This window comes from Pinus tabuliformis, chromosome 7, assembly GCF_031772625.1.
Source record: "Pinus tabuliformis cultivar Carrire ecotype Pingquan chromosome 7, CPIR1, whole genome shotgun sequence".
Taxonomy (NCBI): Eukaryota; Viridiplantae; Streptophyta; class Pinopsida; order Pinales; family Pinaceae; genus Pinus; species Pinus tabuliformis.
In genome coordinates, this window is record NC_142293.1 from 1364848831 (window position 1) to 1364920919 (window position 72089).

At 34.2% G+C, this 72089-nt stretch overlaps 1 protein-coding gene across 1 annotated transcript; it reads left to right on the plus strand.

The window, feature by feature from the left end:
• The first annotated feature begins 6419 nt into the window (after positions 1–6419).
• Positions 6420–48379, plus strand: LOC149252669 (uncharacterized). Its single transcript, XM_089454230.1, is given in 7 exon segments — positions 6420–6935; positions 15274–16013; positions 32418–33516; positions 45831–46139; positions 46254–47138; positions 47140–47601; positions 47740–48379. Coding segments are annotated over 7 exon segments (4524 nt in total). The 3' UTR covers positions 48253–48379.
• Positions 48380–72089: the final 23710 nt, after the last annotated feature.

A 72089-nucleotide genomic window follows, 5' to 3' on the forward strand; every position in this document is an offset into this window, starting at 1 on the left:
GATGTGAAGATAAGAGAAAAGGAATTGCAAGTGGTTGATTAGTTGTGGTTTACCTAAGGAAAGAAAGATTTCCTGTAAGGACATAATAAATTAAAAATAAAAAAGATAGGACCATGCATACATTTAGGGAAGTTTTCCTCAAATGCTTATGAGATTGAGCTGCCGGAAGGAATTAGAATATCTCTTATCTTTAATGTTGCAGATTTGTATCCAAACAAGGAAACAAAGGCAAAATCACAAGATGAACCTGCAGGTGAGGAAGTTCAGACTCTAAATTGGGAGGAACATATGCCAAGGAAAACAAAGAGAGAAGTGGAAGCAGTCTTAGAGAATCGAGTAATAAAGAAAACTAGAGGACAAACATATTATCGGTATCTAATCAAACAGAAGGGACGACCAATTGAAGATGCTAGTTGGATGGCAGTAGCAGAGTTAAAGATATATCAAGTGAATCCTGAAGACTTGATGGAACCTTCTTTTCTTCCCTAGGAGTCTGATGCAGGAGCATCAAATGAGATAAATTACCTTTGACCTGACGGGTCAAAATTATTACTAAAGAGGGTTGAACCTCTTAAATGTTCTTATTTATTATTTGTTTGTAAAATTTATTGGAGTGCCCAGAATAGGAGTAAAGTGATTGCTTTTGTTAGCTTAGGTGTGTGTTAGGCCAATAAAATAGGGAATAGGTTGTTTTATAAATTCGAATTTAGAGAGGAACATTAAAAAAGAGAAAAACTCATTTTATTTTTTTTAACTGAATGCTGATCAGGTCAGTAAGGGCCAATGCAATTTTCTGTGTAGTGATTTTTCGTTTCATAATTGATTTAGTGGAATTTCCTGGTGTATTTTTCGTCATCTTATGTCAAGAAATTGTTTGCTTCAATTGATGAAAAATCATTCTGCTGTAGTTTAATGGTGGAATCCTATAGATTGATATCCAGTAAATTGTGTATCTTTGGGAATTTTGCATCCAAATGAGATTGATCTATAGATCTGCTTAGTGCTATGAGTATTTTATCCTAATTGCATGTTTTCTCAATGATAGATCTAAAGAATTCTCGAATTTCTATGCTTTTTCTTGCTTGAATTGCTCTGAGGAAAAAAAAACCCTTATTCACAGAAGGGTCACGCCATGGATCGCGCTTGAAACAGAAAGGTCGCGCTTAAGATAGAAAGGTTGCACAGGAGAAAAAGGGTTGTACATCGGATAGAAAGGACGCGCCGTGGGTCGCTCCTGCTATAGAAGGGTCGCACCTGAAACAGAAAGGTTGTGCTAGCCTACATAAGGGTCGCGTCAGTTCAGGATTGTGTTTTTAATCAACTTTTAGGAGCCCATTTCAAACTTTGATTACTGGATCAAGTAGCCCCGTGTGTCTACTTTCTGTTGAGTCATCAAACTCGACAAAATACCCAGGGAAAGGCCTCCAAAAATTGAATTTTCCAACCTCACTCAGAAGCACTGTGTCTGGTAAAAAAAATTGAGATAGAAGTTTTTGGGAATAAAGTATTATCGGGTCAGCCTGTCATCAATACCATAATGACAGGTAGGTTTAAGGTAATGAACAATACTCCATGTAATTTTCTATTTATTTTCTTGTGGATCCTCATAAACCAAGACACAAAAATAACAACAAATGAAATATCAATTCAATTTTGATTCAAACATCTAAGGTTACCAACCTACTATCGATAAAGGGCAGCGTTTACTTTTAGAGAGGGACACTCTTTAATCAACTTAACACTGATTGGAAAGGAGTAGCACATGGTTTACATTCATCCATGTTGAATATTTTCAAAAACTCCAATACATATGTAGATTGAGAGATAAATAGGTCATCATATAAAGGAAATACTTGAAACCCAAGAAATAAATGAAAAAATAGTGTGAGTGATTCTTTAATATAAGAATTGCATATGTATTAGTGCAAGTGATAAGTAAACAATCCACATAGATAGAAAAAATTAAATAATAACCATTGAGATGTAATACATAAATATTGTGGTTAGATTCATAATGTTTGAACCCAAGATTGAGAAAAAATAAATCAACCTTAGCATACGAAGCTCGAGGAGCTTGGTTCAACCTATATATAAATTTCTGAATTCAAAAAAGAGGATTATAATTTGTTAAAAACTATATAGTTTCCCCATGTAGGTTTATTTAGATAAGAGTCCACAAAGTAATGCACTTTTAACATCCATTTGATGAATTTCCATCCAAAACAAGCAACAAGTAAAAGAATAAGTCAAACATAGTTCATCTTTGCAACATGGGAAAATGTTTTATTGTAGTTGATTCCTTCTTGCTATGAGAATCATTTTGCAACCAAATGAGCCTTGTGACACTCAACGACACCTTTTGAAGTGGATTTGGTCTTATATACCCCTCAACACTTGAGAACATTCTCTTTCTTATGGTCGAGGATCTAAACCCCATGTGTGGTTTTTCATAAGATAATCAATCTTAGTATGCATAGTATGTTTCCATTCAAGTTTTCCTTCCACATTTGCAAAGGATTCTAGATCAAAGTTCCATGCACACAAGCCATCAATGCAAGACTAGCATGTTGCTTGTTATTACGGGTCATCTGATAGGTAGAAACATCATCAAAATCTAATCTAATGAATCAAATAGTTTTAATAGCCCACAGAGGTAAACAAGGTGTTGGGGAATGAGCATTCAAGATTTAGAAAGTTGATCAGTAGAGAGCATTGATTCAATTAGAGATGAGCAACTAGAAGTCGACTTAGGAACAATAGTCAATGGAGCAGTTGAGATATGAAGGAAAGGTATAATCGAAGCAGTGTTCAACAATGTAAAAAGAATCATTGTTTAACGTCTCAGAATAATATTTCAATAAGTTAATACGAAAATCCCTCTCATGAAATAAGGAATTTCTTCTTATAATAATTTTCTACTTGATAGGGTCAAACAATTGGTATGGTTTTGACTCATTAGAATAACCCATCATGATGAAAGCATGACTCTTTGCATCCAATTTCTTTCTGTAATCATCAAGAATATGTTCCCAAGTGATGCATCCAAAAATTCTTAGGTGATGATTTATAAACTACTATGGATATTCCACTAGATAGTTCATCACAACAGATCTAATAAATTTTTGCTAACAATCTGAAATTTTTACTACGAGGGTTATTTTTGCTTAGACTTCTCGATTTATTAAGTTACTATTTTCATGCATGTAATATATGAAATATAGGAAATAGAGAATAAACAAGGTACAATCACTCACAACCATAATAATATAATATATAACCTATGAAACCCTTTTGGGAGAAAACCGAGTAGGTGAGGCTCCTCTGCTCTCTCATTGTATAAATGGAAATTGATGCAAGTACAAAGAAACGAGACATGTGGCCCATGGACTACTACAATGCACAAACCCTCTCTGTTTTCTCTCTCCTTACACTTCTCATCTACTCTACTCATCTATGGAACAAAATGCACTTGAATAGAATAGAACCCATTTTCCTCCTAATGACCCAGTTATAATATAGCTCCATAACCTACTAGAGGTTAAGTTTGACTCCAACTCAATTACAATATTGAATATTCTAGAGTCTTATTCATCATGATCATGTGGCTACCCCCTTTTCCATGAATAATGGGGGTTGGCATGGCATCCTCTCAAATCATGGTGGTCAAAATAGGAAGGTCAACATTTGGATGGGACAACTTTTGCATACAGACTCTAATTAAGGCAATTATTGTGTCAATAGAAAAGTATTTATCTGTATAATAGTGCTAGGGGGTGTGGTGCTTATGAGAAAAAAATTTAACCCCCAAAAAATGCCATTTTATGTCCAAAATTGTTTTTGGAAACTTGAAAGTTTCAAACCCCAATTTTCCAAACTATGAACCTTTAATAAAAATGGTCTTGCGAGCTAAGTCCTCCATTATCCTCTCAAAGCATTAATATGGATGAAAAATAGTTTAATGATCCAATATGGATTAGGTGACTAACATATGGATCCCTACCATACAAATGTTTGAATGGAGTCATAGAGTGGATAACTCTAGTCAGAATAATATTTAAAAGAGAATTAGCACAATAAACTGCATTAGCCCAAAACTTTGTCAATAATTCCTTTGCTTACAAAAGATAGAGATCCATTCAAATAGGGTCATAATATTTTAATTTTCTTGCCATTTTTCTGGGGAGTATGAGGCACTGATCTCTACTAAGAGATACCCGATTGAGTAAGGTAATGTTCAAATAATTGATTTGTATATTCTCCAATTTTATTTAATCTTAGACCTTTATAATATCAGATTGCTTTTCAATTAAAGCCTGAAATTCCTTACATGGCTCTTATTCTTCAAAAAATAAACCCAAAAGAATCTTGAAAGGTCACCAATAAATGTTAGAATATACCTTGCACCAACAGATGAAGGCTTATTTATGCAACAAAGATGAATACGAACAAGCTCAAATTGTTTTTGCACATACCATGCTTTGCTAGAATCAAAGGGTGCCAAATGATGCTTTCCTAGCACACATCCCTCACATGCTTCATTAGGTGGAAGAATCTTTGGTGGGTCCACAACCATATTCTACGTTGCCATAGTTTCGATGCTTCAAAAGATCAAATGTCTGAGTCTTTCATGCCACAAGAGTAGTCGGTTTAAAGTAAGTCAAGATAGGTCACGAAAATTGTATAATCCATTTGTGGAGTTGAGAATACCTTTGGTGACAACCAAATAATATTTCCTTAAATTTCAGTAGATTCATTAGGACTATCCATTTACCTTTCCTTAGTTCTTCAGATAGTTGCTCAATTTCAATTGTAGCTCTTTGACACAAGCTAGATAATAATACTCAATTCTTTCAAAGAAATGCGGATTATGAGAGATTAGTTCTTTTTATACTGCCGGACTTAACTTTCGTGCACTTTGTCAAACAACAACCTTAGCTTCTTTAGACTTCGCGAGGGAAGTCACGAAGAAAAAGTTAAAATAAGCAATGTAATTTGGAAGGGAGAAAGAAAAAGAAGTCGTGTTTCTTTTTGCAACATGATAAACCAGCGATTCAAAAGAAGAATGCTCGTAAGTTCAAAAGTGGTGAAGGAATCAGGTGCGTGTTTGATTTTTAACGAAGAAAAGTGTAATTAAAAAACTTCATCTATATGTAATCATTACTGTAAACATACAAATCATAGCAGTTCAGCATATTAGACTTTGAAACAAAGGATTTGTGTGTGATGCACCAGTCTTTTTCCGTGTGAAAATACACTCTACTTATGCTGAAATAGTCACATTGGAGCAATTCGCCGCCTAGTTTGACTTTCCAATGTATATTGACCTAGACATGGAAACATTGTTCTTAATATAGGAGTATAAACCTTTAAAAAATAAAAATTAATCATTCTACACAGCGTATCAAACAACTTATTATTAAATTTTAAAAATTCCAGTACGACCATGACATGGAAAAATGGTTCTTAAGAGTAAAAAATTAATCATTCTACACTACGTATTAAACAACTTATTATTAAATTTAAAAAATTCGAATTCGTTTGCGTATTAAACACTCCATTGTTATTAAATTCAAAGATTCCAATTCTTTTATGATCTGTTCCTCGTTGATCAAAATGCAAAAGTCAACCAGACAGTATTTAATGGCTCGATATTTTAGATATTGAAGTTGAGTGGTAGCTCGGAAATGGTAATCCATTTGTTTTTAATGAGATTTTTTGGAAGTATTTTTTTGGTGATTTTTTGGATTAATTTTTCTAAAATAACATAAATTTATTCAAATTACAAATTAATGAGTAATTTCTTCACAATCAAAGTGTTCTAAAAATTAAAATACCTTAAAAATATGTCAAAATACTAAATCCATAATACAATAAAAAAAAAACTAATTTATATAACACAAATCAAAATTTCACCTCAAATTTTTCAACAAAATTTCACTATAAAAAAATCAAAAAAAAAAAAAACAACTCCCCTATCATAACTTCAAACATCGCAACGTTTCGATTTACGAAAAATTGAAGTTGAACGTTAGGTTGTAGGGTAGCATAAAGTAAATAGTTCAAAATCCTTCACGCGTCATTGCCGACCATTAAATACATTTTTGTATAAGGATTTCCATGCTTTTCGGCCATTAAATACATTTTTGTACCAGGATTTCCATGCTTTTCTGGTACATATGCTGATGTTTGCGAAGAAAAAATGTCACTGGGCACAGGGGATGCATAACGCCAAGAGTGGATTTTTGCAATGGAAATCATCATCATGAGAATAAGAATGGAAGGAAAGTAAGGAGTAACTCTAACACCTACGTCTCTTATTTTGGTCGGCCTCTCGTTTTCGTTGTTTGTACATTCAAGACTGCAGTTCGTTGCAGAAAAGGGTTATGTTCCAAACAATGGACAACTCTACCTTCGCAGAAATGAGTTCTGGACTGCTTTCATGGGGCTCAGATCTCCATCTCTGCATTTTTTTATGGGTTGCCTTCTGCTTCATCTTGAAGCATCTGTTTCTGTGGATCTTATCTCGCCTTTTGCGAGAATCCTTACTGAAAGATGCCATAGAGTACTATGGCCCATGTTTAGCTTCTCCACTGGACAATAGTGAAAAGCGATCCAGCTCAGGCATAGCTTCTTCATTGGATATTCATGAAAAACCATTGGCTGAAGATGGGGATATTGAATACGATGTGTTCATAAATTATCATAAGAATGAAGATTCAGCAAATAGATTTGTGGACAATCTGTACGAGGTTCTCAAGTCTTGTGGAGTGCGGGCGTTTGTAAATAGTGGAGAAGGGAAAGGAGCGCTTTTGGATGATATGACAAAGCATGTCATCTCAAATGCTACACTCTGCTTGGCAATCTTCTCGAAGGAGTACGCTCACTCCCCCAAGTGTTTGTCCGAGGTGTATGAGATGGTGCAAAATGGCAAAAAGGTAATTCCTCTTTTTTTTTGACATTGAGCCTTCGGTAAATCTATGATATCTTGTTGGCTATCCAAGTCGATTTGAAAACCCATTTGATTACTTCAACCATTCAGTTGGTGGTCCCACTAGTCAACCACTATATTATAGTCAGTTCCTCGACTAACTCGATCACTTAGTTGACTATCTCGCTAGGCAACCACTTGACTGACTATCTAGTGTTATTTGACCCTCCCATTAACTATCTCCAAAATTTACAAAGGTGTGATTAACCAACACAACTTTAGGTTTCAACACTCCTTGATTAACACAATGTTCCAGAGGTTCATGAAGTGAAATTTTGTATATAGGACATCGCCCTATAATTCAAGCTTCTTAAAGCTCAGAAAAACCACATAGTTCTACAAACTTGGATTCAATTAATGGATTTGTATTTTGTAAGGATATCAATAAGATGATCATCTATGTTGTAATAAACAAGAGTGACAACCTTATCTTGAACAAATTATTGTAGATAGTGGGAACAAAGTTCTACATGCTTCATCTTACTGCATGAAAAAGGATTATGGTGACTTGAATTGAACTTTGATTGTTAAGTAGATATTAGTGGAGGTAAGAATAGGAAATCCATACCCACCCAAGAGATGACACATCCAGAAAACCTATATCCTTGCAATAAAAACTCCATAATATTATGGTTTCAGAGTCGACAAAGAGACTACACATTGTTTCTTGCATGGCGAGATTGAGGGTCTAGTATTGAAGTGGAACACATATCCAGAAGTAGATTTTTTTTTATCACTATCTCCTACCTAGTCAGAGTCAGTGAATTCGACCAATGAATATAAAATTCAATAATATTTGATACCTGATGTTGGAGCATCAAATGAGATAAATTACCTTTGACCTCACCGGTCAAAATTATTTACTAAAGAGGGTTGGACCTCTAAAATGTTCTTATTTATTATTTGTTTGTAAAAGTTATTGGAGTGCCCAGATTAGGAGTGAAGTGATTGAGTTTGTAAGCTTTGGTGTGCATTAGGCCAATTAAATAGGGATTAGGTTGTTTGAGAAATTCGAATTTAGAGAGGAGCATTAAAAAAGAGAAAAGCTCATTTAAAAAAAAAAAAAAAAACTGAATGTAGATCATGTCAGTAAGGGCCAGTACAATTTTCTTTGTAGTGATTTTTCTTTTCATAATTGATTCAGTGGACTCTCCTAGTGTATTTGTCATCATCTTATGTCAAGAAATTGTTTGCTTTAAGTGATGAAAAATCATTCTGTTGTAGTCTAATAGTAGAATCTTGTAGATTGATATCCAGTAAATTGTTTATATTTGGGAATTTTGCATCCAAACGGGATTGATCTATAGATTTTCTCAGTGCTATGAGTATTTTATCCTAATTGCATGTTTTCTCAATGATAGATCTAAAGAATTATCGAATTTATATGTTTTTTCTTGCTTGAAATCGCTCCAAGAAAAAAAAACCCTCAGTCATAGAAGGGTCGCACCATGGGTCACGCTTGAAACAAAAAGGTCATGCCTAAGACAGAAAGGTTGCGTAGGAGCAAAAGGGTTGCACAACAGACAAAAGGTTGCACTGTGGGTTGCGCTTGTAGCAAAAGGGTCCCACCTCAAACGAATGGGAAAACTGAAGTGGTGAATAGGAGCTTAGGAAACATATTAAGAAGCTTGGTTTACAAACATCTAAAACACTGTGATTTAGTGCTTGCTCAAGCTGAATTTGCTTATAATGATACTCCTAACAGGAGTACAGGAATGAGCCCATTTCAGATTGTTTTTGGAATGCATCCTAGAGAAGTATATGAGCTTAGAGATTTGGGAAAACAAGAGATAAGGAGTGCAAATGATGAAGAATTTGTAGAACAAATGCATAAATTGCAAGAAGATGTCAAGCAAAGTTTACAGGAAAGTAGCAGGAAGTATAAACAAAGGGCTGATGTGAAAATAAGAGAAAAATAATTGCAAGTGGTTGATTTAGTTGTGGTTTACCTAAGGAAAGAAAGATTTCCTGTAAGGACTTATAATAAATTAAAAATAAAAAAGATAGGACCATGCATAATTTTAGGGAATTTTTCGTCAAATGCTTATGAGATTGAGCTGCCGGAAGGAATTAGAATATCTCTTATCTTTAATGTTGCAGATTTGTATCCATACAAGGAAACAGAGGAAAAATCACAAGATGAACCTGTAGATGAGGAAGTTCAGACTCTAAATTGGGAGGAACATATGCCAAGGAAAACAAAGAGAGAAGTGGAAGCAGTCTTAGAGAATCGAGTAATAAAGAAAACTAGAGGACAAACATATTATCAGTATCTAATCAAACGCAGGGGACGACCAATTGAAGATGCTAGTTGGATGACAGTAGTAGAGTTAAAGATATATCAAGTGAATCCTGAAGACTTGATGGAACCTTCTTTTCTTCCCTAGGAGTCTGATGCAGGAGCATTAAATGAGATAAATTACCTTTGACCTGACCGGTCAAAATTATTACTAAAGAGGGTTGAACCTCTTAAGTCTTCTTATTTATTATTTGTTTGTAAAATTTATTGGAGTGCCCAGAATAGGAGTAAAGTGATTTCTATTGTTAGCTTAGGTGTGTGTTAGGCCAATTAAATAGAGAATAGGTTGTTTTATAAATTCGAATTTAGAGAGGAGCATTAAAAAAGAGAAAAACTCAATTTTTTTTTAACTGAATGCTGATCAGGTCAGTAAGGGCCAATACAATTTTCTGTGTAGTGATTTTTCGTTTCATAATTGATTTAGTGGAATTTCCTGGTGTATTTTTCGTCATCTTATGTCAAGAAATTGTTTGCTTCAAGTGATGAAAAATCATTCTGCTGCAGTTTAATGGTGGAATCCTATAGATTGATATCTAGTAAATTGTGTATCTTTGGGAATTTTGCATCCAAACGAGATTGATCTATAGATCTGCTTAGTGCTATGAGTATTTTATCTTAATTGCATGTTTCTCAATGATAGATCTAAATAATTCTCGAATTTCTATGCTTTTTCTTGCTTGAATTGCTCTGAGGAAAAAAAAACCCTTATTCACCGAAGGGTCACGCCATGGATCGCGCTTGAAACAGAAAGGTCGCGCTTAAGATAGAAAGGTTGCACAAGAGAAAAAGGGTTGCACATCAGACAGAAAGGTCGTGTCATGGGTCGCTCCTGCTACAGAAGGGTCGCACCTGAAACAGAAAGGTTGCGCTAGCCTACATAAGGGTCGCGTCAGTTCAGGATTGTGTTTTTAATCAACTTTTAGGAGCCCATTTCAAACTTTGATTGCTGGATCAAGTAGCCCCGTGTGTATACTTTCTGTTGAGTCATCAAACTCGACAAAATAACGAGGGAAAGGCCTCCAAAAATTGAATTTTCCAACCTCACTCAGAAGCACTGTGTCCGGTAAAAAAAATTGAGATAGAAGTTTTTGGGAATAAAGTATTAGCGGGTCAGCCTGTCAACAATACCATAATGACAGGTAGGTTTAAGGTAATGAACAATACTCCATGTAATTTTCTATTTTTTTTCTTGTGGATCCTCATAAACCAAGACAGAAAAATAACAACAAATGAAATATCAATTCAATTTTGATTCAAACATCTAAGGTTACCAACCTACTATCGATAAAGGGCAGCATTTACTTTTAGAGAGGGACACTCTTTAATCAACTTAACACTGCTTGGAAAGGAGTAGCACATGGTTTACATTCATCCATGTTGAATATTTTCAAAAATTCCAATACATATGTAGATTGAGAGATAAAGAGGTCATCATATAAAGGAAATACTTGAAACCCAAGAAATAAATGAAAAATTAGTGCGAGTGATTCTTTAATATAAGAATTGCATATGTATTAGTGCAAGTGATAAGTAAACAATCCACATAGATAGAAAAAATCAAATAATAACCATTGAGATGTAATACATAAATATTGTGGTTAGATTCATAATGTTTGAACCCAAGATTGAGAAAAAATAAATCAACCTTAGCATATGAAGCTCGAGGAGCTTGGTTCAAACTATATAGAAATTTCTGAATTCAAAAAAGAGGATTATAATTTGTTAAAAACTATATAGTTTCCCCATGTAGGTTTATTTAGATAAGAGTCCACAAAGTAATGCACTTTTAACATCCATTTGATGCATTTCCATCCAAAACAAGCAACAAGTAAAAGAATAAGTCAAACATAATTCATCTTTGCAACATGGGAAAATGTTTTATTGTAGTTGATTCCTTCTTGCTATGAGAATCATTTTGCAACCAAATGAGCCTTGTGACACTCAACAACACCTTTTGAAGTGAATTTGGTCTTATATACCCCTCAGCACTTGAGAACATTCTCTTTCTTATGGTCGAGGATCTAAACCCCATGTGTGGTTTTTCATAAGATAATCAATCTTAGTATGCATAGTATGTTTCCATTCAAGTTGTCCTTCCACATTTGCAAAGGATTCTAGATCAAAGTTCCATGCACACAAGCCATCAATGCAAGACTAGCATGTTGCTTGTTATTACGGGTCATCTGATAGGTAGAAACATCATCAAAATCTAATCTAATGAATCAAATAGTTTTAGTAGCCCACGGAGGTAAACAAGGTGTTGGGGAATGAGCATTCAAGACTCAGAAAGTTGATCAGTAGAGAGTGTTGATTCAATTAGAGATGAGCAACTAGAAGTCGACTTAGGAACAATAGTCAATGGAGCAGTTGAGATATGAAGGAAAGGTATAATCAAAGCAGTGTTCAACAATGTAAAAAGAATCATTGTTTAACGCCTCAAAATAATATTTCAATAAGTTAATACGAAAATCCCTCTCATGAAATAAGGAATTTCTTCTTATAATAATTTTCTTCTTGATAGGGTCAAACAATTGGTATGGTTTTGACTCATTAGAATAACCCATCATGATGAAAGCATGACTCTTTGCATCCAATTTCTTTCTGTAATCATCAAGAATATGTTCCCAAGTGATGCATCCAAAAATTCTTAGGTGATGATTTATAAACTACTATGGATATTCCACTAGATAGTTCATCACAACAGATCTAATAAATTTTTGCTAACAATCTGAAATTTTTACTACGAGGGTTATTTTTGCTTAGACTTCTCGATTTATTAAATTACTATTTTCATGCATGTAATATATGAAATAAAGGAAATAGAGAATAAACAAGGTACAATCACTCACACCATAATAATATAATATATAACCTATGAAACCTTTTTGGGAGAAAACCGAGTAGGTGAGGCTCCTCTGCTCTCTCATTGTATAAATGGATATTGATGCAAGTACAAAGAAACGAGACATGTGGCCCATGGACTACTACAATGCACAAACCCTCTCTATTTTCTCTCTCCTTACACTTCTCATCTACTCTACTCATCTATGGAACAAAATGCACTTGAATAGAATAGAACCCATTTTCCTCCTAATGACCCAGTTATAATATAGCTCCATAACCTACTAGAGGTTAAGTTTGACTCCAACTCAATTACACTATTGAATATTCTAGAGTCTTATTCATCATGATCATGTGGCTACCCCCTTTTCCATGAATAATGGGGGTTGGCATGGCATCCTCTCAAATCATGGTGGTCAAAATAGGAAGGTCAACATTTGGATGGGACAACTTTTGCATACAGACTCTAATTGAGGCAATTATTGCGTCAATAGAAAAGTATTTATCTGTATAATAGTGCTAGGGGGTGTGGTGCTTATGAGAAAAAATTTTAACCCCCAAAAAACACCATTTTATGTCGAAAATTGTTTTTGGAAACTTGAAAGTTTCAAACCCCAATTTTCCAAACTATGAACCTTTAATAAAAATGGTCTTGCGAGCTAAGTCCTCCACTATCCTCTCAAAGCATAAATATGGATGAAAAATAGTATAATGATCCAATACAGATTAGGTGACTAACATATGGATCCCTACCATACAAATGTTTGAATGGAGTCATAGAGTGGATAACTCTAGTCAGAATAATATTTAAAAGAGAATTAGCACAATAAACTGCATTAGCCCAAAACTTTGTCAATAATTCCTTTGCTTACAAAAGATAGAGATCCATTCAAATAGGGTCATAATATTTTAATTTTCTTGCCATTTTTCTGGGGAGTATGAGGGACTGATCTCTACTAAGAGATACCCGATTGAGTAAGGTAATGTTCAAATAATTGATTTGTATATTCTCCAATTTTATTTAATCTTAGACCTTTATTATAATGATTAGATTGCTTTTCAATTAAAGCCTGAAATTCCTTACATGGCTCTTATTCTTCAAAAAATAAACCCAAAAAAATCTTGAAAGGTCACCAATAAATGTTAGAATATACATTGCACCAACCGATGAAGGCTTATTTATGCAACAAAGATCAATACGAACAAGCTCAAATTGTTTTTGCACATACCATGCTTTGCTAGAATCAAAGGGTGCCAAATGATGCTTTCCTAGCACACATCCCTCACATGCTTCATTAGGTGGAAGAATCTTTGGTGGGTCCACAACCATATTCTACGTTGCCATAGTTTCGATGCTTCAAAAGATCAAATGTCTGAGTCTTTCATGCCACAAGAGTAGTCGGTTTAAAGTAAGTCAAGATAGGTCACGAAAATTATATAATCCATTTGTCGAGTTGAGAATACCTTTGGTGACAACCAAATAATATTTCCTTAAATTTCAGTAGATTCATTAGGACTATCCATTTTCCTTTCCTTAGTTCTTCGGATAGTTGCTCAATTTCAATTGTGGCTCTTTGACACAAGCTAGATAATAATACTCAATTCTTTCAAAGAAATGCGGATTATGAGAGATTAGTTCTTTTTATACTGCCGGACTTAACTTTCGTGCACTTTGTCAAACAACAACCTTAGCTTCTTTAGACTTCGTGAGGGAAGTCACGAAGAAAAGGTTAAAATAAGCAATGTAATTTGGAAGGGAGAAAGAAAAAGAAGCCGTGTTTCTTTTTGCAACATGATAAACCAGCGATTCAAAAGAAGAATGCTCGTCAGTTTAAAAGTGGTGAAGGAATCAGGTGCATGTTTGATTTTTAACGAAGAAAAGTGTAATTAAAAAACTTCATCTATATGTAATCATTACTGTAAACATACAAATCATAGCAGTTCAGCATATTAGACTTTGAAACAAAGGATTTGTGTGTGATGCACCAGTCTTTTTCCGTGTGAAAATACACTCTACTTATGCTGAAATAGTCACATTGGAGCAATTCGCCGCCTAGTTTGACTTTCCAATGTATATTGACCTAGACATGGAAACATTGTTCTTAATATAGGAGTATAAACCTTTAAAAAATAAAAATTAATCATTCTACACAGCGTATCAAACAACTTATTATTAAATTTTAAAAATTCCAGTACGACCATGACATGGAAAAATGGTTCTTAAGAGTAAAAAATTAATCATTCTACACTACGTATTAAACAACTTATTATTAAATTTAAAAAATTCGAATTCGTTTGCGTATTAAACACTCTATTGTTATTAAATTCTAAGATTCCAATTCTTTTATGATCTGTTCCTCGTTGATCAAAGAAATAGGATGCAAAAGTCAACCAGACAGTATTTAATGGCTCGATATTTTAGATATTGAAGTTGAGTGTTAGCTCAGAAATGGTAATCCATTTGTTTTTAATGAGATTTTTTGGAAGTATTTTGGTGTTTTTTTGGGTTAATTTCTCTAAAATCTAACATAAATTTATTCAAATTACAAATTAATGAGTAATTTCTTCACAATAAAAGTGTTCTAAAAGTTGAAATGCCTTAAGAATATGTCAACATGCTAAATCCAAAAAAAAAAAAACAAACAAACTAATTTATATAACACAAATCAAAATTTCACCTCAAATTTTTCAACACAATTTCACCATAAAAAAATCCAATAAATAACACAAAAAAACAACTCCCATATCATAACTTCAAACATCGCAATGTTTCGATTTACGAAAAAGTGAAGTTGAACGTTAGGTTGTAGGGTAGCATAAAGTAAATAGTTCAAAATCCTTCACGCGTCATTGCCGACCATTAAATACATTTTTGTATAAGGATTTCCATGCTTTTCGGCCATTAAATACATTTTTGTACAAGGATTTCCATGCTTTTCTGGTACATATGCTGATGTTTGCGAAGAAAAAATGTCACTGGGCACAGCGGATGCATAACGCCAAGAGTGGATTTTTGCAATGGAAATCATCATCATGAGAATAAGAATGGAAGGAAAGTAAGGAGTAACTCTAGCACCTACGTCTCTTATTTTGGTCGGCCTCTCGTTTTCGTTGTTTGTAGATTCAATACTGCGGTTCGTTGCAGAAAAGGGTTATGTTCCAAACAATGGACAACTCTACCTTCGCAGGAATGAGTTCTGGACTGCTGTCATGGGGCTCAGATCTCCATCTCTGCATTTTTTTATGGGTTGCCTTCTGCTTCATCTTGAAGCATCTGTTTCTGTGGATCTTATCTCGCCTTTTGCGAGAATCCTTACTGAAAGATGCCATAGAGTACTATGGCCCATGTTTAGCTTCTCCACTGGACATTAGTGAAAAGCGATCCAGCTCAGGCATAGCTTCTTCATTGGATATTCATGAAAAACCATTGGCTCAAGATGGGGATATTGAATACGATGTGTTCATAAATTATCATAAGAATGAAGATTCAGCAAATAGATTTGTGGACAATCTGTACGAGGTTCTCAAGTCTTGTGGAGTGCGGGCGTTTGTAAATAGTGGAGAAGAGAAAGGAGCGCTTTTGGATGATATGACAAAGCATGTCATCTCAAATGCTACACTCTGCTTGGCAATCTTCTCGAAGGAGTACGCTCACTCCCCCAAGTGTTTGTCCGAGGTGTATGAGATGGTGCAAAATGGCAAAAAGGTAATTCCTCTTTTTTTTGACATTGAGCCTTCGGATGCCCGGTGGATCAAGCGAAGTTATGCAGAGGCTTTCCAACAACATGGCGAGCAGAAGAAATTTGAGAGTGAAATGGTTAAGTGGAAGGATGCATTGCATGCTGCATCGCTTATCATCGGCTGGGAATTGGCCCAGTTCAAAAGGTACCCACACTCTCATCCATATACCATCGACATCATTTTATTATTTCCTTGATATACCATGGCTTCATCTTTATTATTTCTTTGATACCTATTTTGATAGGATTCCTTGAATTTTAATTTCAAGGTTAATAAATAGATGGTAGCCATTTAAGTTTATGGAATATTTACAAAATATTTGTGGTAGGGTTGGAAGTAATGTTTCAATGTCATGTATAGTTGTTATTATAAGTTTCTAAGTGTCAATCTAGAAGCAGTTGATTACTATGTAATGAGTTGGAATCATGATCTAGATGTGTTAAAAGTCAGTGTTTTATGTCCTATATGTAAGTGTTTTGATGAATAATAATATAGTGTGTGATTTGTTGTGTGCACAATCTTTCTCTCCTCATATTTCAATTTCTATCATGTGATACTTTATGGAAAATTTACAAAATATTTGTCGTAGTAGTTAGAGATATAAGGTTGATCTTATTTCATATTTTACTTTTCAATTTGATTAAGATAATGTTACAAATTAAGTAATTGTTAAATTAAATTTTGATTATGAAATGCTTTAAGGTTTTTTGAACATATAGTACTAGCCCATGATATTGCAATAAATTATATTTATAGATTACATAGCTAATTTGGAACAGTGTTTTGACAATTTTGATTTAATTATCAATTAATATTAGATGGATGGTAGAGATTTAACCTCTACACACTATTCTATAATATTCTTAATAGTCGTCATCAATAAAAAATTGAGATTAATCATAAAATAGTTATAAAAATTAATATAATTAAATAATTAATAAATATTAATATGTAAAATACGCCCACGGGATTTTGGAGGGTGCACTGCACTCCTTACGATAGATCACTGGTTCAAATCCTCCATAGATACTTACCTACCAAAAAAATAAAATATAATAATACATCCCAAAAATATTATATATTATTAATATTAAAAAAATCAACGATAACAAAATTTTCACTCAAAACTTACAAAAGTTTAATTTTGCCCATTGAAAATTAAAATATATATATAAATGTGGATGGTGAAAGCCAAATAATTACAATCGTTCTTCAATAATATCTCAAACCCATCGTATTCATATAGCTCTGGCAAATTCTTGACCAGTAATATCTCAAAGCCAATCGTGTTCATATAGCTCTGGCAAATTCCTCTGCCAAAGTTACTCCTCGCTCCCTTTATTGTCAATTTACTCCATATCGCTCCACTTATTCCGTTGCCTTCACTCCTTTCCCTATTATTCCATCTCCCCCTTCACCCTCCTCCTGTGTATCCCTTTTCTTCCCGCCTCACAGTCATGACTCCTTAATAAAATTAGGTGGGCCTGTCAGAGATGTTTCCATGGATGGAATCTCCGTCCACCACATTTAATGATTCATAGGCCATGTGACAGTGTGAAGAAAGAATCCTGTCAAAATTTAAGGTGTCTATTTAATAAATGAGAAATCCAACGTGAGTTGTCTGATTGAAGAGAAGGCAGATGAACCGTAAGAAGGGATTCCAAGCCAAAAATGAGGTGACATCACCTCAACCCAACTGTGACAATTTATCATTATTAAATTCCAAAGATTCCAATTTGTTTATTATACTTTCTTCCTTGATCACAGAAATATATGCAAAAGTCAACCTCGTAATGTTTAATGGCTAGATGTTTTAGAAATTGAAGTTGTGGGTTAGGTGGGAGATTCTTATAACGTTAACCATCACGATGTCTAGGGATAAATCGAAGTTGAACGTCAGGTGTTTGGTTAGTATAAAGTAAATAAACAATCACGCGTCTTTTCTCCGGTAAACGCCGGCCATTAAATACATTTTTATACAAGGGTCTCCAAGCTTTTCTGGTACATATGTTGACGTTTGCCAAGAAAATTTGCCCTTGGGCAGAGGGGATGCATGACGCTGGGAGTGGACATTTGCATTGAAAATCAACATGATGAGAATGAGAATAAGAGTTCATTAAATACATTTTTATATAAGGGTTTCCATGCTTTTCTGGTACATATGTTGACGTTTGCCAAGAAAATTTGCCTTTGGGCAGAGAGGATGCATGACGCTGGGAGTGGACTTTTGCATTAAAATATCAGAGGACAGACCAAAATTTTCCAGATTCATAATGGTTCGGCTCTAGCCATCGATTCTCCAATACCCTAGATGGAAAGTGAAGATTGGAGAGCTGTGAATCTCGATATGAAGCGGCATGTTATACATTGACTCCCGCAATTTTAAAATTTAATTAACTCGCCGCATTCAAAGGCATGCATCGAATCCATTGCATCCACCGCCTCACTGCCATAACCTGTTCAGCTTCAAAGGGGAGTCACCACCATAACTCTTTTGAATTCAAGGGACAATTAACCGACATAGGTTTTTTGTTTGGTATAAAGGTAGATGATCAAGCATAGAAGCATACAGAGTCCGAGTTGTAACACAGCTGTAGATGCATAAACGTTTCATTGTTATGACGTAGATTTTTGTTAGCAGTTGTAACTGCAGGTTGTTCTGTAGTCTCTCAATTGGTATCAGAGCGTTGTGTTGTGTTTCTTTTCAATGGTATCACAACGTTGTGTTTTGTTTCTTTGAAATGATATGAGACCTCGGTTAGATTTGTTGCTGGAGACTGGAGACTGGCGATTTGGGTAAGTGCTGTGGAGACTCACAGAGGAGCGACGCTGTGTACTGTTGTTGTATATGTTGAAAATTGAGGATATGTGCGTTTGGAGACAGTCTCAAGGGAAATATCGCCGTGAAAGTTGTAGCTGCATGTTCTTTTATCCTTTCAATCTAGGATAGGTTGTTCTGCGAGGTCATTCTCATTTGTATTACAATATATTATGGAAATGGAAATTTTTAGTGATTGAACTTTTTTTAACAAAATGATAGTGTCTCTATATTTTTTTGACCTTGCGTGATATACAGGATTGTTCCCCAGTTTGATGGTGCTTTGATTATCACATGTGGCACTACATAATGCTTTATACTTTGCTTCAATTGATGACAAGGAAACTCTTGGTTGTTTCTTACTGCTTCATGATATAGCTCCCGATCCTATATTGAAGACATATCGATTGGTGGATTTCCTGTCATTGGATTTCCAACCGAGTCAGAATCAGAACGACCTGTCAATTCAACATTACAAGCATTAGTATATTCAATACCAACATTGATGGTTCCTTTTAAATATCGAAGGACCCTTTTTGCAGCTATCCAATGGCTTTCATGAGGCTTAGCCATGAATTGACTAAGTATGCTTACTGCATAAGCAATGTCTCGTCTAGTGGTAGTGAGATAATTCAGACTTCCCACTAATTGTTGATACAATGTTCCATTCACCTCTTTTGTTCCATAATCACTTCTCAACTTGATATTTTGTTCCAATGGAGTACTCACTGTTTTACATCCATTCATATGAAATCTCTTTAGTACTTCATTCGTATATTTGCTTTGTGTGATTAAGGTCCTTCCATCATCTCTCAATACTTCAAGACCTAGACAATAGTGCATCTGACCAAGATCCTTCATCTCAATTTCTGGTGATAACTTCATTTTTATATCTTTAATCAATTTATCAGCACTCTCTATTATTACTAGATCATCAACATATATAAAGAGTAATACTATATCCCAATTTCTATCTGACTTGACATACAAATTAGGATCATTTTTGCTTTTGTTAAATCCTTGTTGAAAGAAAAATTTGTCGATTTTCTCATACCAAGATCCAGGTGCTTGTTTTAGTCCATAGAAGGCCATTTTTAACTTGCATACAAGATGTTCTTGTCCCTTCTTTACAAATCTTTCTGGTTGAACAAGATAAATCTCTTATTTTCAATCACCATTTAGAAAAACTGACTTCACATCTAATTGATGTAGCTTCCAATCATATTTAGTTTCCAATGCTATCATTATTCTGATTGTATTCATTTTTGCAACCGGGGCAAAGGTATCTTCATAATCTATACCTTCTTTTTGTGAATAACCTTTTGCAACCAATCTTGCCTTATACTTGTCTATGCTACCATCTGCATTAAATTTTGTCTTGTACAACCATTTTGATCCTATAGGAACTTTATTTTCAGGTAATTTTGTTAATTCCCAAGTTTCATTTTTCATTATAGAGTCATATTCTTCTTTCATAGCTTCCATCCATTCTTTATGATTTTTAGCTTGTTCATAATTTAAAGGCTCAAAAAAGTCATTACTTGAGACATTAAAGCATAATCTTTATACTTGATAGGGGTTTGAATCTGTCGTGTTGATCTTCTTAGAGGTTCATTACACTATGGAGTACCTTCTCATCTTCTTCTTCTCTGTGGAGTGCCTTCATCACTTCTTTGTGGACTTTGACTTCCTGGCATGTATTCTGGAATGGCCATGCTTTCTTGAGTTTGAGATAATTCCACAACTTCTTGTTCTTCCTTAAAGTTGTCATAAGGAGGCTGCCATACATTACGTTCATCTTCTTTTCTTTGTTTATCTACATACTCATGAAATATAACATCTCTACTTGCAAAGACCTTGTGAGTATTTGGATCATACATTTTATATGTTTTTTTATCAGTACAATATCCAATAAAAAAGCATTTTATGGGTTTGGCATCCAACTTTCTCCTATCCTCTTTAGGAATATGAGAAAAGGCTTTGCATCCAAATATCCTTAAATGACTAACTTTAGGTTTAAAACCATAAAATGCTTCAAATGGTGTTTTGTGCTCAAGATACTTAGTAGGGCTTCTATTTTTAAGATATACAGCTGTATTAATGGCTTCACCCCAAAAACTATTAGAAAGTCCTTTACCTTTTAACATATTACAAGCACATTCAACTAATGTTCTATTCTTTCTCTCAGCTACTCCATTTTGTTGAGGTGGTTGTGGTACTATAAATTGTTGCATAATTCCATTTTGTTTGCAATGTTTGATAAAAGCTCCTGAAGTGTACTCACCACCTTTATCCGATCGAAGAATTTTAATGCTCTTTCATGTTTTCTTTTCAACCATACTCTTGAATTCTTTAAAGTATTCAAACACATCACTTTTGTTTCTTATAAAGTACACCCAGGTGTATCTAGTGCTATCATCAATAAATATAAGAAAGTAATATGCTCCACCAAGTGACTTAGTTTGCATTGGACCACATACATCAGTATGCACTAGTTCAAGTATTTCACGTTTTCTTCTATTTTCATGCATGGGAAATTCTTCCCTTTGTTTTTTTCCTAGTGCACAATCTTCACATTCAAAGTGTTCACCTTAATATTTGGAAGGTCTTCTACCATCAATTTCTTTTGTAGTAACATTAGGTCATTATGATTTAACTGTCCATACCTTTGATGCCAAAGCTCTATATTTGGCATGCCTTTTGATGCCAAAGCTTGATGCCCATTCTTCATTACATCCAACTTGTATAATACTCCAACTCTCATTCCTTTTGCAACAACCTTGTAGTTTTCCTGCACATCCTTTACCAAGCAACATGATTTGAGAAATTCAACTTTTAAATGTTGATCTGTAATAGTAGAGACATAAATTAAGTTCTTATTTAATCCAGGAACATAAACCACATTTTGAATTTGTTTTTCTTGTCCATTAGGCATCATAACACTTATATCACCATATCATTTAATTTCATGTGATCTATTATCTCCTAAATAGATGTGTGCATCATTATTAACTTCATGATACGTATCAAACCAATCTCTTTTGCATGACATGTGGATTGATGCACCATAATCTATAAGCCAAGCATTATCATCATCAGATTCTGCCGATAAAGTAGCATTGGACACAAACAATTTAAGATTGCTAAATTCATGACTAATTGTTTCATCTCTATCAACATAATTTCTTGAATTCCTTTTTCGTTTAAATTGATCAAACCTTCTTTTCATGCAAGTCTTAGCAAAATGACCAGTTTTTCCACAGTAATAACACACATCATCTCTACCTGATTTGGAATTTTTCCTTGGTAAGGGTGTACCTTGAAATGATTTTACCTATGGCTTTTTGCCTTTATTTTTCTCTCACTATTTTCCCTTGAAGGACTGCTTCCCTTTAATCATCAATGCTAAATCTGAATTGGGAGATTTCTGTTTAAGGCTTCTTCCCCGCTCTTCTTCTTTGATAAGTATTCCTGCCAACTCATCAAAAGTAGGAGCCTTCTCTCTAGCTGAAAGACAAGTGATAAACATTTTATATTCATCAAGCATTCCATTTAATGTCACAGTAACCAAGTCTGTACTAGATATTGTTTCACCAATGTCATCTAATTTATCCTTTAGATCCTTAATTTTAGAAATAAAATTACTAACACTTTGATTTTCATCCATCTTAATTGAAAGAAGCTTACTCTTTAAATACAATATTCAATTTGTAGTCTTTGTCTCATACAAAGTTTTGAGAGCCCATGTCTCCTTGGAGGTTTTGCACTCTCTAATGTGTAGAATAATGTTGTGCTTAATGGACATCCACAAAAGCACCTTCACTTTGTTTTCCCGTCACTCCCAATCTTGAATTGTAGCATCTGTGGCTTGAGGGGACACTGGCTTGACTTTAACTCCAGACACAATCGTCCATATGTTGTAGCCTTCCATCAAAGTCTACAACTTAAACTTCCAATTTGCATAGTTTTCACCATCCAGTTTGTTAAAATCTGATAGATAAGACTCTGCTAATACATTTTTCATGTTAATTATTTTCCCCAAGAACAAATCACCAAAAAATTTACTTATTTTCACAAATATAAACCCTCAAGCACAATTCATAAAATTTAATCCAATATCATTGGATAATATGGCTGCCCTCCTTTTCTAATTAAAAAACCCCTCTTTTGTTTTTTGTTTTTTTGTTTTTTTTCTTTTAATTCTCTTTTTTTTTTAATTTGTTTATTTTTAAGAACAAAAAATCAAACTCAAAATTCACCACTCCACAATCTTGATTACTACACTACTCATCTATCCCTTCAAAACTTCATAAAAAACAGAATGTGGATTAAAATAAACCCACTCACTCACACACAACCACCACAAATTACCTTAATTCAGACTTGGAGCTCTTAATTCAACACGTGTCACTTAACTTGGAGCCACCACAAATTACTTTAAATCAAGGTTGGAACTTTTAACTATTTTTTTCACTTTCACTTACTCAAAGTGCGTTTATATTCATTAAAAAAAAAAAAAAACACTATATTCATCAGCAAAGACACATCCAACCACAAAGTCAAGAAAAAATATTTTGTTCACCACTCTGGAAATACTACCCCAGCCACAAAGTTAGAATTTTTTTGTTTTGTTCACCACTCAGGTAATAAAAAAATATATCTTATACCAAACTCTCACCCACTAGCTTGTCCTGGGGCTACGACAACTCCTTGGAAATCTTCCGCTCCGTTTCTCTCGTAGCAGACCACTCCCTCCAATGAGCCTCACAACCAACACCCTTACACGCAGAGGGACTGCAAGTTCACAACAACGAAAGTTCACACACCGGGACACAATTACCTCAGTCCTTCACCTATTGCAAATAGATTGTTTTTTCTACAACACAGAAAGAACAGGGAAAAAAACTATGCAACAAATTTCTCACGTTTTCACTCTCACTGCACATAGTAAATAACTCACGCTCACACTCAACTTCTGGCCAATACGCCCTCCACTAGTGCTTAATGTATTGCACACACACTCTCTCCAACACTTCTCAACCATCTCACAACTCACGCAGCACAGTGACTTCTTTGCAACACTTCTCAACACTCAACCTTGCAAAACTCGATCTTGCTCTGATACCATATCAGAGAATGAAGACACAGAATTGAACACAAACACACATAGATTACTCATTTGATTACCAAAGAGGGGTTTCTATACACATTGGAGAAGTTTCTCGAGTCGGTGACGGTGGATTCTTCAGGAAGCTATCTAACTCTCGAAACTTCCTCTTGAATTCTCCAGAAGGAACTAGACTATGCATTTAATGCAGACGGTGGTTGGAATTATTAATGTTTTCCAACAGAACAAAGCTGCTATGTAGATTGAGGGTTGGAGTCATTGGGGAACTGCTGTATGGAGTGTTGAGCTGTTTTGGACTGTGGGAAGCCTATATTAAATTGTGGATTCAATCATGCTAACATTGTGAAAATGTGAGCAAACTATGTGATCTCTTTAAGTAGATATATAACGCCGACAGTTTTAGTGAAGACAAGGCTTTTTTCTTTAACAACTTATATGTAGGTTGAGTTATTGTCACTCTATGCAAATTTGTCATCGAGATCTAAAACTAGAAAATACTCTTCTAGATGGGAGCCTTGCCCTTCTCCTCAAGATCTGTGACTTTGGTTATTCCTAGTCTACTTTGCTTCATACTTAGCTGAAATCCACCGTGGCAAGATTGCGGTCGTGCGGTGTAACACTATGTTATGTTAGTGGGAGCATATCCCTTTGACGACCCGAATGATCCCATAAATGTAAAGAGAAAAACAAAGGAAACTAAAATCTATTCAGCTATTTTTGTCATGCAGTACACAATTCCATATTATGTCCATGTCTCAGCTGAATGCCATCACCTCCTATAAAGGATTTTTGATGCAAATCCTGCCAACCAAATTACGATTCTTGAAATTCAGAATTGTGAATGTTTTTTGAAGAACCGTACGAGCTGGTCGCTGTAAAGAGTTGGAGCCGTAGAGATTAGATCTCAATAGAACTGGTGATCGTATGTAGCAAGTATAAGAAAAATAACTATGTTTGTGCTGGGAAACCCTCCTGGTCAATGCCAAATTAAAACACCTTCTCTTGGTTTGAATTTTGGAAGCCACATACTGCTATTTTATTTTATTGATGATTCTATAATCTGGATGGTTTGAGTGATCATCGACTTGGAATAGAGTTGTCATTATTCATTGGGACCAGAACTTCCACACACCACTCAGACCTAGTGGAGGTAATTCCCTTCATTGATAAAGAATGCTAGGAGCCCGTATCGCCCCAACTTATTTTTTTTGTTGAAGTTGAGAAGCGGTCAGAGTAGAGCATGGGGAAACCAATGTCAATTCACTTGCATGTGGGAGAATTTTTGTGGCATGGAATGTTGAAGATGCTAGAAGAAGTTGGAGAACGTGTTGTTTGAGTTTGAAACTTTGTGGAGTGTGAGTTTCTATCTAGTAAAATTTTGGGATTGTTTTTATCAACCAGTCCAGAGTACCGAAGAGATTTGGAACAATTGTAGTTCATTGTCAGGTGAACATTATAAAGTATAACCTAGTTAAATAAATGGAAAAAGCCAAGAGGTTGAGAAAGTCAAAGCATCAATAAGCATTGTTTGAGTTTGATTAAAAGAGTTTGAAGTCAAAAGGCAAAAGAATGCCTTGCATTAAAATGCATAAAGGGATGCATAGATGACAACATTCTTCCCTTCATTGTACGTGCAAAGACAAAAAAGGGGGCTTGGGATATCATTGAAAGGATTTTTGGTGTAAGGAGGAGTAATCAAGTTGAATTTGTTGTTGTAATTAAGGGGGATAATATTGTTGTACCACCTATTGTAGCAACACTTGAAAATGAAAAGGAAAGTGGATCTTTAACAACAAATCTACATAAAGATGAAGAGTTTGGTGAATCCCACTTGAAAGTGGATCACAATGTCGATGTTGTGTTACTAAAAAGAGTTGATTTTGGCATAGATAATTCTATCAATGCAAGAGTAACTAGTTGATTGGATCCAACAATTGAAATTGTTGATGTTAACTTTAATGAAGAACAATTAACTAGTGATGAGTGGTTGCATATGATGCAACATAAATGTCTTATTGATATGTTGTTATTTGGTGAGACAAGCCCACTTGTGTCTAGAAGCCAAGTGGATGACAACCCCTTTGTAGAAGCATATGTTTGTAAATAAGTGGAGAATCGATATATGAGGCATCAACAGAGTCAAAGAAGAAAGAATAAGAGAAGAAAACTCCCATTCCAAAGCAGAATGAACAAAACCAATATGGTTATGATGATGTTTTTTCATATAAACTTAACATTGTGCAGATGTTAGCAACAACCATGAAGAAACAACAAAATTTGAAGAATTAAAGTTCCTTAAAGCATGGCTTGAAACACCATGTGTTGATGATGTCTGCATAGAAGTTGTAGCAATGAATGTTGAAAACAACATGGATGATGTAGAAAATGAAAATGTCAATGAAATTTTCATGTATTGGAGTCCTGAAGAGATAAAATTCTATTATGAACTTATGTTGTAGCAAATTGATAATCAGAAGATTGACGATGAAGAGAAAAATATAGAGGATGATAAGTGGCATCAATTTATATACAAACATAATTTTGAAGAAGTAAAGGACATCCATGGACAACCTGAAATGATTTTCTATGTTTTTATGATAAACAAAGATTTAACGATGGAAGAGATGCAACAACAAAGGAAGGAGCTTAACTTTGGAGCTTACGATAAAAAGACAAAGACAAAGCAGTTCAGAGGATACAAGATTTGAAAGAAAAGGAAAAAGAAATCCAACACAAGAGCTAATGTCAAAGTTTTGAGTCATTGTAAGCCTAGTTGAGACTTAGACCAACGTGCATGTTTAAGTTATGTTGAGTCAAGGCTAAGATTGTTGGTCGTAATTATGGGGGAGTTTTGGAAATAATTACTCCCGCAATTTTACAATTTAATTAACTCACCACTTTCAAAGGCATGCATAGGATCCATTGCATCCACCTTCACACCATCATAACCTGTTTAGCTTCAAAGGGGCATCACCCCAATACCTCTTTCTAATCGAAGGGACAATTAACCAACATAGTTTTTTGTATAAAGGTAAATAATTAGGCATAGAAGCATACACAGTCCGAGATGTAATGCAACTATAGTTGCTTAAACATTTCATTGTTATGACATATTTTTTTGTTAGCAGTTGTAGTTGATAGTTGTTTTCTAGTCTCTCAATTGGTATCAGAGCGTTGTTCTCTGTTTCTTACAACTCGATGCATGTCATTTTCGATGCTTTGATAATATTGGCATCCTTATTTCAGGAATATCTCGGAATTTGAGAATTAATATAGAATCCTGACAATTAGATTCTCCTTATTTGAGGAATATCTCAAAATTTAAGAATCAATATTGAATCATGACAGTTAGATTCAAAGATATTCCTAGAATGTGCAACCATTTTTGAGTTGTTCACCTACCGCAATAGGTAGCCACCCCTGCAAGTGCACACAAAACCTCCACCAATATTACTTTCAACCACCGAATATTTTTTTGGAGATAATTGCACCGGTCTCTCAATTCACTGAAGCACCACCTCACCATTTCACACTGCCCTCACCACACACCACCTCACCACACACTGCCTCAACTTGGTGAGCTTCAAAGATGCATTATCACTATCACTCTTTCTACTTGAAAGGGCAATTAACTGACATATTTTTTTGTATAAATGTAAGTGAGGCATAACAGAGATGCATAGTTATTGTTTTAATGTAGTTGTAGTCGCATAGTGATAATTTTCATTTTGATTTGACATTTCAATGTTATGTAAATTCATGATTGGCTTTTTGTGTAATTAAACAATTTTAGTTGTGTTTTCATTGTGTTCTCTGTTTCTTTCATCTCCACCGTATTGATAGAAGCATGAAAACGACAATCACAATACTTGAATTACTCCCTGTTAATATGTTAAGACATTGGATAAATCATGTACTTGTGGGATTATGCACCCACCTTTTACAATGTATATCAAAACTACAACAAAGGTTAAATATAAATCATCTTTCTCATATGATCAAATAGACTCATCTTTTAATACAATCAATACCAATTGAAAGATAGAACAAAGTGAAAAATCAGGTACGATGATAAAAAAATGTACAGGATTTTATAAAAGATTGAAATGCCTAGGCCCAACAAGAGTTACACTCCTAAAGTATTCGAAAGAAAACATGCAACTAAAGTGGTGTTACAACAGTAAATGTGCATCTCTACTATTCCTCATGTACATTTATATAAAAAATATGTCGATTAATTTCCCTTTCAAGTTTAAAGAGTCATGGCGGTGATGCCTTTTTGAAGCTCAACAGGTTGAAGTGATGTGCGGTGAGGTGGTTTGCGGTGAGGGAAGTGTGCAATTGTGAGGCGGCGTGTCGGTGAATTGACAGATGAGCGCAATTATCTCCAACACTCCCCCTTAATTACGACTGACAACTTAACCATGAATTAACATAACTTAAACATGCCTTTTGGTCTATGTCTCAATTAGGCTTACAATGACTCAAAACTTGACATCAACTCTTGTGCTAGATTTATTTTTCCTTTTCTTCCAAATCCTATATCCTTTGAATTGCTTCATCTTTGTATTTTTGTTGTAAGCTCCAAATTTCAGTTTCTTCCATCGTTAAATATTTGTTTATCATAAAAACATAGAAAATCATTTCAGGTTGTGCATGGATGTCCTCTACTTCTTAAAAAAATTGTTTGTATGTGGGTTGTTGCCACATGTGATCTTCTATACTTTGTTCTTTATCATCAATATTTTTATTATCAATTTGTTTCAACATAAGTATATAATAGAATTTTATCTCTTCAGGACTCCAATACATGAAAATTTCATTGACATTTTCGTTTTCTACATCGTCTATGTTGTCTTCAACATTCATTGTTGCAAATTTTGTACAAATTTCATCAACACTTAGTGTTTCAAGCCATGATTCAATGAACTTTAATTCTTCTTCAAATTTTGTTGCTTCTTTTTTGTTGTTAACATTTGCACACTCAAACTCAATGTTAAGTTTATATGAACAAACATCTTCGGAACCATATTGGTTCTGTTCATTATGCTATGTAATGAAGGCTTTCTCCTCTTGCGCTTTATTCTCTTCCTATGTTGCTTCTTTCTCTGCTTTTGTTGTTTCATCATAGTCTTCATTTTCCACTTCTTTACTAACCTCTACTACTGAAAATAGGTTGTCTTCAATCATGGTCAACCATGGTCCAATGTCACATTGTGACAAATATTGTCTCAATATGAGAATTAACAATGGTTAAACCATGGTCATCCATAGTCCAACGTCGCATTGTGACAAAGATTGTCTCAATATGAAAATCAACCATGGTAAACCATAGTCAACCATGTTTATTTTAGGGTTTATAGTATTTATCTTAGGGTTTATATACCTAGGTTTTATAATATTAATCCCTTGGGTTTTTAGTATTAATCCCTTGGGTTTATAATATCAATCTGTTGGGTTTATTAATCTAAGGGTTCATATCCCTATGGTGTAATATTATTCCATTTGGTTTATAATATTAATCCTTGGGTATAATATAAATCCGTTGGGTTTATAATCATGGTCTACCATGGTACAGTGTCACATTATGACAAATATTTTCTCAATATGAAAATCAACCATGGTCCAATGTCGCATTGTGACAAAGATTGTCTCGATATGAAAATCAATCATACTCAAGCATGGTCAACCATAGTCGGACATTGCATTGTGACAATGATTGTCTCAATATGAAAATCAACCATGGTGAAGCATGGTCAATCATGTTTATTTTAGGGTTTATAATATTTATCTTAGGGTCTACATACCTTAGGATTCTAATATTAGTCCCTTGGATTTAATATTATTCCCTTGTGCTTATAATACCTTAGGGTTTTAGAATTAATCCCTTGGGTTGATCATATCAATCTCTTGGGTTCATTAATCTAAGGGTTCACATTCCTAGGGTATAATATTATTCATAGGGTTTATAATATCAATTCTAAAATTTAATATAAATCCCTTGGGTTTATAATCATTGTCAACCATGCTCCAACATCACATTGTGACAAATATTTTCTCATTATGAAAATTAACCATGATCGGCTATTGTCAACCATCGTCAACAATGGTCAACCATGGTCCAATGTCATATTGTGAAAAATATTGTCTCAATATGGAAATTAAACATGGTTAACCATGGTCCAACGTCACTTTTTGACAAAGATTGTCTCAATTTGAAAATCAATCATGGTTAACCATGGTCCAATGTTGCATTCTGACAAAGATTGTGTGAATATGAAAGTCCCTTGGGTTTTAGGTCAACCATGATCCAATGTCGCATTTTGAGAAAGGTTGTATCAATATGAAAATCAATCATGGTCAACCATGGTCAATAACCATGGTCACATTGTGACAACCATGGCCGACCATGGTCAACAATAGTCCAACGTCACATTGTTACAAAGATTGTGTTGTGAAAAGCAACATGGTAAACCATGGTCAAGCATGTTTGTTTTAGGTTTTATATATCTTGGGTTTAATATTAATTTATTGGGTTTAATATTACTCCCTTGGTTTATAATCCCATGGGTTTTTAGTATTGATCCCTTGAGTTTATTATTCCGTTATTCTCTTGGGTTTTTAATCCCATGGGATTTTAGTATTAATCCCTTGAGTTTATTATTCCGTTGGGTTTATAATATCGATCCCTTGGGTTTATTCATCTAAGGGTTTATATTCCTAGGGTATAATATTATTCATAGAGTTTATAATATTAATCCTTGGGTTTAATATAAATGTCTTGGGTTTATAATCATGGTCAACCATGGTCCAACATCACATTGTGACAAAGATTGTCTCAATATGAAAATCAACCATGGTCAACCATTGTCAACCATGGTCCAATGTCACAATGTGACAAATATTGTCTCATTATGAAAATCAATCATGGTCAACTATGGTCACATTGTGACAACCATGGTCAATGATCATCAAACATCATATTGTTACAATGATTGTGTTAATATGAAAATCAACCATGGTAAACCATGGTCATCCATGTTTATTTAAGAGTTTATAATATTTATCTTAGGGTTTATATACCTTGGGTTATAATATTAATCTCTTGGGTTTAATGTTATTCCCTTAGGTTTTTAGTATTAATCTCTTGATTTATATTATCGATCCTTTAGGTTTATTAATCTAAAAGTTCATATTCCTACAATATAATATTATTCATAGAGTTTATAATATTAATCATTGAGTTTAATATAAATTCTTATTATTAATATAATATCATATAATATAATATAATAATATGAATAATCTCTTGCATTTATTAATATGTAAAGAGCTTACAATATTATTAATCCCTAGAAAACTTATAATATTATTATAAATATATAATATAATATATATTAAATTCACACTTACAACATATATCAATCACATTTAAAATTATGGTTATACTGGTAAATAAAATAATAATTTACCAAGTATCCAAAAATTCAATATCACTGTAATTTAACCAATAAAACTATTTCCCACCCTTCTCATACTTAATTGATATTTAGATTATAGCTTTGATATTTTGAATTGATTCATGTGATCTCATTTATGAGTACGATGGTATACTTGTTAGTATAAAATTTTGTATTTAAATTAAAAAATAAATATTCATGTTAAAAATGATATTTTGAATTGATTCATTTAAATATCCCAAGAGCTATTTTCTAAGTACGATGGTAACTTTTTTATTATGAAATTTTAAATTTTAAAATTAAATAATATAAAAATATATTGAAAAAAAGGATAGGAGTGCATAAGTTTAGTTAGCCTTTAATACAGAGTTATTCGCAGCTTTAGTTCGCCTAGAGTTATTCGTTCAACAATTAAATAATCATATGTATTTAGACTTCATTTCACTAAGAAAACTAAGCATGGTAATCTGGATGGGAAAAACTTAAAAGAAAAAGAAGCAGTGTTTCATTTTGCAAGATAATAATCCAGCAATTCAAAAGAAGAGTGCTTGTCGGTTTAAAAATAGTGAATCAACCATGTCACTGTTTGATTTTTAACGAAAAAACATGTAATTAATAAATGCCATCTATATGCAATCACTCCCGCAAACATACAAACCTTCGCAGTTCAGCATTTTGTATTTGAAACAAAGGATTTCCGTGTGATGCACCAGGCTTTTTCCATGTGAAAATATACTCTATTTATACTGAAATTGTAATATTGGAGCAACTCTGCTGCCTGGTTTGAAATTCCAATCACGTTAATCAAGTTGGATGAGCATTATATATATATATATATATATATATATATATATATATATATATAACCCTGCATGAAATCAATAACGTTTCATCGACTCAAGAAGCAATTATTTAAAAAGCATAAATTTTGTTTTATACTTGTGAAAATATTGTCTGCATTTTGAAAGGATGTAGACATGGAAACATTGTTTTTAAAATTAAGAAGCGAACAAAATAAACTCGAGTATTTTGTAATGGCGGTCTCTATGCTTATATTTTTGTATATAATGTTTGAAGAATTTTGTTGCAACTTAAATTTTAATATTAAAAAAACTGATATAACATGATATTCTGGAGCGCAGTCAAGAAGGTAAGCTGCTGAAGAAAGTAGTGCAAGATGTTCTAAAGGAGGTGAATAAATCACCATTAGAAGTAGCCAGATTTCCAGTTGGCCTGAGCAAGAGGGTTGAGCAACTTATGACATTACTGGAATCAAACCCAGATGGAAATAAAGCCACTGTCGTGGGTGTTGTAGGCATGGGAGGTGTGGGAAAAACCACTCTTGCCAAAGCTACATACAATCAAATCCGCTCTGATTTCATAGCCACTACTTTCCTAGATGTCAAAGAGTTAAGTGAGAGACATGGGTTAACGGCCTTGCAAGAAATAATTACACGCGATCTGCTGGATTTCGACTGTAAAATTCGGAACGTAGACGAAGGCAAAGTGCTCCTGAGGAGGCGTCTTAATAAAGCCACGGGTATTCTTGTTGTTTTGGACAATGTTGATACTTTTGATCAGCTGGAAGCTCTAATGGTTTCAGAAATTCTTGGGCCAAGTTGCAGAGTACTGGTCACTACTCGAGATAAGAGAATACTGGAGCTCTCGAAAATTTCTAAGATATATGAAGCTACGAGACTCAACATTGACGAGGCAACAGAACTCTTTTCTCGCCATGCTTTTCTCAGTCCCCGGCCTAGTGTTGGTTTCGATGATTTGGTCCTAAAATTTGTGGAGATCTTGGATGGACTTCCGCTCTCTTTGGAAACGTTTGGGAGTCATCTATATGGGAAAACGGAGAGAAAAGAATGGGAAGCTATATTGCGCAAAATCTCCAGAATTCTGCCTCGGAACATCAAAGAAAGACTGAAAGTCACGTTGGAAGGACTTGATGAAGAAGAGAAATCAATGTTCCTGGACGCTGCTTGCTACTTGGTGAGGGAAGCTAAGAATACAGCTATACGTATATGGGATGCTTCTGGATGGAGTGGATGGCTTGGCTTTGAGACTCTTGAGCAAAAATGCTTGATTCAGGTCGACCATCTGGACAGAATAACAATGCACGATCATCTGCGGGACATAGGAAAGGACATGGTCGATCAGGAGTCCAAGGATTTTCCAGGTCGTCGAAGTCGTCTTTGGCGCCCTAATGATATCATCAAAGCACTTGCAGAAAATACCGTATGTAGATTGTTACTAGCCTTTCTTCGCACTTAATCTTTCTTAAAGTGGTTTTTCTTACTATGGTCTTTGATTATGTAGGAAACTTTGTGATATGTAAACATAGTGCACAGTAAAAATAAAGAACGAAAAAAAAAACTGAAACTGCTGTGCATGCATATAACACATAAAATTTATATGGCTCCACATGCCTACTTAACGTAGAACTTGAATAAGTTTAAACTAAGTTTTCTAACAAACTAAATTGCTAAATATCTTTACATTACAACTATTTTAATTAAATTCTTCTTTTGTCTAACTTATCTTTCACAACCGGTCCATGGTACAGATTTTGCGCTGCTTCCTCAGCTTATTACACTTTCTTTTTAGCTTGATTTCCCTAAATTGATATTGACCCCATGAAATATGGCTGGAATTTCCCTAAATTGATATTGACCCCATGAAATATGGCTGGAGCTAAACGTTCGGATCATTAAACTGAAGTGATAGCTGAAATATTACTAAAAGGAATTGTTGATTAAATATTACCACGCGGATTGTTGACTTTGATGAGTATAAGATACTCTCTTAAAAGTTCAAAGTCTCTTCAAACAATACTTTTTTTAATATATTTGTAAGTTCACTGTGCAATTTCATATATATAATCTTTATTGTGTTTATGAAATACTATAGAAAATTAGTTATCATGGTAGTTATTCCAGAAGAATTAGTTATCATAGAAGATGAGAGATTATTATACTCAAAATAATATTATTATATTTAAATTATTCTAAATTTAAATTTAATAATATCTTTATTAATATGGTTATCACATGAAAAATAATATAATAAAGATTATTATACTCAATAGAATATTATTATATCTAAAGTGTTCTAGATTTAAATATAATAAGATCCTTATTAATATTAACTATCACATAAAAAGTGATATAATAAATTGTTTATTTAAAACGTATGAACTAGCTTTCGAGCCCATTTAAAACATATCTTGATGTGATTTTTTAGTGATTTATATTTCTCTTCCAATTTATATGACTATAGTCAATTGGGAAACTTTTAAGGATGGAAAATTATCTTGAAGTTTAAAAATATTGGCAAATCTAATTAGTCCCTAGCATGAAAACTATAAAACGTTTATTGGTGTATTTATAAAATTATTCAAATTTATAATGATTTTATATATACTCTCTATATAATGTTGTGATTGTTAAGGTAAAATAATTTTATATTGTAGAATTTGGGCGAATCATTTTTATAAAAAATGGAAATTAGCAAATGTATTTTTGGAAAATTCATGGAAAATTAGCCCACCTACCAATATTAGCTCTTAAATTTTTCCATATAACCAACTAGTCCAATATTATTAAACATCTTTGCTTAACTTTAGACTTATATTTACTAGTGTTGGTATTGGCTTTCTCTTCAACCTGATAAATCTTTTCAATATATCCTTTACATATTTGGTTTAGTTTGAGATATCAAAATACCCTTTTTTAGTATTTTAATCTCAATTTTAATCTTAATTGCAAGAAAGTATTTAAAAGTTCATATTTGATATTTTTGATTCTTTCTTTAGTGTTTTTTTGAATGGTTCTATAAATAAATTTATATTTCTTCCTAAAAAAATTATTTATATATAAAACAATAATTAAAATTTCACCTTAATCATTAAATTTGATGTAAATTCTATTATTACTTTTCTTAAAATAATCATTCAGCTAGTATGAGGCAATACTACTTATACCAAACGCTACTATATCAATCCTTTCAATATATACTTATTTTTTAACATTCCATTTATAAAGACTATTTTTACATCCATCTCATTCATTTTTTATTAATATAAAAGAGCTAATATTTCGAAGAAAATTCTTAGTATTTCCTCATTTATTATACGAGCAAAGGTTTCATTATAATCTTATGCTATTATTTATATTATTTAGCCATAAACCATTCTTTGTGTATCAATTTTTCCTTATATATTATAGACCCATTTCATGCGAATAAATTAATTTTCCCTTTAGAAGATTTACTAACTCCCACTTCTCATTTATATCAATTCCTTGCATTTCTTAATCCATATTATCATAACATTATTTTTTTGTTTTATTGCATACTCAAGGTAAAAAAAAAAATCATCAATTCATTATCATCACCAAAATTGGATGTTTCATATATCTTATTCAAACTACAACTACTTGATTTCCTTGAGTTATTGCTACGATGATAGGTTGAAAAGGGTGAATCATTTATTCGTTTTACAAGATGATAGGTTGAAGAGGATGAATCATTTATTCCTTTTACAACGGGAATACTAGATGGAGCATTAACCTAAGGAACAACTTTGATCTTGTTAACATAGGTGTTGTTGTGGCAATATCTTATGTGTTATTTAATAATTCAATAAGAAGAATTATTGTGCCAACACTTCTCCGTAGACACTTTATATTTCATCTTCTATAAAGACCACATATTTGTCGATTAATAATTTTATTCTATAAAAAAATGTGTAGTTTATGCCTTCAATTCCTAATACATATAATAAATATGTATTTTTCCCTTTCCCTTTTATCATCTCATTTTTTCTTTTTTTTTCATGGGGTATGTGTGCATGTGCTACACAACAAGAAAAATAGAGTTTTCAATATTGGGATTTGTCATGTTCCATGCCTCTCGTGTAATCATGTTAAGAACACTTTCTATAGAGTTTTCAATATTGGGATTTGTCATGTTCCATGCCTCTCGTGTAATCATGTTAAGAACACTTTCTATAGGATATCTATTCAAAAAATAATCATACCTCTTGCTTTATCATGTTATAGGAGATATATTCAACAAATAAATCATAATTTCCATTTCTTCACCCAATATTCATTAAATAATCCTCCAGGCTTTAGCATACTTCTAGCGGCTTCTCCAATTACTCTATTTTTCTACACCACACTACTCTAGTTCATACCTTGCAGTAAGTTGTTGATATGTATTCCTCTCTTTATCAATATTTATAATTAAAATTTATAGGAATAAATGACTTTGTTTTTCAACTAAAGCCTTAAATTGCTTGAAAATTCTAAAAATAATATATCTATATTTAAGAATAAACCCATGTTTTTTTATTTATTGAAATCATGCATACTATTATAAAATATCAATTATTATCTAAATAGTGAGCTTGCACACAACTATAAATATGTTAATGAATAACTGATGTAGATATATTTCTATCCATGATTTACAAAAGGGAAAAGCATTTATATATTATTTCCAAAATTGCATCCTTTACATATTTTATTAGGTTATTGATCCAAAAATATTTTGCTTATAGATGTGTTAAAGAATTACATGCATAAATTGTAGCTTAACATAGAAAACTTAATGTGCACATGAGAGAAGAGGAGGAACACATAAAGCATGAAAGAAGACAACAAGACTTGATAACGAAGTTCTTCTGACTTGGACTATGTCTCTGGGCCCTGCTTGATCAAGGTGGATGCCTTCATTCATTAAGTGGCATGAGAAAGAAGAGTACAAACATCACCTAAAAAAAGGAGTTTTATACATCCATACTGAAAAAAGGTCAAAAAATGCAGAAATGTGATGGAGAAATGGACAACGCCATTGCATTCGTGGCATCGAGAAGTACTGAAACCATACAAAATTTGTCAAATTATGACAAAGTGAAAATTCGACCCTCCTTCAAAATTCTGCCTCGAACTGCGTGCACTGCCTCCTCTGTCTGGGTGCACTGACAAATTGCATTTAAGTATAAAATGGGCGGCGAACTTTTCAACGAAATTGTTTTCGGGTAGTTGTTGGAAAGTCCGGTTAATATGGAGGAGGTCGTGCGGTCAAACCCTGCCTCCTCCTTTTACATATAACAATTTCCTTTTTTTTTTAACTTTCACAAACCAAAAAATCTAAAAAATGAAAGTTTGGTTGGGCCGGGCCCGCCCACCGTACCCACCTCCGTTGGTCATCCTTTAAATGCTGGTGTATATTGTGGGTTGGGTCCATGCCCCAAGGGTCAGCCCACCCAACTCCGTTGTTTTGTTTCATGGTGTGGTTTGTGGCTCTGTGGGAGGGGACAGGGGTCATGGCCCGCCCCTCCACCACATATGATTTTTTTTTTTTTTAATATGTGGTTATGAGTTGGGGTGGCAGGGTTGGTGGCTCGCCACCCCCATTCTTTATATTTTTTTTGTTAATAAAAACAAATTATGCATTTTTGGAAATTCGATTTTTGATCGAAGGAGTATTTTTAATGAGGCCACAATTTTTCCTAGAATCTGGCCGGAGTTGGCCAGATTCTGTCTGTTGGAAAAGTTCAAATTATGCCTTCATTAATCGTGCCAAGTGATCAAAAGTCAACTGAACTTTGACTGGTTCTATCTCCTTCATTCGAACTCGAATTGGAGTGTCGTTCACGCCGTTGGAATCAGGGCAACGAGCACTTTGATTTGATGTCAAGTTCATTGCCTTTCTACCACTTTGAAATTTGAGCCTTTTCCATGCCACTGGTGTCTGGAGATCCACCTGGACCAATCCTCCCCATTGAGGAGCTTTTGGACCACCAAAAGCTTTATCAATCAATTGGCAAGTGAGGGAATTGTTCCCTCACTCTTTCTTTTTCTAGCCATTTTTCCTTGCTATGGTGCATCCCCTTAAAACCAACTCGAAGTTATTTCACATCTCCCCGTCGTGAAGTTCTAGTTCTTATTCAAGGATGATGTTTTCAGATAACTCCTCGAGACACTCTGGTGGAAAGGCATCAATTGTAGGAATTATGCCCACATCCTCGGTGTCCATAACCAATGGTGGCTCATACAGCTTTAAGTTCTCCACATTCACTACGGAGTACATTTGCATATATATCGGCAAATCGAGACGAAAGGAATTGTTTCCAATCTTCTCCAAAATGGTGAATCAACCATACCGGATTGGGCGCAACTTCTTCCCTTCTCCCTTCATCCTGTCCTTGCTAATATGGAACCACACTTTGTCGCCCACTTGAAATTGATGGTCGGCTCGCTGTTTATCATGTTGAGCCTTGTACCGGGCTTGAATTTTCTCCAATTGTTCCTGTATTTCTTGGTGAATCAACTGGATCCATTGAATGAAGTGTTGTGCTTTGTCCCTCTTATCACATCCACTGGAGTCATCTTCCCTTCCAGGGACCATATCAAAAGGGTCTTTTGGTAGGTAGCCAAAACATGTCTCAAATGGTGAACGATGTGTAGATGAGTGCACTGCTCGATTGTAGGAATGTTGCACATATGGAAGATGATCACCCCACAACTTAGGATGTTTCCCACAATAGCCTCACAACAAGTGCACCATGGTGCGGTTTACAACCTCTGTCTGTCTGTAAGTCCGTGGATGGAATCCCATGCTTCTTTTCAACTCGGTGTCCATCATCTTCCACAAGCTAGTCCAAAACACTCCGAGAAAGCGAGAGTACCGATCTAACACAATCGATGCATTGAACCCAAAATGGACCCAAACATGCTGAAAGAAAAGATAAGCAGTCTTCTCTGTAGTGGTCTGCTTTTTACAAGGCATTAAAATACACATCTTACTAAAACGGTCAATGATGACATAAAATAGTTGTGAATTTTCCTAGACAAAGGCAAACCTCCTACAAAATCCATCGACACACTTTCCCATGGACGACTCGGAATAGGGAGAGGTGTGTAGAGCCCGATTTTCTATTAGAGGGCTTTGAAACAGAACACATCACACACCCCTTTACGTAGCGAGTCACAATGTTCTTCATATGAGGCCAAAAACAAAATCTTTGTACATGACAAAAAGATTTTTCAATACAAAAATGACCAGACACAAGGGAGGTGTGGGCCTCCTGGATTACATGTACCCTTTCGCTTATGGATATGCACAATTTTCCAAGGTGATACAACAATCTCCCTTGCAAGTGATAGTTGTCCACCTGTGAACCATGGGTTAGTTTTGCATAAATCTCTTTAAAGTCATAATCGTTAGCATATTGTTCAACATAACTTTCAAAAGATAATGAAGCATTATGAAAAATAACAGAAGCAGAAATAGGAGGGCAAGATAGCATATCAGCCACTTTGTTTCTAGTGCCCTTCTTATACTTTATTACCAGATGAAACTCTTGAAGAAAACCCATCCACCTAAAATGACGAGATTGTTGCAACTTGGTTTGTCACTGAAGATACTGCAAGGGCTGATGATTCATATGGATGATGGTCTCCTCGCCGATCAGGTAGTGTTTCCACTTTTTCGCACTCTGGACCAAGGCATATAACTCCTTGTCATCAGTGGGATAGTTTATCACAGCCTGAGAGAACTTCTCTGAATGGTAACATATCGGCTTCTTTTGTTGCATCAGTACAGCTTCCATGGCATATCCATTGGTGTTTGTTTTGATCTCGAATGGTTGTTGGAGATCTGGTAAGGCCAAGACTAGTGCGATGCTGATATTTTCTTTCAATGTTTCGAAGGACTTCTGCTGCTTTCCTCCCCATTGAAAGACTTTCTTTACACTTGTCAATGTGTGTAAAGGTGCTGCAATAATAGAGAAATTGGCAATAAATCTCCTCCAATATTGTACTACACCCAAAAAGCTGCGAACCTCGGTTACACTAGTAGGCTTAGGCCAATTTACAATTGCTTCAACTTTAGAAGGATCAATTTTTAGCTGACCATGACCAACAATATGACCTAGGTAAACCAAAGAGGTTTTCCCAAACTCATACTTTGACAATTTTACATAGAGTTTTTCGTTTTTCAATACATCAAGTACTTTCTTCACATGACATACATGTTCATTCCAAATTTTATAAAGATAAGAATATCATCTAGATAGGCAAGAACATATTTATCAATGAAAGCCATAAAGAGATCATTCATGACCCTCATGAAAGTGGTTGGAGCGTTGCAAAGTCCAAATGGCATCACCATCCATTCAAACAACCCCGGTTTGGTCTTGAAAGCAGTTTTCCACACATCTTGCTCTGCAATTCGGACCTGGTGATAACCACTATGGAAATCCAATTTGGTGAAATAGATAGCATTCTTTAACTCATCTAATAAGTCATCAATGCGGGGAAGAGGGTAATGATTTTTCACTGTGATTTTGTTCAGTGCTTTGTAATCCATGCACATCCTCCATGTGCCATCTTTCTTTGAAACTAAGACAATCGGTGAGCCACATGGAGAAGTGCTCTGTCTGATGACCCCTTGGTTCAATAGTTCCTGTACCTATGTTTTGATCTCCTCCATTTCAATGGTCGACATCCTATACATGCCAATATTTGGTAAAGGAGCATCATGCTGCAAATGGATCTCATGTTGGATTTCCCTCTTCAGAGGTAATCCCTTTGGTTCCTGAAACATCTCATCATAGTTAGAAATTAATTCACATAATTCCTTTTTATGCACATGATCACAACCATGGAAAGCATCAGATAATTCTGCATCTTCCCCCCTTACAACCATAAGCATGCAACCCTTACTGGAATTCACCAACCTCTTCATTTGTCCTGCACTTACAAGGCTGGCATTGATTTTAGTTTGATGAGCCCTTACAATATATTCTACCCCATCTTTTGTGATTTGGTATTTGTTTTCATGACGGAAGAAGATTTCCTTTCTATCATATAGATATGGACTCCCTAACACCATGCCATAGATATCCAATGGTATCACATCAAGTTTTACCTCATCCACTAACTTAGAAGCGATCACAACTTTAACCTTACACTGCTTAGTTACATCCAATTTTGCTTTATCATGTATCCATCCAAGTGGGTAAGGTTTTGGGTGTGGTTTGGTTTCCAAGTCTAGCTTCTTTACCAAGGACTCTGAAATTAAGTTTGCTTGGGATCTGATATCAAATAGAGTTTCCACTTTTGTATGATTTATGATAACTCTAATATGAAATAGCTCAATTCTCTTTTGTTCATTAGGAAGAGACTCATCTATTGAACTAGTACCTTCACGTGATTCAGAATTAACATGAGGTGTAAGAGTACCTTTTTTTCCTACTGTTGTGATCAATGCTTCATCTCCGAAATCGGATCCAAGGTCTTACTGCACAGTTGCCACTGTCTTCTGCTTGCCTTTTCCTCCATGCTTCTTTGGTCTCTTTTCCGGGTACTGTTTCCAACAATTATCGTCATCATGACCTTCCTTTTTACAGTGAGTGCAATAAGGTATTTCTCCTTCATCTTTCTTGGTTGATTCCATCCTCTTCTCCTTTCCTTTTCCTTTCACTTTGGGTTTGCCATTTGGAGTTTTGAAAGGTGGTTTCTTGAAATGATCATCTCTTTCATTTTTTCCCTTGTTCTCAAGATGATTTGCCTTCACACTAGTGAACTCAATAGTAGTTGGTTCAAACAATAATAATGAATGTCTAAGGTAACTATGTAATGATCCAATATACTTAGTTACTACTTCAGGTGAGTCAAGTGCAATGCCCAAATTAAGTGGCTGTTTTCTAAATTCCTCTGTAAAGCTTTGAACATCCTCACCTCTACCTTGCCTTAAGTATTTCCAATCCATTAAGGATTTTTATTTGTAACCCAAGGAATAAAATTGCTATTTTAATGTAGAAAGGAAACCAGGCCATGAGGAAAGAAGATTACCCACACTCTTATTGCTTCGCAATTTGCTCTCCCACCAAACAAGAGTGGTGCTACTCAGTCGAAGAGAGGCCAACTGAATCGTTTCCTTGTCCTCTTCGGTCTGCTGAATCCTATAGTAGATTTCAATCTGCCTAATCCAGTTATTAAGCTTTTTTGCATTACTTTCATCGTTAAACATGGGAAGATCAAATTTGACATCTAATTTAAAGAAAGGTTTCTTAGATGCATCCCTTGAATTTCTATGATGATGGTGATGAGATGAAGAAGAAATTTCACTCGTGGAAGGAGAACGAAGGGGTTCTTCACCATTTCCATGCACTGAACCTTTTTCTTCTGGTTTTCTCTCTTCTGCTTTCTCCAGCCTTGAAAGCAATTGAACAAAATTCTCTACCATTGTATAGAAGGTTTTGCGGAAATTCTGCTCCTCTTCATGATGAGCCTCTTCATCTACCATGTTTCTCCTTCGATGTGCATGTCCCGTTTCGGGATCGAAAGACTTTAGTTTCCTTTTGCCTCTTTGGAGCTTGTTTCTTGTTAGCATACAAACATGCAATTCACATCTAAAAAATACTAGCTCTGATACCATTTGATCGCAAAATCTTTTGCTTATAGATGTGTTAAAGAATTACATGCATAAATTGTAGCTTAACATAGAAAACTTAATGTGCACATGAGAGAAGAGGAGAAACATATAAAGCATGTAAGAAGACAACAAGACTTGATAATGGAGTTCGTCCGACTTGGACTACGTCTCCAGGCCCTACTCGATCAATGGGGAGGCCTTCATTCATCAATTGGCATGAGAAAGAAGAGTACAAGCATCCGTTACAAAAAGGAGGTTTATACCTCCATACTGAAAAATGGCCAAAAATGTAGAACTATGATGGAGAAATGGACAACGCCATTGTGTTCATGGCATCGAGAAGCACTGAAACCATATAAAATTTGTCAAATTCTGATAAAGTGAAAATTCAGCTCTCTTGCAAAATTTTGCCTCGAACTGTGTGCACTGCCTCCTCTGCCTGGGCACACTGACAAACTGAGTTTAAGTATAAAATGGGTTGCAGATTTTTCAACGAAACTGTTGTAGGGCAGTTGGTGGAAGGTCTAGTTAATATAGAGGAGGTTGGGCGGTCAAACCACGCCTCCTCCTTTTACATATAACAATTTCCTTTTTTTTTAACTTTCACAAACCAAAAATTTTTAAAAATGAAAGTTTGGTTGGGCTAGGCCTGCCTTGGGTGGCCTGCCCACTATACCCACCTCCATCAGTCGTCCTTTAAATGCTAGTGTATGTTGTGGGTTGGGTCCATGCCCCAAGGGCTGGCCCACCCAACTCCGTTGTTTTGTTTCATGGTGTGGGTTGTGGCTCCGTGGGAGGGGCCGAGGGTCATGGCCTGCCCCTCCACCACATATGATTTTTTTTTTTTTTTATATGCGGTTATGAGTTGGGGTGGTGGGGTTGGTGGCCTACCATCCCCTTTTTTTCTATATTTTTTTTGTTAATAAAAACAAATTATGCATTTTTGGAGATTCGATTTTGGACGGAAGGAGTCTTTTTTCCGTCCGCTGGAGAAGTTCAAATTATGCCTTCATTAATCCTGCCTAGTCATCAAAAGTCAACCCAACTTTGATGGCCTCTATCTTCTACATCCGGACTCGAATTGGAGTGATGTTCACACCGTTAGAATCAGGGCGATGAGCACTTCGATCTGATATTAAGCTCATTTCCTTTCCAATTTCATCCTTTTCCATGCCACTGGTGTCTAGAGATCCACCTGGATCAATTATTCAAATAAAATTGGTAGTTTTACTATTTGCTTCGTTTATAACAAATTTAACTTACAATTAACTTATTGCAAAAGTGACCGTATCTTACTTATTAAAGCAGAAGCGACCATATCTTACATTCCACAACCTAAATTTTCAAATTAGTTTCAAAAGCAATTTAATATTCATTTGTATGATTAAAAGAAATTTTCTTATGTTTGTCATCTTAATTATTGCAATTGAATTATTAGTGTCATTTCTATCAAGAATAAAACATTGTTAATCATTTAGACTAATTATATAATATTAATAAGAATATGTTTTAAACAAGAGATATTAGTTTAATATCTCATTGCATGTTGTATATAAAGATGGATCTTTTACTTGCTATTTTCTATTTTTTCTTTAATTTTATCTCTACCTCTTTTATGCTCTTTTGAAAAACTACTTCATCATTAAAACCAGCACCTCTATTGCTACTAAAGTTCCCACTTCCACTACCTTTGGTAAGAAACACTTCTATTACTAAATGATTTACCTCTATCTTTGATTACAAGATCTAAAAGTTTGTTTATAAAAATCTATCACTCATCTATTCATTCTTTGTTCCTAGATTTGTTAAAAAACCTATAAACTCTTCAAGAAACATTCCAATTAAATCCTCTTATCCCTTATATTGCTAAAACAATGAGATCAAAAAAAAAAGAAATGCGAATAAGAAGAAGTGCCTCCAGTAGTTCTACTTTGATTAATTAAGTTCATGGTATTAGTAAAAAAATAATTGTCTAAGGAAAACTCTTTCATTTACATATTTTTAACATCACTTCTTAATAATGTAACCTAAAAATTTAGGTTGTTACATACTTTCTATTTGTTCTTGCAAAGTGTCCCATCTTTACTTAGATGTTGTAGTTGGTGTTATTCTCGGGAAAATGGAGTCTTCTATCATTCTTCATATAAAGTAAAGAGCTTTAGTGTACTTCTTATTTTGCTTTAATAAGTTCTTTTCAATTTCACTAAGTGCAATCTAATCTATTCAACTTAACTAAGTGTGTTAAATGTAATCTAATCTATAAAATTAAGAAAGCCATTTTAAACCAGCTCTAAAATAAATCCACATAAAATATTATAATTCTGGTCATTGAGCTGTCATACTTATTACCAACCAGCTTTAAAAACTTAAAAGAAAACACCAAAATCCTCCCGAATTCTACTCTAATATCAATACAAAGGAAGAAAAAATAAAATTCATAAAAAAAAATAAAAAATACAATATATTTTGAAATTACTGGTGCAAGTAACAAAGATTTATATCGTCTACATATTTTTATTATAATCAGCATTCCTGCGTTTTCTTTCTCCTCTCCGCTAATACCGTCTACTTCGACATGCAAGGATGAATACAATTCTATTATTTATAACAAACGAAGCTACTAATTATCTAACCAATTATGATCATATTTACTAAATTATTTATATAATTTGCTAAAATAGCTTTGATGGGCTCAGCTTTCCTGATCGAGAAGCTCCACAAGTTTCCATGGTAGATGAGGGAAAGTCAAGAGAGGCTGGTTAGCTGTGGGAGAAGTGAGTGCAGGTCATTAATTTCATAGAGAGTTAATCAAGATTATTAATTTCAACGAAATAACGAGTCCCCGCTACGCATGGAGAACTTCAAGAGAAGAAATTCAATAGGACAAATTATATTTAACTAACAGAAGTAACAGAAATTGCAGAATATATCTAAAACCCAAAATTTTAGTGATTATGCCAAGCAGTATTCTCCCATTTCTAGCGATTCACAGAACATCTGTCCAAATTGTTTTGAGGGGCCATTCAAGCATTTTTATCTAATCTATATCTACGTCAACTCCAGATTAGAATTGTTATATACTGATAACTGGTGTGCACAAACAGGGAACCGAAGCTGTGAGAGGCCTCAGTTTTGCTTCAGGGTCTTCCAATTTATCTAATAACAATGAATCGGGAGCTCTAACCACTTGGCCGGCAGAATCTTTATCTCATATGAATAATTTGAAATTACTTGTACTGGAAGGCAGTTCTTTTGCCGGTGATTTCAGTAAATTACCTGAAAATCTTCTGTGGCTTCGTTGGTGGGACTTCCCTTATCAATGTCTACCTTCAAATATTCCACTTGGAAGATTAGCGGTTCTGGACCTTGCTAGAGGAAGACTGATCACTTTGTGGGACGAGGATTACTCTCAGGTATAAATCCTGGTAAAAACTATTCTAGTATAGATTACTTTTTACAGTTATCCATTCTCATCGCTCTTTTGTTTTGTGTTTGAACAGTTAAAAAGTCTCATGATTGTAATGCAGCTTCCTCTCAACCTGCTAGAGCTCAACTTAACAGATTGCAACCAGCTTCAACGGGTTCCAAAATACATAAGCGAGATGAGGGTTCTGCAGAAAGTAATTCTTAAACGTTGTAGAGTTCTTACTACTCTTCCTCAAGAATTTTCTGATCTGTATTTCCTGGAACATCTAGATATGACTCACTGTACAAGGCTTTTATCATTGCCTACTAACTTTGGACGACTCAAACATTTGAAACATTTAGATTTAAGCTCTTGCTCAAAATTAAAGCTGTTACCAGATTCATTCAACCAACTGTTACAGATAAAGTTCCTAAGCTTTGCAAAATGTAAAAACTTGAACATCGGGTCCAACATCCTTGCGATGTCTTCAAGCCTTGAATATATGGATTTCCAAGGTTGCCATAAGGTACAGGTGTTGCCTTGTAATATTGCCTCTCAGAGGCACCTTAAATGGCTCTACATTCAGTGTAAGATATTGAAACAACTGCCAGAAGACTTGGGAGAACTTATTCGTTTGACGGTTCTCACACTGGAATGCCCGCAGATAACGGAAATTCCAGTTTCTTTGGGTGATCTAATTCACTTAGAATATCTTGGAATTACATCCCCTGGGCTACTTATCCTTCCTGAAAGTATTGGACGACTTAAAGTCTTAAAAGAATTGACAATCAAAGGTCGTCTACTGTCATATTTACCTGATTCAATAGGACAGCTCAACAATCTCCAGAGTCTATTTCTGGTGGACTGTAAAGCACTTAAAAACCTGCCTCCCAGTTTTGAAAACCTTATAAAACTAGTAACTTTGGATATCTATGATGCTCCCAATCTTCGGATTCATCGTGGAATTTTAGATGGTTTGAGAAGCCTAGAGTTGTTATCTCTATATAGGATGTAAATCTCTAGCTGATGGTTGCATTACTTCACTTTGCCAAAATACACAAGCACTTAGAAGGGTGAGACTCTGCAAAATGAAAGTCGAGAACTGCCTCAGAATTCCAGAGCATAATTCTTCAAGACTTCAAACTCTGGTCTTCTACGCTTGTAGAAACTTGGTCACGGTTGAAATTTGTTCCACCACCTTGACAGTAGTCGAGCTCAAATATTGCCACGAGTTGGAGACAATTTCAGGGTTTTCTACTTCTATGAGACTAACTGAATTGTGTCTCAGAAACTGTGAAACGTTATCCAAGGTGACAGATTTGGGAGATTTAAGATGCCTGGAAACTCTTGACATAAGTGGGTGTTCGAGATTATTCTGTATAGAAGTCCTCAATCTATTCAGGCAGTTGCAGGTGCTAAATATTTCTGTTATCCATGAAACCGTTCATAAGCAATCTGAATGGTTGCAGGTAAGTTTGATTAAATTCCATTATTTGTCTTTTATATATATATATATATATAGTTTGTTAGTTTGTTTCAATAAGATATATATAGTTAGTTTGTTTGTTTCAATAAGATATTGAGATTTGATGATACTTTGCAAACAGAAACTACCGTCTCCACTAGAACTCAGAATAAGTGCAGATTCAGTTTTCACTAATTTGAGCGAGGGACTGAGCCACGTACTGAGGCCTTTTCAGCGAATGGAAAAATATAAACACGGGAATGGATTAGAATTCACAATTCCATCAGACATGGAGATGCCATGCGGTGCAGTCATAATATGTTTTGCTACTTCTCATCTTGTACATGACAGGGATGACCATGAGATTATGCTGGATTTTTTCCTTGAGCATGATAAAAGAGTAAGGTCGGTTGCTCCTTGGTATACAAAGAATGCAGACCTTATACATCTGTATATATTCTCTGCCGACATTTTCTGGGTTAGGGTTATGAGAGGTGGGGATGTGATGATCATAAAGCCCGATGTACAGAATGAGATTCCTATTTCGCTGGGGGAAGGATGGACGTATATGGTTCCCCGAGGAGAAGAATTGGATGTGGAGAATGTTAGGAATGCTTTTCTTGTGGATATTGGGAATGGGAAAATCCAAAATTGATCGAACATAGTATGCTACAAGGGTTTGTTGTACACGGATTGACATGAAGCTTGTGCAAGGAAAGTAGATTCATGGACTCTCCTAGAATATATTTTTAATTTCGTAAACACAAAAGCTAAAAACATTATATATGTCAAAATAATAATTCCTAAAATATTATATTAACTCTTTTGATATGAGCGTTTTTATTTTATTTTATTAGTTTTTAAATTTTCCATAATATAGATAGTTTTATTTAATTTATGAGGGTAGTTTAAATGATAATGAATAAACGCCATCTTTTCCTTAAAGTTGAACAGTCCGATTTTTATTATTATACCTAATAGTTTTAATTATCATTTCTTATAAAACGTTATTGTTTTATTAAAAGACATATCTATGTTTCTATTCTTTTAGAAGAAATAAACTTGGTATCCAATCTGAAAAACCTTTCCATCTCAATGTTGGCATCATTGTTTTCCTATAATGTTGGATTAGCTGAGGCGTTACAATTTAATTTTTCAATCTCAATTATTGTCAGCCATGCGTGTTGAATTTCCCCACTAAAAGAAATTGTCCCAAAGCATAAAGATGGTCTAAGTTGTCGATAACTTATTCTTTCAGTGAAAGTAGTCTAAGTTGTTGATAACTTATTAGTCCCTACCGGGCAGGCACAATTGTAATCGACATGCTTCCCAGAAGAGGAATTCTTGTGGAAAATAGTATCTCCATTTTTATATATAGTTACATTTTATAAAAGTTCTAATTTTAGAAAAGAAAGATAAGTTTATGAATTAATTTTCAGATATAGTTTATTTAATATTTTTTATTAGTTTTGTATTTATAAATTTAAAAATAAAACATAATTATAAATATAAAGTTTGTTTTTTAGCTGGTTAAAATGATAAAAATGAATAGAATATAGAGTAAAATATATAATTATAAGATATAAATATAAAAATAAATTAATATATATATATATATATATATATTCACATTGCAATTAGCTATTTAATAAATTAATTTATATGCATATCATATATATTACCAAGATATAACTAACTTTTTTAAAAGGGGAGAGATGAGGTCCATATAAATTGTCCAGGATGTTAAGCTTTATTGAAGCCTATGCTAACCTTAAAAACTAATTATTAAAGCCTTATATTTTATGTTATTATAATTACTAATTATTAAAGCTCTAGATTTTATGTTATTATAATTTTATTGTCATATTATTATATTGGCTAGTATTTTTTGTTGTACTTTTTTTTTATTATAATTGCACTCTTTGTTTTCTATACATATAATCTTATCATCATGCATGCATTGTATGTATTATAGGAGGTTTTAACTTCAAAGTTCAATGTACTCATTGTATTCCCACTATTTTTAGGGATAAAGTTTCAAACATTTAGTATCAAAACATATGAACTTAGGGACAATGCTTTAGGACGTGAAATTTTGAGACAAAATGATGAGATATCACAAAGTATTTTTGGGGAAATTTCATGTGTTCTTCAATATACTCTCAGAGATACACCTTATGGAAATTAGGGTGTTTTTAATTATCTTGAAATCAATTTTAAATGAACAAACTTGGAATTTTTGCTATAAATGGTTTCCTAGGACACTTTATATTGTGAATTTTAACAAGATAATAACAAATTTTCGGATACATATAATAAAAAATTATATTTTGGTTCACTACATATTTGAAAATATAACCTATGGAATTTAGGGTTTATGAGAAGTTATGAAACTAGTTTCAAATGAATAATCTTTAAAGTTTTGTTGTAACATTCTCTCATAGAAGTTTCAAATTATGAAATATGCAAGAATATAGTGAGACATAGTGAGGTACCTCACGTAAAGATTTCATAACCAAATTTAAAATTTGGTCATGTGTCATACTATGCAAGTTTGTGTTGAGAACAAACCAAAGCTCAACAAGTTTTGATAATGTTACCATAACTTTCACTTGGCATATAAAGTTTTGGTTGAACTTGTGGAATTGCAAGTAAGACATATAAGAGTGTTATAGGTTGAAATTTCAAATTAAGGACCAAATTTTAGAGATATATTATGATCTAAATATTAGACTTTTGAAAAGTATGTAACTTACAATTCACATAGCATTTTATCAAAAAAATAGTTTTTGGTGATTCAAAATTTATGATTACATAGCTCTTGAGAGTGCTTCAAAATTTACTTCACCATTTAAACCTACATAAATGTCATCGATGACTCATGAATAAATCTAAGATATCTAGTATTAGGTATCCACATTGGAAAGTTAGTTGTCATAGGTGCAAGGATCAACAAAAAATATGTAAAATATTCACGTGGAGAGGATTTATAAAATAGATATTAAGATCCTAGGAAATCATGAAAATAAGTAGAAAAATGGTGTTGAAACTTAATAACATATGGGGAGTATTTTATCACAATTATAGAGAACATTTTTTTTGGGTGGTCAAAAGTATTCTATTAATTTTGAAAAACATTACAACATATTTGCCAACTTCTTAGAATCTTTTTGGCTTCACTCCTACCAGATTTTTTGGTCAAAAGTGAGACACAAGAATTGATAACAAAATGTTGGTAACAACCCATAAACTAGAATTGGAAGGACCAATGGAACCAAAATACACCCAGGATAAGAATACAATCTACAACAATTAAGGATCTGAGGAATTAAGCACAGTCAGATTGTTTGATCCACTGCCATGAGATGATGAGGATTTCAAAAAACAATGGAAATGAGTTTTTATGTAAGCCAACCTCCCTTCCATGTGATCCATTTTCTCATAGAGCCTCCTCTGACCTTGCGGCAATGTTTCCAACTGATCTTGAATGTGCCATTGGTTGCACTACAGATCATTCATGAAGTTGATCACAATGTTTTAATCATCATGGCGGACTTGGCCTAGATGTTCAAGAAGAAGAGTGACATGTCACAACTAATTCTCAAGAGCATCGAAGGGTAGTGGAAGATCCACCCTACCAAGAGAAAGAACTGGGTTGGGGTCTATCTCCTCCCTCAACTCCACATTATCCCTATAATGGTTTTCCCTTTATCCAAATTGGCCTATGCCCCTATGGGCCCTGCCACATTAATGATGCATAATTTGAAAGTGCAGTCTCCCCCACAAAACTCCTCAATTGAAGTGACACAGAATGGACCTGTAAAAATACAAAATTGTAACTCCCAACCCTAAGACCCACACAAAGTTGATGGTAAATACGGTTCCATTTACGACCAAGCAAGGATTCCCCCAACCAGAATGCCCCCTGTAAGGAAATTCTCCTCACAAAGGCTACAACATCCCTAGATTGTCATAGCTCAAACAACATTGCACCAAACTCTATGCCTAACACTACTTTATCATGCCCATCTTAACAACACATAAAAGACAAAATACTCTGAGGAGGACCCCATTTCAATATATACTAGGTGACAAGAAAAAAGAGGCTTCAACCTTGATGGAGAGTACAAATATTGAATCACAGAACCATAATCATTATTTTTCAATCCAAGACCTGCATAATTAGGGATTTATGTCCACACCAAGGATATAACTCATTCCAAATATCGATAGGAGGAAGTTTGATGGTAACAATCTTATAACATGGATATTCTAGATGGAGCAATACTTTTATTTACACCATGTGATAGCCTTATAAAAGATAAATATTACATCCACATATTTAGAACAAGATCAATTTGAATGGTATCAATAGATTTGTAAAAGAAAAAATGATTCTATTATACCTTGGTCCATTTTTACGAAGGACCTGGTAGAATATTATGGGAATATTAAGAGAGAAACAATCTTTAGTCAATTCATAAATCTTTGGATAAATGCCCAATTATAGAGAAAATTCAACAATTTGAAAAGTTGCATATCTGGGTAAAGAACATTCCAGGGGATAATTTATTAGACCTCTTTATGAGAAATTTAATGGAAAGAATCCAACATAAGGTGCATCTCTTTGAATCTAAATCCCTAATGCATGCTCTCAGTCTCGCAAGAAAAGTTGAAAGTAAAAATATGGTGACTAGAAGTGTGGTAACTAACATCAATAGAGAACATCATGCTCCATTTCATAACCTCACTTAGCTAACAAGGTTAACATATCACCAAATGGATGAAAGAAGAGAAAAATGAATATGCGTCAATTGTGATAGCAAGGACAATAAAGAGAATAAATTCAACGAAAATAAATTATTCTACATAGATCTTAAATTGGAAGAAGATCAAGAATTGGAAACATCATAAGATCTAGAGGTAGAAGCGACTCCTCCAACAATATCTTGTCATGCATTGGCTGGAACCAATAATCCACCAACTCTCATGATAAAAGGATATAAAAAAAGGAAAAAAGGTAACAATGTTGATTAATTCTAATAGTGCCCATAGCTTCAACAATTACAAATTTCAAAACTTCTTAATTGGTTTATATTTATAACAACATAGTGTGAATTATGATTACAAATGGAGATAAAATAATTTTTTCAAGGAAGTGTCATAGTATTAAGCTAAAAATAGGGAATTATTTATTAGATAGTCCCATGATTGTAACCGAAATGGATGGTGCTAATGTCATACCCGGGCTCCAATGGTTACAATAAATGGGAACAAGAAACCTTAATTTCCATAATGTTTCATCATATTTTCCTTAAAAGGAAAACAAATTGAGCTTAGATGTATCTAAGGGAAACCCTCTAAAGTGATAATCTCTTATAGAATGAAAAAAAGTACTAAAAAATTGAGAGCATGGTCTAGTTTCAAATTTGTGTTGATTAGATGTACGAACATCTATATCCTCTAAGCCATTGTATCTCTAGAAAGTCATCAGCAATAATTACAAGATATTTGGAGACATTCCTAAAGGTATTTCACTTGCTCGATATCATGACCATGCTAATCATTTATAACATGGATGTGTATCACCTAATGTTGTGTCTTACACATATTCATATGCACAAAAGTGTGATATTGAGCATCTAATTCAAGAAATGTTAGAGGTTGGCATAATTAAACCTAGCTAAATTTCTTTCTCTTCACTAATGATGATGGTTATCAAAACGATGGTTGTGTCTAGATAAATTAACACTGTTATATTATAGCCGATACAAGGTTTTGCATAGGATTGATGGTATGGCTTACCAATTAGATTTTCATCCATATTCACATGAACATATAACATTCCATGAATTTTTCTTAAAGAACATGATATATGACAATATCCTCGTGCAAACCACTTTGTCGTAGACTAATGAACAAGGGAAAATCATATTACAAAAAAAAATTAATTCTTGAAACAAAGATTAAGCAACTAAGAAATAAAGAAATAAATAGTACCTCATCAAATGGAAGAATCTACTAGTGGAAGAGGTGATATGGAAATATGAGTTATTCATGCAAAAATACCCATAATTAGTCAAGTATTAAGTAAAAACTTGTTTTAAGGGGGGAGGCATATTTAGCCTGGATAGTTCCCATGTTAACCATATAAACCATTATTAAAACTCTACATAATGAGCTATTACATTCCTATTGTTATATTTGTATGTAGACTAGAACCTTTCATTGTACCCTTTCGTTATAATTGTATATTTTTTCTTACACACACATGCCAAGGAAATCTAGACTTAAGATCACCATATGTTTTCCTGTAGTGTATTAATTGTAAAAGGAGGTTCCACCCATGGAGTGAATTTTATTCATTTACTTATCATTTTTAAGGCACAAAGTTCATAATAGAAGGTAAATAATGAACTCCTTAGTTTTTCCCTTGTTCTACACACTAATTGACTATATTACTCTAATTGTCAACTAGTCAAAAGTTTGTTTGATCATTTTCATAGTCCTCTATTTGATAGACCTCAACTTCCTCATTTACTATTTCCTATCAATTTAATATCCCTATAATATCTAGAGGTGTGATGAACCTATGACTATTGCTGGTATTAGCTCCTAGTGGCCCTAATACTTGGTCTCAACAACACAGTGCTTTAGAGATTCAACAGTGAAATTGCATAAGCTACATAATTACAACCTTATGAATCTTTATCATATCTCAAATTTTCACAAACTTATCTTCTATGAGAATATTGATTAACATATCAACTAGCTAGTGATTTTTCCTATAATAAACAAGTTACATAACATATTCTTGTATTAACTATATTGAACAGTGAAAATGAAGCTCTACATGCTTCATGTTTCAATGTGTAATTGGATTTTATGTGGCATATACCAGACTTAAACTTTAAAAATACACCACAACCAATGTGTGGATTGAAAATCGAATTCCATCAATGTCTTGTAAAATTGATATGTCCTCTATTATGGCATGTGCTACACCATGATATTATGTTTTCATAGTCAATACTCAAAACACTTTATACTTTTTGTAATATTAGACAACAAGTGTGAGGGAAACTTATAACAAAACGAATTTAGCCTCTATGGGTTTTAGTTAAGGAAACAACATTGACTCCTCTTTTCTCTATATAGCATAAGGATGTATTTCCATACTAAGTCCAAGCTTAAAACTCATGACCATGAATGTTTTGTATGTATTTAGATGATGCATGATGTGGGAAAGGTTGACTTGGAGACCTTAACTTCAAAAAAATAATGTAGATCGATTTGAGCAAGTTAAGCCTTCCTGAAGAAAACAATAGGTATGATGGTGAGGAAACCAAACCATCATTCATATTTAAGTTAGACAAGTATTACTCCAATTAGATTATCATGGCATATATGGTTTTTCTAATGAAAAATAAGGGAAAGTAATCAACAAATCCTCAAGGGATGAGATTAAGTTTGATTGTGGGCTACATAGACATTATGTGTGGAGAATATTTCAATTGGTTCCTAGGTTAGTACGTTGAAAAGTATCAATAAAAAGATTAAATGCACTTATAAGTGTGTGTGAATGCAACAATGATGAATTTAACTACTTATCAAATCTTGATAAATACAGAAGTCAAGTAAAACATTATAAGAAATGTTTCTTTTACATTGTTGTTATAAGTTTTTTCCTTGCTACCCTATTATTCCTTTGTCTCAAATCAACCATTAATCCATCCTCTATCAATTATGAAATGTAAAAAAGATAATCAATAAGTTGCTAGAAATGTTCAAAATAAATAAATTAATGCATATGTATCATAAATTTCAACAAAAATTAAATGTAAAATATACAAAAATAATAAACAACATGTTTATCCTAAAAAGGACAATTTGACTAGAAAAATGGTGAATTCACTTGCTCTATGCATCAATAAAAAAGACAAGAACGTAGCCAAAGGAAGATAAGAAAAGGGGCAAAGTGATTAACCAATTATGCTAATAATACAAGGGGACACTAGGTTGTTCTAATGACCAACTATACCTCTTGTATTCCAAACAAGTAAGATAAGAACTTATTCACCAAAAACCCTACACCATATATCATACAATATATAAACATTGGCTATTAATAATATATTAATAAATGTAAATGAATATGGTAAATTTAAAGAAAAATAAGTAAACACATACCTAACAAATCTATCTGGGACATATCTAGCATAATGATATACTACTAATACCGCTCAACTATAAAGGATCAAGCATCAAATTAAAAAAATGAAGGCAAGTGAACAACAATCACTTAAAAAATGAGTTTAACCTAGTAAAAACTCTAGTTTAATTCAACGAGTCCTAAATAATTACAAATACCTTCCTCCAATTTATAAGTGAAAGGGAAGTTATGAGGTCCAAACAACAAGGTCAAAAGGAGACCTTGGGTTAGAATAAATTCATCACTTTTAAACCAGCCATAAATATATTTGTTACGATTTTATTTTGGCTATTTTCCTTGAAATAAAATAAAAAAGGAAAAATATAATAATGCATACTTAATTCTTAAAAGCAAATTCAATCTTGAGAGAAATATACGTTTGATACCAGAATTATTAAAAAAAAAAAAAAATGTACCACATCATCCATCACTATGTCATAGTTCATCCATTTAATTTATTTCATTTTGAAAGTCATCCGCTTTTTGTTTCATATTAAAGTGAAATTTATGGTCTAATTCCACGATTATAGTAGTTGGATTATATGGGAATGAGGAACAAAGTTAGGTAAATATTGGCTTTACTTTCGAGGTAAATTGGTGCTCTATATAATTTGTTTTCTAGAGGAATGAAATTTCTACCAATTGAATACATTTTAGACTTTAAATTGACTCCAGTGATTTCTTAAAGAGCTTTTCCAACATTTGAAAAAGCATACCCTCAAACTAGGCTTGATTTAGGTAAAATACCCCTGGTATTGAAACTTAGGTTACTACTCCAATATGTGTGAAAGCCATAAATATGAGCTTAAATGTACTTATGAAGATATAATATACATTGATGCTCCATATATTTTGCTTAGCAAAAATCAACATCAAACTGAGTGATATTTGGATTTGGAAAAGTTGTGGGAAGGTGCTTAATTGAGGAGTACATAAACAAATAGTGGAGGAAAAAACAAAATATGAAATACCTTAGTGAAATTGGTTGGTTTCTATAAGCCTATTATCTTGTAGCTCAAGCAGGTGTTTTTTATATTGGTGAAATTCAACAATGGAGACCTTCCATTAGGCATAGTTCGAACATTGGTTTTAAAGGTAAAGTATGGGTGCTTCTCACATAAAAACATTCCTTAAATTTTAGGAAAAGTCGTTATTTCATATTGTTGTATTGATGTTGTAGAATTTATCTCAGTGTTCTTGGCTCTTTTAAGTTGCAATTATAGCTTATATATGAGGAAGACATGTTATTAGAAAGGCTGGGTTGCCTTGGAGGAAAAAATACCCTTCCCCCGCCCCCCGCGCCCGCCCCCCCCCCCCCCCACCCACATATATATAATTGTTAACATTTAGACACTGAGACCAAATTTTCCCTATCAAACCTTAAGAAAAATATGAAAATAATTTTTTTCTTTATAATTTTATATTTGTTCCCAAAAATATATAAGACAAGTATTGCTATATCACCAATGCTTTAATGAGTTAAAAAGTTAGGAAGGTTAGTTTTGTAACAAATATTTTTAAATTGTGATCCACGTGACATTATAAGAGAAGATTCATTTTATCTCAAATGTTATTAATGTAACAAAGATGGAAAATCCTTTTGATCCTTGTTGTTTTGAGAACTATCTAATGCGCCATTTCATTGTGGAAATTATGAGACTTTGTTCTTATTTTTTTTCAATTGAGTCACAAGAGAGAGATACTTTTGATCATCTACATTAGGTTTGATCACGTCCTTATGATATCTTAGTCTCTTTTATCATCTAATTATTTATGGAACATTTTTTCTTTCTTAAATTTATATGTAATAATAATTTCAATATCAATAGTATTTTATACAATGACCTCTTATTTTCCCCCCAATAATTTAACCAAGACTTGAAATCTTTATGTATCCCTAATTGAGTCGCAAGTGATTTTGACTATAGTTTAAGGTAAACTTAGGAAGCCTCTTGTTTTCCATGTTGTTTATCATGTTCTTGTATGCTAGTTACCTTTTCATGGTCAATGCTTGTAACGGGGATAAAGAGTCACTTTTACGAGTGTGTACATGTGGTGTATGGAATGGTGGCTATATACATGAGTTTGGTCATGAATATGATAATTGGAGGTAGACATAGGGTAGGAGGAAATGTTGTGTGGATGGAGGTGTAAGGTGGGAGAGAGCCATGGATAGAATATGATTTGTGGGGCATGGATTGGAGTTAAAGGCCAAGGAACTTGGGTGAGGATTAAACCATCGTAGGATATAATACAAACATGTGAATAGGTAAGAAAATTAAATGAGGATTAATACTAGTGTAGGGGTACACTAAAAGGGATAACTTACGCATGGGTGATGCAAGGGATATATAGCTGAAATGGGAAAATAAAGAGTGTTCTTCTATAGTAGTAAAGTTTCTCAAAAACTAATACATGAAAATTAGGCCAACATACCAATTATAATAGGATACCCAGTGCCCTAATGATTCATTGAAGATACAAGGTAACAAATTGCCAAAAAACAAAATTATTCAACTTAGAACTATTTTCTTATATATCCATATTTTGCTACACATTGAGAGTTTTCTAGTGTTGTAAAATTTATTGAAATTGTAGCTTAAATCAATGCGATATGATTATTTTGAGATTCATACTTTGTGCCATATCATATTTCCTTACCTTGTCCCAATTATGGCTTGCAACTAATGATATGTTCTTTAGACACCTTGATAATTCCATGATATCAAATATGACACAAAAACACATTACCAAATTTCTAGGATTATTGCTTTAAATTACCATTTTCACGACATCTATTATCTTTTTCCTTTGTTCAAGTTGACCTAGTCTTGTCCACATTACTTATTTGTTGGTATTTTCATGTATAAGTATTAATCAAGATTTTATAATTCAATTGGTTTTTATTTATTTAATTTCTTTCCTTTGGTTCTTTCCCAACAAACCATCAAGGCTTAAAAGCAAAAGGTAATACCAAAAGAAACAATAGATAATAGATTACATCATCAAACCTTGCCACTTGTACTACCTTGACAAAATTTACCTATGATTTCTCACAACTCCCTTCTTGAGTTTAGGTCCCTTGCTATACCATAAATTACTAATTAAGGTGTTTGGGGTCACATGTGCCCCAACTATGAGGTCCTTCCCCTTTTGCATCTCTTGTGTCTATCATCGCCTCAACATGTTACGTTAGCATGGTTTCCTTGACATATTAATTTTGTAAACATATGTTCCTTCTAATCAATCATGTGACTAAACTTCACTTGTATTTATAAAAATCATATTAAAGTTCCTTGAGGTACTTATATAGGGTAACTTTAATTGGTGGCATACAACCCCTTCCCATGTCAACAAGAATAGGTAATGTTTCTGCTAATAGGTTCCTAGTATTTTTTATTTTTATGGCTTTAAATTTTCTTAAAGCCATATGCCACATTTCCTTCATTTCCTTACTCATCCATTCCCATGTTTCTAATCCTTATTGTTATACCTATATCCACTATTAATCCTTTAGGTCACCTTAGGACATAAAACTCTTTCGAGTATTTAATATACACACCCATTATCGTGTATATATATATTCTTATGTTTTCATTTTCCAACTTATGTTATTTTCTTAAACTTTCAAAAGAAACATCAAACCAACAATGGGCAAGTTAAAAAAATTCCCTTTGTAGTTTGGAGTTATATCATTTGATATATATATATATATATATATATATATATATATATATATATATATATATATAGATATATATATATATATATATATATATATATATATATATTCATATTCCTTTCATAGTTCTGCTCGATTGCTCATACAATCTAGCCTGCATTTATTCTTGTTTATCCCACTGTTCCACTTCAAATAAAATCGTTAGATATTGAGATTAAAATTAACAATCATTCCAATGAATCAAAATTCTTTGGTCATCTTATTTCAATTAGACTTGACCTATCTGGTCACGAGGTGGTTATAAATTAGACGAATTTCTCAATCATTCCACCATTCAATATGACGAGTCTGCAACTCACAACAAACTTGAGTTCCCTACATCCATCAGGTACAATAAATTCAAAATCTATCTAGATCCCTTTTCTTTATTTGGGGCCATTGCATTTCCTTCCTAGCAATTCTCCTTATTTTGCAATTCATTCTAATCTTGCCGACTCAATACTTACCAAATTTGATGTAAAGTGGATATCTTTTCGGATATCAACAACACTGTCCTATTGTGCTTCCATATCTATTTGGTGTCATGGAATAACCCAGATACAATTACCATGTTACTTCAAACTAAAAAATCTCAATTTTATTGCTTACTTTATCATTTCTGAGACCAATCTCCTTCTGTCATTTTCATCACAACATATCTCCATATCGCTAGTTCTTGATCAGGTATTTATAGATCAATTCTACTATAATTCTCAATCACTTGACTATTGAAATCTTCCATGTTGATGGTTTGTAACAATTTCCATAATGTTGTAACCATTCTTCTTATGGCTCCCTTTATTACAATACATTTCAGTGCAAAAGTTCATTAATTCCCCTACTAGTTTGGACATTATTTTTGTCAATCATGAAATTTGAACTGATTTGTACCAATTGATTATTACTGTGTTAGACTTAATTATACCTAAGTTATATAAAAAAAAAAATTGAACTAGCCACAAATTCACAGTGGAAAGGGTGCTCCACCCAACCTATGAGACCGATCACATCACTGAGTCTTCGACCGAGTCAAATCCACATCCAGGATAGTTCAGAATAGTGAGCTACACAGTTCAATCCCAAAGACTATATGATCCCAACTAAACTTACTCTAGAGTTCTCAAACTGCGCCCACTAGCCAACCTTCTCAAGAATTCCTCACGTTTATAGTTTCCTATTTGAAGTTTTCTAATCAAAACATTTTAGAACTAGTTAGACACAACCTACAGGTTGCACAATAGTTTGAACATTAACAATTTTCACAGTATGCTTTAGTTATGAACACTGCTAACAAGAAACAAATTATTTTGATACTTATTTGTTATTTCCTTTTCTAGATTGCTTCCCATATACAAGTAAGATTACTCTTTTGTTAGGATTTAAAAAATTATTTTACTACCAAGTATTTCCCTCAATTAGTACCTCATCCAGGTTCTGGGTTATTCATCCAACATATGTGTGAGGAGATAATTTATACCAATCAAGTGATTACCTCCCAACTGTATTAAATATAATTCTTAAGTCTTATTACCAATAGTATATTTACACCTTTTTGTACCTGTCTCCTTTAACAATCCATAGTATATTTTAATTCAAAACATATTTACAATTATTAATCTTATAATCTGTGTAAAAACATAATTTTTCGATTTAATAAAAGGGTCTTTCAACTAAAATTGGAAATCATTGAATAAATCACCTTAAACCTTTTAGGGTGCAACACCCTTTCTTCTCTCTTAACATAACCATTTGATAATTATAATTATTTAATGGTATAAGACTTGGTACTTCACTTAATTTACACATGTATATGTCTCCTTATTTATTTACCCATATATTTCCTTATTGTTATAAAGCAAAAAATTCCCTCTATTCTCTATCAGACAGTCATGGGACATGATTTACTAATTAACATGTGTTAATTCTTAGATCCTCCAAACAATTATTTACTCTTATGGGCATCCACCATATTAGTTCTTAATTTTGTATTGTTTTAAAATAACATAATGATAAATGGCTCGGAGTTCTTCACCTAACTATACTCATCTGTCAAAATTTGATTTAGGTAAAGGGTGTAGAACTAGTCCTATAAGTGATCTTGTCATATGTCCAATTATTTTTTTACTATGAAGAAAAACACAATTTACTATTATCTCCCTTAAACATACCACAATGATGAACCCTTCAACTCTAATACCACTTGTAACATCCACCCCATAAATTGTTTTATGCTAAATGTTTACTATTGGTAAATCATACCCATATCATACGCATAGTTATGTAATGGATAAAATATAACTCTTTATCCATGTTTCATCTAGAAAAGGGTTATTTTCAAGCCCAATTATTTCTTCTATATTGAATGGGGGTTACAATATATTTATTAATATATAATGTTACATGTCTATCTATTTATGATGCCATTGTGGCCCGTGTCTTAGTGGCATGTGTCTTAGTGGCCTTCTCAAATGTAAAGTTATTAGGCATTTGTTTTTTTGTTGAGCTCATTTTTGTCCAGCTAAACATTAGAATGGTGTGTCAAACATTAGAGTTACATTACATTACTATGCACCAACCTTCATCGCTGAAAATCAGTGAATGGTCTCGACAAAATTTCTTGAATCCTAGAGCTAGAATCTCCTAAATTAATTGCAATGCAATCCACTAGGAATTGAGTCAAAATCTATGGTTGAGATTTTAGGGTTTTCATCCGACAACCAAGATTAGTCTCAGGTGGTTTGGGGTAACTACCTCCCCATCCTTCCTTCCCGTCTATTCTCAGTTGTGCCTTTGGATGGAAAGGGTTTGGCTCTGCAGCTAACACCATGTTGCAATATTTGTTTTTGTTGGTACCATTTCTTACCAGTTGTAGGTTGATAAGTTAGCAATTATTTTTTTCCGTCTATCCCATTATAGTTTCGATTAACTCAGTTTTCCATTACTTGTTATCTATATTTTATTGATATAATGGAGTAAATGGCTACAGGATGAATGCGTATCACTCAACGGAAGCTGGATGTTGGCTCTCTTTATGTGTTCTATAGTTGCGTCGTATTTTTCTTAGTTTTAAGGTAAACAAACTCTTTTAATATCCCAAGATTAGGTTTTCCATTATCACCCTTTCCTTCTTGCTATAAGTTCTCCTTAATTAAAGACTTGGATGAAGGGCGACAATGATGAGAACACTACATGTTATTACTCTCAGTCCTTAGTCTGTTGTTTTTTATATTTAGAATTGTTGCCGCTAGAATAATTACTAACTATTTTTTTTTTGGAAATGTATTTTAGGTTCGATCCTATCATAAATTTTCTGGCTTGTCATTTTTGTGGTTATAATTTTTCTTCATGGTTACAAGTTCCAACACTAATTGTGTTACTTCTCTCACTTTTTTTTTTTGATATCTCAACTAAAATTTCATTAGTGTTTGGCCATGCGGTCACATTTGCAAATTAAGAAATTTGTTGTTAATTGAGCCAGATGGTAACTAACCCTTAGGGTTACATTGACGATTTAGATGTCATTTAATATTTTAGTGTTCAGTTTAAGAATCCTTTACGACCACCAGCCCTGAACATGTAATATCAATCATATTTCTATTTTGAATAAGGCAAGGCTGAAAACCACTATCATAACTCGACAATACCAAGCCATTAACATCCAGAGAAACAAATACCAACATAAAAATCCATGCATGTAAAAACCAACTAGGAAATCACAGATGCAATATGTTACCTGCAAGTATTCCTACTGAAGTTGCTTGATCCTGTTCTTCCTTGCTTTCTCTTTTCTTTCCTTTATTTTCCTTTCTATTCCTTTGTTTTCTTTTCCCTTCCTTGCTCCAAAGATAGAATGCTCCGAGAAAACTCTAAGTGTCCAAGAGTGAGAGAGAGAGAATAATGAGAGAGCTCCAAAACTGAACTGACAAAAGGTTACATTGACCAATCCTGAGCAAAAAATTGATAACTGATCCTTAGAAGACTTTTTATCAATGAGGCCATTATTTTCATCATTTTTCATCATTTTCCTTTATTTTCCTCGTCGCATAAAACCTGTGACCTTTCACCTTCCTTTTCTCCTAATTTCCATTATTGTCATAAATAAATGTGCCAAAAATGCCATTTTTCCTTTTCAAAGCCTTTTCCATTTCCTTTGCCAATTTCCTTAGCCATAATAAATTAATGAACACCCACACTAGGATGTCTTTCCCAACATTCAACTTGGAATAAGTGTCCCATCAATCGTGGTTATTATTTTTTCTTTTATTAATTTTTACATGGATTTTTTTACCAGGGTTGTTACAATCGGTAGGTTTTATGATCCAAATTTAAACATGAATGTAAGAAATTATAGATATAACTAAAAATAAAAAGATTCAGTATAAATAACACTTCATTTCATTAAATATAAAATACTAAAATATGCTTACAAACGTAATAGAAATAAAACTAGCTTGGGCAATGGTATCTTATCTCTTAGAAGAGATGCGGCGGCTACATACCTCTGAACTGTGTTACAATGAGGCTCAAAGGCCTATTTATTATTGAGAAATAATGGAAAACCATAAACATAAAAAAACCTAACCCTAGGAGATCAAGCACCAAACTATGGTTCCCGTTTTGGTAAATTGGTGCATCAACTTCTCGGGGTCATAACTTTGGAATACGATCTTCATTTGACACACACAATACCTCGTTAGGAAGATCTATCTAAGGAATAAAAATTGTGGATGGTCAACATCTTTCCGCCCCCCATGTTGGGCCCATTTTCCCCTAAAAATGTCATTTAGGGCATCAAAACAACTCTGGAAGTTTATGACTCGAAAAACTGCCAAAAATAGTAAATTGTGCTACAAATAAGGAAACTGTAAACTAAAAGAGACAGTGGCGGGGGTCCAAGTGGAATAGGAAGGTGGCCACCGACATTCACTTGGATTAGTCCTCCCCCCTTAGGAAGCAATGGTCCCCATTGCGTTGAGTGCCTCCATGAGATTGGGAAACTTCTGATGAACTTGGTCCCTAGTGAGCCACTTGTCTTGGTGCGGGAGTTGGCTAGCTTTGACAACCCGATATAGTTGGATCTTCTGCTGGCGAGTGTTATTGACCCATGTGTCCATAATACGATCAAATGTGGCCTATTCCATGCAATCTAGGTTGAGCTATATTGGTGTGAGTTGTTATGCAATGTCTGATGTGTCTAGTAATGGTGGGAAGTATGGTCGAAGGCAGTCAACATTGAATACTAGATGCAGGCCAAGGAATGGGGGAATGTTGAGCTTAAAATAAATGTCTCCCACAACCTTGGTAATGGTGTAAGGACCATATTGGAGTGATTTGAGCTTCTGATAGGGGTTTGGTAAGGTGTTCTTTCTGCAAATGCAACCAAACTTTATCGCACACCTGAAACTTGTGTGGCATCTGATGTTGATCATGTCGCTGCTTGTACTTAACATTTGAATTCTCCAGGATGTCATGAACTTGTTGGAAGATGTGTTGGATGCGTTCAATAAATCTGCTCACTTTATCAGCCTCAGAAAATACATGTGTGGATTCTGTCTATGTAGTCATGTGCGGCATGGCAACTTCAATCAGACACGATGGTTGAAATCTTAGACCCACTTGAAAGGGACCACGACCAATCGAGCTATGAAGAGCTCTATCATAACTGTGTTGCACATATGGAAGACTCTCATCCCAGGTTCGAGGATTCTTGGAGTTGTACATGTAGAGTATGTGTACTATCATCCTACTGGTGAACTCCACCTCGCCATCGGCCTGGGGATGGAAGGCGGTTGACCTGAAAGCTTGGTATCCAATAGTGTCCAGAGGATTGACCAGAATGTGCTCAGGAAGTTGCTATCTTGATCTGATATAATGGTCTGCGGAATCCCAAAATGTACTCATACTCATTCAAAGAAGATTTTGGCAGTGTCCTTTAAGGTGATACTCTTCTTACAAGCCACCAATATAGCCATCTTAGAAAATCTGTCCACGACCACAAATACACAATAATACCATGTTTGGCAGAAGGGAGGTTAGACATATAGCCCATGGAGATGGATTCCCATGGCTAGATAGGAGTAGGTAGAGGAGTGTACATGCCTTGCTTCTTGATGGATGACTTGGCGATGGTGTATGTAGTGCATGATTTGATATATTTTCCAACATCCAGCCGACGTTTGGGCCAATAGAAGTACTATTGTATTACAGCCAGAGTTTTCTCCACCCTAATGTGTCCTACGATCCAAATATAGTCTGCCTCCCAAATCAATTTGGCACGCTCTTGAAGGAACACAAATGTTTCCCAGGTAGCCTAATAATACATCTTGGAAGAGGAAATCAGGAACTTTCTTCCCATCTACTATCATCTAGTATGTGGAGGTGAACTTTGGATCATTTTCGTATAATTGCAGCCATCTAGAGGTCTCGTGGCCACAAGAGTTGAGAATAGTAGTCAGTTTTGAAATTGGGAGCCGATTGAGGCAATCTACAACATGATTAGTGCTGCTCTTTTTGTACTTAATGTTCAAGTGGAATTGTTGCAGATATGTAGACCACTTCTAATACCGATCATTGTACAACTTCCCCTGTTTCTGTGTAAATTGAAGAGGTTGGTGATCAGTGTGGATCACTGCCTCCTTCCCCAGAATGTAGTGCTTCCACTGTCAGCAAGCCTGCATGATGGAGTACATTTCTTCATTATAGGTGGGGTAGTTCCGAATTGTATTGGAAAGCGTCTCACTATGATAAGCCACTGGATTCCCATGTTGGGGGAGGACTCCACCAATAGCATAGTCCGAGGCAACTGTCTCGATTACAAATGGTTGCTGCAAGTCTGGTAGTGTGAGTACCGGTGCAGAGAAGAGTCGACGCTTCAACTCAATGAATGCCTTCTGTTGGGACTTCGACCAGGAAACTTTTCTTTCGCCCCACCCTTATTAATCTGACTCAAAGGCCAAGTGATATGGGAGAATCCAAATACGAACCTCTGATAAAAAATTGGAAGGCCCAAAAATTTGTGAAGCTCCATTAGAGTGGTCGGGGTTGGCCAATCCTAAATGACTTGGATCTTGATCGGGTCCACATGCACACCACACTCATCTATGATGTACCCCAAGTACTAGACCTGGCTCATGCCAAAGGTGCATTTCTCCAAGTTGGCACATAGTTTGTGTTGTCGAAGGGTTTGAAGGACCTATTGAATGTGTTGCAACTATTCTTCCCAACTCTTTCTAAAGATGAGGATGTCGTCTAGATAAACCACCATGAATTAGTTGGTAAAGGTCTGCAAGATGTCATCCATTAGCCTCATAAAAGTAGTAGGGGAATTTTTTAACCTGAAGGGCATGACCAAGCATTCAAAAAGGCCTTCCTTGGATTTAATTGTAGTCTTCCATACATCTGTGGGCTCTATTGGAACCTGTTGATAACCAGACTTCAGATTGATCTTGCTGAAATACTTGGCCCCCTTGAGTTGGTCGAGGAGGTCATCAATCTGTGGGATTGGATACATGTTCCTAAGAGTGATTTTGTTTAATGCCCCATAATTAATGCAGAACCTCCAGGTTCCATCCTTCTTCTGTACCATTACAATTGGGCTCCCACAAGGCGAGGAACTTGGTCGAATGTGCCCTTTTTGCAACAACACCTCGGTTTGCACTTGATCTCTTCATTCTCCATATTGGAGTGGCGATATATCGGCCCGTTGGGAAGAGGTGCTTTGGGAGTCATATCAATTGACTGATTGACCTGAAAATGCAAGGTTACCCCTATGGGTGAGGATAAGATGTCCCTATATTCTTCCACAACCACATCCAAATGCTTATGATGCTTGGAGGAACCCTTTCCGAGGGCCATGGACATGGCTATGACCTGCCCCTTACTTTGAGAGCGAATCAGAATGAAAACAAATTTAAGAGTCTCGGAGATGACCTTACTACATTAGTTAGCATAGATCAAAGAGACGGTGGTAGGTGGGGCCACCTCCAGTATCCTGTATAACTTATCACCCAAAGAAATAATAACAGAGAAAGGTTTAGACTCATATAAAACATGTCACTTCCACAAGTATGCTTGTCCTAATAATACATCACAAACTTCAAGAAGAGAAACATCACATAGTACCTCATCAGTGAAGGGCTTGTTGTTGTAGGGAAGGTTACACTGCTGGCTAATGCAGAGATCTCGTCCTTGGTGAAGCCACCTAATTATGTATAGTTGGGGATGTGTTGTATTCCATAGGCTCAACCGCTTCATGATTTGGTTGAAATGAGGTTATTTTGGATCCCGCTGTCGACAAACTGCAACAGAGAGGCCTTCACCCACACCTGTGAGTGGATTAGGCACTCCCCCTCTTCTGCATCTTCAGGATCAATCTTCTGGATCTTGGTGGTGGCCACCATGGCATTGGGCTCCACGTCAATGATTTGATTCACTTTGTCATTCCCCTTGTCGGGTTCTGACTTAGAGTCAAAACATGGGTCAGACTTAGAAGCCTTCAACTCGGCCACCAATGACTTCTTGGATCGACAGTGACTTGTGTTGTGAGTGGAGCTCTTATGGAACTCACACCACTTTCTTGTGTCCTTCTTTGTCTTCATGGTGTTGTTCTTGTCTTACAGCTTCAGCAAGTTATCTTGGGTTGCCCCGCCCTAGCTCTGCCCTTTGCTCTTTATTTTGGGGACGCCTTTCCCTTGCTTCAGATTCACAGATCCAAAGTCTCACTTTTTTGTTTAATCTTCTACCCAATCTTGATAGTGTATCAGTATGTCGTGCCTAGCGAGGAGATGTCTAGGAGCTCCATCTCATTGATACCTAACTTCGTGTGAAGGGTATGAAAAACTTTGATAAACTTCGTCACGCCTTGGTCCCTTCCTAGTCACAGTGTGGTCCACTTTATATATTTATCCTCATAGCACTTGACAAGGTAGTACTACTCCTTGATGGTGTCCCAGTACGAATCCCAAGTGGGTGCGGCCGGAAATAGTGAGGGCATACTTATCCTTCTGTTTGTAGTAGGTTTCCCACCAGTCCTTGACGTGGGTGACGGCTTTGAGAAGAGAAAAAGTAATATTTTCCTGGCTAGAAGAATCATGAATAGAAAAATATGCTTCTAGTAGATTTAACCATTTATCTACCACGTCTATATCTATCTAACCCTCAAATATGAGAATGTTAAAGTTAACTTATACCTTAAAGGGTGTGGTGCTTCTAGAGTAGTTACTCAAAGTAGATGCATTGCCCTTGGGTAGTTGCTAAAAGATCTGGGAAAATTTGGCCATCATCGCATTCCTTTGTTGCTCGAAGGATTCTTCGAGCAATATTTGATATGATCTTCTACCCCCTCATATTTCTTTTATTTCGCCATGGGAGTCCATAGGGATTTATGAGGCTGGTCTTGTAAAGGTTCGACTAGTTCAAGCCCTAACTTCTTATATCCTGTCCTCATTGGGGACATGCAAAGAAAAATAGAGAAAGAGTAGATCGATTTGATACCACTGATCCAAATTTAAACAAGAATGCAACAAATTACAAATATAACCATAAATACAAAGATGCAACATAAATAACACTTCATTTCATTAATATCAAATATTGAAATATGCTTACAAACATTATGGAAATAAGACTAGCTCGGGGGATGGTAGCTTATTTCTAAGAAGAGATGTGGCAGCTATATGTCTCTAAACTTGTTACAATGATTCTCGGAGGCCTATTTATTATTGAGAAACAATGGCAAGCCCTAAACATCCAAAAACCTAACCCTAGGAGATGAAGCACCAAACTATGGGCCCTGTTTGGGTAAATTGGTACATCAACTTCCCACGGTCGTAAATTTGGCATACGATCTCTATTTGACATGCACAATACCTCGTTAGAAATGTATATCCGAGGAATAAAACTTTCGAGTGACCATCATTGTTATATAACCCATGCTGGCCCCTTTTTTCCCCAAAAACTTCGTTTAAGGCCCCAAAATGGCTTCGGAAATTTAGGACCCAAAAAACTACCAAAAATAGTAAATTGTGCTACAAATAAGGAAACTGAAAAATTGAAAGGGATAGTGGTAGGGGTCCAAGTGGAATATGAAAGTGACCAATAACATTCAACTCGACGAGTTTATTTCATGTTTCAAATAATTTTAAATATGTTCCCATAGTCTATCCGCACTCAACGAAATTATATATATTTGAGGTTAAATATTTCTGACTATTTGTTGGACTGTCTTTTCCACTGTCTATTTGAAGTTATCTAGATGAGGTTAGTGTGTTCGACTATTAGACAACCATTTTTTATTAAGTTATTATTTATAGAACCACTATTGTTCCAATGGTGTCCCATATGTAGTAATGCCATTGGTAAATTCACTTCAACAACTCCGTGTCTCTAACACACTCAACATATATCTAATTTTCTTATGGTTATTTTACTAGTTTTTATAACACGTGCATTGTAGATTGCGTCCCTATTTAGATTTTAGTACACTAGTTTTCACAAAATGTCACGAAGATATTTATAAACTAATACATATAATAGTTTTGGAGGGAAGAGGTTATGTTTTCTTTTATTTTGAGAATATTGGTAATATGTATCGTCTTTACTTATATATTTAGAATCTACTGCATTATCATTTCCCTTCATACTAGGTCTAGAATTTTGTTGAGCGAGACTTGTTCCTTAGGACCTGCTCATTCATTCCAGCCCTCTTTCATTCTGAAGCCAAGATTTTTCTGGGCTACTGATAATGAGTTTGGCCTAGAACTAACCTACTTAACCAGTTCTTTTATAAATTAGTTTACAATGAATCTTCCATACTTGGAATGAACATATTTTCTCATGATAAAAATTTACACACATGTATGAGACAAAAAATAATTCATCATAGGTACTAGGTCAAATACTTATATTTGTCCAACTGCCTGGTTGAGCCACAAAATTAATGCACAAAGTTTAGAACCTACTAATTTTTCAGAGAGTTCAATCAATATCATATAACAAGATTCTACCTGTAACTAGGACAATTTTCTATAGGAAAACTCCATTCATTATTCTTGTATACATTGATTATCAAATACATTAACATTTTCTATTCTGGAAGAAAATTGGACAATACAAAGTACTTATTTATTAGTTTAGGCTACCAGGAAAATCCACAAAAGAAAATGACACTCATCCCAACCAATGAGAATGGTAACCACTAGTTTTTCCCTCGAGCTAGTTTTCCTCTTCCAGAGCAATTGTTTGATAGAGACCTAACAAGGTCCGTCCAAAGGCATCTCAGATTGTAACAAGCCTAGCCCATGAACTCAAAAAATCAAAAATTCTGACTTACGGATTCCACTGGCTCCAACTAGCTCAATAATACCCTAACTAACTGTGTCTTTCCTTCCTTCAACAATGTCCTATTCAAGGTACTAGTTTCTTTCTCTCTCCCTTCATAGTTGTCTTAGATTCCTCTCATACTCTTCTAGCATTTTTTCCCAACTGAGGTGATTTATCTCTAGGGAAACAGAGTAACCGTCCAACTATCTGGTAAGTGAAAACTTTTTTATTTAATGTCTTTTCCTCGTAAATTCCATGGCTTTCCATAACTGACTTGTAAAGAAAATTAAAATAACTTTAAACATCTAAATTTCCCACTAGGCTTTCCACATAGCCCATGGTTTATAGAGTCAATATAGTAAAAGTAAATTAAATATTTACTTTTCACTGAGGGGTATTATAGTATCATTTCTAGATGTTGATTGGCATATAAATGTTGGAAAATTATGCCTTCAACTTATGTCAACCACATTTACTAATGAGGTTGTGCTAGTTTATATTTATTTATCTTCAATTATCATGTAATATCGAGGGGATAATACTCATTGACCATTTCAAACAAGAGAAATAAGACTTTAATAATAAAAAAATCAGTGGTAGTATTTTTAAATTTATATGTTTATTGGTTTAAAAAATTTGGATGAAGGGTTTAAATTAATTTTGAAGGGTTAGGATTAATATGAGAGAAGAGTTAAATTTTTAACTTAACATTCTATTTTATTTAAATTTAGTTTGTTTTCTATTATGTAAATAAACATAACAGGGTTTTTATAATTCTAATATAATTATTAATAATTTGATGGATAATAGGGCCTATTTATAAGCTAAAAACCTCTATAATAAAGTGAGGATGAATCTCCATGTTTAAGAATAGTACTTCATCATTTTTTTTCCTCTAGAGGAGTTAGCAGTTGGGCAAACTCATACTAGGATTTGAACTTCAAATCTCACTCATACTAGGATTTGCAACTCAAAACTCAAATTCACATGTCTCCATAGCATGGCTTTTGCCAATCAAACTGCATTGTGGGACATGTTTAAAAATATGTTTACAAATTATATCTTTTTCAAATATATACATTGAATTGGTATATTAATTTTCTTTTATGATTAATAATAAGTATTATTATAATTTAAAATAAAATAATAATTTAGTTAATTTTTATAATTAATTTTTAGTAATTTATATTATCATTAATAACTACATGCCATTTAACTTTTGATCTCAGACTTTTGTGAT